The sequence below is a fragment of the Alligator mississippiensis genome, chromosome 7 (assembly GCF_030867095.1).
Source record: "Alligator mississippiensis isolate rAllMis1 chromosome 7, rAllMis1, whole genome shotgun sequence".
Lineage (NCBI taxonomy): Eukaryota > Metazoa > Chordata > Crocodylia > Alligatoridae > Alligator > Alligator mississippiensis.
This window is the reverse complement of record NC_081830.1, coordinates 86010429-86080580: the sequence shown is the minus strand read 5'-3', so window position 1 is coordinate 86080580 and position 70152 is coordinate 86010429. Positions and strand designations below refer to the sequence as shown.

The window sequence follows — 70152 nt, the reverse complement described above, 5'->3', positions numbered from 1 at the left end:
TAAACAACCCGTCTGAACCGTGTGTCTTCCAGACCAGCTCTGTAACGGGCACCCGTTCCCCGGGGGCAGTTCAGCAAAGGCTTAGGAGGATTAGAGCATCTCTGGCCCCCGATCTGGAAACCCCACGACAGCAGGATCTCTCCGAGGGAGAACCGGTGCTTCCCGATGCTGTGTGCTGGGGTGTGGAGTGGAGGAGACCCTGTTTGCATGAGCCGGGGAGTTTGTGCCCATGCCTCACTGGTCCTTTTCCAGATGGAGGAATTCCTTTGAGCCTCATAAAGACAACCCAGCAGCTGCAAGTGCTGGCAGTCACATCGGCTTCCCGCCTGTGTTGCACAGCGGTACCCTTATGCTCTCGTTGGAGTACACGGCAAGGAAGGTTTGACATAAAGAAAGGGCAAAGGGGTCTTTTATGCCTGCGGCTGGTCTCCTGCGGTGCTTACATCTCCGCTAAAACACCACCTGACCGTTCAGACTTGGGTATGGGCTTTGATCTGGGGCCGCGGTTCTCTAACAGGGCAAGTACAGCCCTGCATGGCACATAGCAAAGGTCTCGAGGAGACGGGAGGGGGAGAAGTGGGATGCAGAAGGGGTAGGGGAGGAAAAGGAAGAAAGAGAAGTGTGAAGGAGCAGATACAGTGGCTTCAGAGATGTGAATTGGTGCCTTTCTCCAGAAGGGAATACAGCATGCCAGTACCATGCCAGTACCATGCCAGTACCAATTGCCCCCAGGTTTTACATGCCCATCTACACTGCAAAAGACCCCGGCACACACCAAACTCAGGCGGGCTAAGTCAAGTTACCTAACTCGGGTTAAAATAGCAGTGAAGACAGGGATATGGTGGGCAGGTAAGCAGCTCAAATTCAAATCCGCGAGCCTGGAGTCAAGATTACGGCTTTGGCAGTATCAATTACCCCGCAGGGAACAAGATCCCGGCCCCGGGAGCAGAGCAAGAGGCCAGCCGGCTTGTCATTCAGCAGCCTCACAGCGCAGGAAAAGCACTTTCTTACTTCAGGTCATTGGCTAGACATGCCTGTGACTCGCCAAGACTATGAAAAGTGCCATCAGGCAAGCACTTCTGCCTCCGTCCCGTATTTGTTTGGGGTGTAATGGAGCAGAGAACAAACACCGCCCCTGCGTCTTCCTCCCCAAAAAGGTCATTTAGCACCCAGTCACTCGAGACCAATCCTTTCTGCTTTGTTTCTTCGAACAAAACGGCCCCGACTATGATCTGCCCCGAGGAAAAGCCTCCAAGTGATTTTTTGGTGGGGTTGGAAAGAAGGAGACAACGGCGGTTTCCAAAAACTCCCCCGGATGCACAAACTAGATAAAATAATAATAATAATAGAGGTGCTCTGATGTGATAAACAGTGATATCAGACTCTGGAAAACAAGGCAGAGAGAAGCAAGCGCCGTTTGAGGAAGGGACTCAAGCACGGCCTTCATCTGCGCTTGCAAAATGCCCTCTACCGTCCTTTCCCAGCAGCGCACGAGGGTGAACTGAATGGTCGAGTTTCTCTCATCGATTCTGGCAGCGTTGTTTCTCCAGTCGTTTTGGCTTCAATCTCTCTCTCCAGGCAGGGACCCAGTTTGGGGGTTTCTTTTTGGGTGGAGGATCAAATCACAGTCCTAGAATCACAGACAAGGAGGGTTGCAGGGACCTCAGGAGGTCGCATCTAGTCCGACCCCCTGCTGCAAGCAGGACCAGCCCCAACTACATCATCCCAGCCAAGGCTTTGTCTAGACGGGTCTTAAACACTTCCAAGGATGGAGGCTGGATTGCAAGACACCTTATACTTATACTTGGGCACAGAAGCCAACTCTGAAGCTTGCTCTTCCTGCCGTGGGCATAGGAAAGGGCTCCGCGTTTGTGCCGGGAGGGATTGACATAGTGCCGTGTTTTGGCTGGGAGTGTAGGGAGACTCCTCATAAAGACACGCACTCCCCAGTGCTGTCTGCACTTAGGAGACTCCCCAGTAGCTACGGGGGTCGCGTGTCAGAAGGGGACAGCTTGCCCCACCTTGAGCCCTTTGAATGCAAAACGTTGCTCATGAACCTCCATCGAACAGTGCAAGCCTTCACACAAACCCACAAGCCAAGAAGAGACCAGGCTGCAAAGCCCTCAAAAGCAGCATGCCCATTTAATGAGTGAGCCAGGATCTCACCACTGTCTGAAAAGAGCAGCCATCAGGCAGGGGCTCACTTGCTAGAGCCATTTATTAGACTATCAGGGAAGGATATCATTCACCCAAGCTGGCTGGCATGAAACTCATTCGGGTACCTACCTGCACCGTAGATGTACCCCCAGGGTGAACCCCAGAAGACGTGAAGAATGGGCCAGGGGGGCTTAGCAGCACCAGCGTGTTCAGCTGCCTTTGGGGCTAGCTGTATTCCTCTGCAGCCAGCACCTGCATCTGGCTTGTGAAGAAGGAGCAAAGGGAAAAGCTGGCACAGCCCAGGCCTCCCCTGCACCCCCTGCCTCCCTTCACTTCAGAGCAGGAGAGTCAAAAGTGTCAGGCTCCCCATCTCCTACCACCCCCGCTCCCGCCTGTCATGCTAATCCGTGCGCTTTAATTACCCGGGGATCAGATTGCTCCCTGGTGGATGATGGTAATGAGACCTGACTCGGGGACCGGGCACGACAGCCTGGCCACGCTGCAGCGGGCTCAGGAGTCGCTGCTGGGATGTCAGGACCTGCGTGGCGCTGGGATGGGGCTTGGGACAGCTTTGGCCACCAGAGAGGAGAAGGTGACCAGGGCAAGGGCCCACGGATGACAGCATCTCCCTCCAAACCCTGGTGGGTACCACGATAACAGCACTACGAGACCAATAGATTGGCCAAGCGGTTTTGCCCTCAGTCACGTCACTTAACTGCCCTCTGCTTCTCCCGTGGCTGCTGTCTGTGGGGGATCCTTGGGGCAGGGACAATCTCTCACTAGCCCTCTGCTTAAATACTTCAGGGAGGAGAAGAGTGGCGTGAATAATTTCCAGCTGGACATTCAAAAGCAGAGGAGTGAGGGTCTGGGGAAGCCTCTCAGTAGCAACCGTGACACCAAATTGGTTTGAAGATTGAATTCAGCCCATTCATGCAGAGATGACGTGGCCTGTGATAACAGGGTCTGGGCTTGGTGACCACAGAGGCCCCTTCTTTTCCAATCCGGCAGAGCCTGATCTCGTTCTCTGGGGGCTGCTGGACGCATCCCAAGAGATGGGAAAGTTTGTGGGGGCTGCAGGGGCGGACGGGCAATGAAGGAGTCAGCTCATGAGAGCCACGGGCAGGCCACTCAGTGCTTCATTTTTCATTTAGACTCTCACCTCCCTGCTGGTTTTTTAATTTTGCAGCAAGATCTGGGTCCCGTTGCCCAGCACCAGGGACATTTTTAGCAATCCCATCTCCCCCACATGCAGACAGCAGCACAAGCAGGACAATAGTGCTTAAGTCAAGTTGGACAATGGGAACATACCACCCTGTGCGACAGGGGATTGATTCTTATCCCTCGTGCAAAACGATACCCGTATGTTTTACAAGGTGAACATGATGCGCCTGTGGCTCTGCTCGGATTTAACCAAACATGGCAATTAGGACAGAAAGACTAAATGAACTTTCCAACGAAGTCACGCCACAGAAGCCCTGCCAAAGCACATTGCAGCGAAGAGGTGACAGAGATGCCCACCTGGTGCTCTGTGACTTCCACGCGATCCTGTCTGATGGCTCAGGGACGGGGAAAGGAAGGAGACAGGCCCTGAGACCTCGCTTAAACCCAGTAATAGGTCTCAGTTCTGCCATGAACGTGCCAGCAATGATGGATTGGTTGCTGATATGAAGCCCTCCAGAGGAATCGACAATCCCAAGGCTTAGGTTTAAAGCATCAGAGCGTGTCACTCTCTAGCGGCTAGTGGCTATAGCAGCCCACTGCCCACTGCCACTATAGCAGCCCACTGCCCACAACCACTATAGCAACCCACAGCCACTATAGCAGCCCACTGCTCACAGTGGAAGAAAGTCTCAGACTGCAGGGACGGAGCTATTCCAAGCTGAAGGCTGTAAATGCTACCCCAGGAACATGAGTGGTGTCTGGAAGTAGGCAGCTGCATGTCTGCTAGACCCAGTCCTGAGTATAAGGACTGCCACTGACCGGTGAGACCTCAATAGAAATGACCAGCGCCAGCGATCGGTCGGTTCTGAACATTTCCAGGCAATTGCAGCTCATTGGGAAGAACGAGCAATGTCCATGGAGTGAGAGCATCCCTGCCTCCCAGATCCAGCCCCCCGTCCTATGGCTCATCCAACAGCCATAAGAACGTGGCTAGTTCGTGTCTGATCCCCTCTGAAGCACCGTGTAGCACGGCATCGTCACACCTCCCTACAAGCACCGGCATGTGACAGCATGGCACAACAGCAGCCCTGACAAGTCCCGAGCCCCTGTCACAGCGCTCCCAAACGGGGGTGGGAGTAGGAGGACTGGGGACTTGCACATCACCGAGGGGGTGAGAAGTCTGTTTGGTTTTTACAACGCTGGAAGCTTCTTAATTGCACTCGATTGTTTACCAGAGAGAGCTATAATTAAAAGCGAACGGCTGTAATTTCTTTATCATCATGAATATTAATTAAAGATAAACACAGCGTCAATATTAATTTAAGCAGGAATGGGAAAATGAAAGGCAGGACTCCATCCAAGCTGATGCTTAAAGGGCTCATAAATGAAATGGTATCAGGAGGAGGGGGTGGAAGCAGGCGGGAGGAGAGGTGCGCAACGAGGCACTGTCTCCGGGGCTCAGGGGGACCTGCGAGCAGCCACCTGCAAAACACAGCCAAGCCCTGCTTTGTAGTCCGACACCTCCTTCCTTGCTGCTGCACGCTCGGCAGCGATAGCAAACCACCTGCCTCACCTGGCTGCTGCTCTGGGGTCTTTGCTCCTAGCATCGTGTATTTTGGAGCCTGCTAGGCTCCATGGATACCCCAAATGCCCCATCCAGTTTGCAAATCTGAACCCTTTTAAGTCCAAATGCATCAGGATTGAGGCCCACTGAACGCACCCTTTCTACCAGGCACAATATGATGCAGCCTTTAATTATAGGACTAGATGCTATTGCCCCCAGGTGGCAGGGCTCTGAGCCAGGATTCCCCAAGTCCCAACCCAGCGCTTGACCCCCCACCCAGGGTCCCTTTCACCCCCACAGGCACCCTGACAATAAAGAGGATGCTTAAAGGGATGCCTAGCTCCCATGCAAGGGGGATGAGCAAATCGTTTCCCACTGCTTGCTTGTCCCTCGTGTCTCAGCCCAGCAACAAGCCCTGCTCATGGGAAGAGCCCCACTTGGTCTCTTAAGTATAAAAGGCAGGAATTAAATCCACCCAGGTTTTTTTGTTTTTTTGGTTTTTTTTTAAAGGCAGCAGAAAGAAGCACATAACACTTGCTGCTTCCTACACCAACTATCCACACATCACCCAACCCTCCTCTTCCTCCCAGCAGCCCTTTAAAGAGCTTCCTGGGCTCTTTCCTTAATTAGATCACCTTCATCTCCTGCACCTGTAGGGAGTTAGCCCTGCAATGGCTGCAGCCCAGCAGAGACCCAGAGCCTTGCTTCACCATTGCTCTGTTTTGCTGGGGAGAATTGGCTCTGCAAATGCAACCGGCTGGGGGAATTTCAGCCTCCAGAGAAATGCCCACACCCTGAAGGAGCCTTGCACAGACTGACCCAGTGCTCGGACACAGCAGAGGTCTTGGCCTGTACCTGGGAGCAGCCTGACTTCACTCCAAGTTGGGCATAGCCTTCCTAAACCTCCCCCTCCACACCTGGACAGCCTTCCCTGGTGCTTTAAAACGTGCTCTGTGGTGCTGCTGTGGGCCCCAGAGCTGGCTGCAGAGTCCTGGTGGGTGAAGCAGCATGGGTATAACTGATTTAAGTGGGACACAGACAGGGAGTGCAGAGCTTCGTGATGAAATGTGCTCTGAAGATTGACCAGCAAACCTGGATCCAGCCCCGGGGCTGCATTCCTTCCTATCAGTGCCTATATTGCCCTCAAGATGACTGTTTTTCTCTCCCCCCTCTCTAAAGCACTGCTGGTCTTTAAGCTTGCAATTAAAGACTTTTTTTGCAAAAATCTAGTTAGTTTAATAAAAGATACAGCATCACTTCTACCATGAGTTCTGATTCCTGTCAGTCTTTGGCTTCATTTGGATGTCTCGGAGGTCGGTTTGGTTTTGGAGCAGCAAGAAGAAACCGGGCTGGAGTGAGACAGCAAATCCTGCTCCCTGTCAAAGCACGGACCACATCAGGGGCTGCGGGCTAATTAATCACCTACCATTACGGCCAATCAATGCAGGTAGGGCCTTCACATCAGCCCAATGTTCCTACCTCCGCTGCATAGTCTGTCATGTACCATTCCCAGCTCTCTGCCGTGGAACATGTTGTGCACAGGCGACAGTCAATAGTGTTTCACCACGGGTCCTCGTGACAGGCTGCTGGCAACGAGCAGGTCATTAAGAGGCAACGGGCTGATGTGTTGTCAATAATGTTCTCTGCCGAGCCGGGAAGCATCCCACGTGCTGCACGCGAGGGACGGACACGCGCTGGAATGAGATGTACGAATGCTGCAGATGGATTGCAACGCATGACCTCCGGCGCCCTCTTTGTGAATGCCTTTGCTACCCAGGCAAACTCCCTGCCGGGGTGTTTCCTGGCTCAGCTGGGCAGTTGCAAAGAGTTTAAGAAGTTCAGTGCAATTAAAACAACTCTTGCTGGCTGCTCCCAGGGACATCAGACCCGGTCTGGGCTGCGCTACTCTCCTGCAGCTTCCTCAGCCCCACACATCGATGAGCGACTGTGCTGGGGACCGCACTCCTCCGGCTGCAGGGCAGAGGTATTTCTGATTCAGTATCTACAAGGTCTGTCTGTGCAGCTCCTCTCTCCCCCCAACAGCTTCATCCTCATGAGGGGAGGCCAGAGGGAGTTGTTTTCCCCATTCTTTCCAAGGGGAAACTGAGGCAGGCAATGTTCAATGATTTGTCTAAGGCCCCACGATGGAGCAGGGGCCTGAATCTTCACTGGTACCGGAGCCCACAGCCCCCAAGCCCTTCGCAGGGAGGTGAGAGCCTTTCCATTCTAGAGATGGGGAAACTGAGGCAGATAGAGGAAATGGTTTCCCCAAGCAATGACTGGCAGAGCTGGGGCTTCCTCCCCGTCACCCGGGTCTGAAAGAGCCATTTCTAAGCATAGCTTGGTCTATCGCCATAAGGCGCTTTCACAGGCCACCAGCCCCGCTGCACCTCAGCGCACAGCTCCTCGTGCTCGCTCCATTTGCACAAACCAGCGTGTGGCTACAACCCCTCAGCTAGCGTCCGCAGCGCCTGGGCTCCCCAGATGGTCTCCCAGCCAAGCCCAGGTCAGCTCAGGAGAGAGCAGGTGCATGCCCTTCAGCTTGACTAACTTCAGTGCTATCTCAGAAGTGCAGATCAAGGGTCTTTGAGCATTTGGGAGCATTTTCGATGACCTGAATGGCTGGATGGGCGCCTCCCAGCCTATTCAGAGGAGATAGGTGGCGATGGGACGGGTGATTTCCCTCACTGGTCCATCAGGCTTCCCAGTTGGAGGTGCCCTGCGGTGAATCAGCCTCCCAAACAAACAGGCAAATAAGGCACCGATGGACTCTTTGTTTTCTGACTTTACTGGAATTTGGTTTAATGGACTAGGTGGAAATTAACAGCACCCATATATTTTTTTTAGCTGCAATTTATATTATTCCATGACCCCATGAGCTCCTTGGAGGGACTGCCAGAAGAAGGGGATACATGCAGCTGTCTGTCTTCAATCTCTCCATCAGGGATGCAGGCAGCCAGCAGAGCCAGGAAGGGCCCAGCGGCTTTGATTTCCCCACGTGGAAAGTGGTGTGACACATTTTGGCTTTGCAGTGAATTCTCCAGCTCAATGCAGCAAAGCAACAGGCCAAGACTCATAGCAAAGTGGGGCTGGAAGGGAGCTGCAGAGGTCCCATGTAGTCCAACGCCCTGCCTGGGGCAGGACGATCCAAACCATCCCAGACAAATCCACTGTCCAACCTCTTTGCAAAACTATACCGCCGACGCTGTAACAACCACAGGCATAACATGCAAACCTGCCACAGGTAAAACGGGGACCGCAGCAGCAAGTGTTTGGCTGCTGCAAAAGTTGCTAAAATACACTTGAGAGATCCAGTCCAAGGAAAGCTGGGCTCGGGGTCTCTCTATTCTCTTAATCCACATGCATTGACTAGACCAGCCCTGGAGACATTCCCGCTGCAGTCATTGCCCGAATGCCCTTGCTAATGGAGCCGGAGGGATACTTCCTCGGATGCCAGGCTGTGATGCTCAGATCTACCCTGCCACATTGCTGGGAGGTGGCACACATAGTCATCACCACCCTCAGACACGCTTCCTGCAGAGCCACCCACTGGGGCTGGAGCCAAAGCCCATCAGTGCAAGAAGGGTATCTCCGTGCAATCACGTCCCAACTCCCGCGCTGGAGCCAGCCCAGCCCAGGGAGACCCTCGTGGTACCAGGGGGATAAGTCTGTCCCCGGCCATTCCTCAACTCTGAGTATTTCAAGGCCTGACTCTGACCGGGAGATTTACCCCGTCCCCAAGGAACCCAGAAGCAGCATAGGTCTGCTTTCCAGCCCCTGTCCCGGAGAGCAAGGCCCAGCTAGACCACAGCCTGGCCCAACCTCTTGATAGCCCTGTGGTACTCTCGGCATCTGGACACACAGGGCTTCTCCCGTCCTCTGGGAAAGGCCATCGACACCCTAGTGCAGTGGTTCTGCACCTCCTTAGCCTCGAGTGCCCCTTCGTTAGGCTCGAGGCAGCCCTCCGGCAATGCCAGCTCTTCCTTTTCATGCATTTCTTGATTCAGAAAAAAATAATGCAGCAATATTTCTATTGCAAAGAGCTCAGCAAGTGCACAGCAGGGCTGGATTATTTTTAACTCTCTGGGTTCTTACTTACAGTTAATGACCACGGGTCTTTGTGCCCCTCTGACAACTGCAGGAGAGGATAAAAGCCTACTACTGCCACCACTTCCAGGATGTCCCGCTCCTCCCAGCCCTGTGCTTTCAGCACTACAGGTGTGGGGCTCAGGTCTCTGTGTAGGGTTGGCTGTATGCTCCCTCGTGGCAGACCCTGGGGAAGGGGGAGGAAGAGGAAACGGTGCCGTAGAGGCTCCCCGTCCAAATAAAGCCAGGCTTTATCCTGCTCCCAGTCCTGACACCTGTGTAATCAAATCGGTCATCCTGGTTCTGCCCCTGCTGCGATTTCACAGCTCCACAGCCAGCAATCGGCATGGCCAGGCCTTGTCGCAAAGCATTAGGGTGGGTCACACTTCCTTCCAAGGGGACACAGGCGAGGGGGGCAGACGGCAGGTTGCGCTGGGCGAGGGAGGCTTGTTCTGCACCCCCAGACTCCGGTGCATCCAACCCCAATGAGGCACCATCCATCCAAGCACAAGGCAGAGAAGAGCAAGGGGTGGCCTTAGAGGTGAGAAAGGGATGTGCCATATCCGGGGCAAGGAGGCTGGGCTTCATAATAGCCCTAGGCACCTCTTAGGGACAGGCTGCCAGCCCATGACATAGGTAAAAACCCCTCAGAAAGCAATAGGAGTTTGCAGGGCTGCTGGTTGTGGCTGTGTTGGTCTAAGGATATTTGGGGTAAATGCAATATCTTTTATTAGGCCAGCTAAATCATTGGAAAAATTGTTCTTTGCAAGCTTTTGGACACAAACACCCTTCTTCAGCATGCACTGCAGGGATCTGAATCTAGAGAGAAAGGGACCCACAGGCAGGATCCAGCCAAGCCCTCCATCAGCGCAAGGCAGGGCTGTTCTCCTCCAAGAGAGCCAATACCTGGCTTAAACGCAGCGGCAAACCTCCAGGTCTCTTAGCTGCAAGCATCAGGCGGATGGAGCAGCTGCTAGGGGGAGATGTGCTGAGCGTGTTACATGGGCTGAAAGGGGTTACATGGGATAAATGTTGTATGTGCCAAATGTGTTAGGTGTGATAAATGTGCCATGTTGAATGTGTTTCATGGGCTGAATGGGTTGCATGTGATAAGTGTGTCAGATGCTGAACATGTTACCCAGGCTCCTCTGGTTTCTATGACAGCTTTCCTTTTTTTTTTTAAAGCGTTAACAAATAACTTGTTTCCAACTACTCAGTTGGTCGGTATAAAAGAGATCACATCTACCCAAAGAACCTTGCCAGCTTTAAAATATTGCACACGACTGCTCCGAAGCTCTCTGGAGGCTGCCCCATCCCTAGCCCCATCTTCAGCCAACCAGTTATGAAAGTTATGAAAAACTAACAGGCCTGGCTGTTCCTCAGTCATTAAGCAGGGACCTCCTAATCACTGCTGCTGGTCACCTGCCATCACTCAGGCTCTGATGGTGTCTGAGCAGATGCCTCATCACAGAGCTACGTCCAAGGGGGAAGAAGAGAGGGGCTATTTCAGAGTGGCACAGCGTTGTTTTTGGGGTTGGGGTGGGGAGTACATGTGGTGGGTGCCTAAAAATCCTCTCCAATGAGTCTACCTGGTGGAAATATCCACGGGTGCCCCAGGGAAAAGGCTGTGCTTTTGCAGTGAAACAGCCACCGGTATTCTGGGGCACCTAAAAGAAGGCCAGAAGCATTTAATTCCTGTGTTGGTGATGCCAGTCTGAGCTCAGCGGTCCAACAGCAAGGACCTCAGCCACAGTCCAGTGTGTTGGGGCAGTAACACAGGCTACCCCATGCGCCCCTGAATCCCCAGTGCATTTTGCAAGCCACATGCATAGGACTCATTTCACCCATCGCAAAGAGCCTCCCAGCACCAGCTGGGGACACTGGGCCAGAGTGAGAGCAGCGCTGTCAGTGCCAACCCCGCTGGCTTTCCTGCAGGTCTCCCTTCCAAACACCGACCAGCGCAATCGCTGCTGAGCCAGGGGAATCAGACCAGCTTGGGGAGCAGGGGTGCATTTGAGTTTTGTCAGGCTACTGGGGGGTGACAGTGGAGGATAAGCTGGGCAGGAGCCAGCAGTGTGCCCTTGGTGCCAAGAAGGCTGATGGCATCCTGGGCTGCATTGGTAGGAGCGTTGCCGGCAGATGGAGGGAAATGCTAGCTCTATTCCCCTCTATTCAGCACTGGGGAGGCCACATCTGGAGTCCTGTGTCCAGCTGTGGGCCCCCACTACAGAAAGGATGTGAGCACATTGGAGAGAGTCCAGCGGAGGGCAACAAAAATGGTTGGAGGCTGGGGGACAGGACTGGTGAGGAGAGGCTGAGGGAAATGGGCTGATTTAGTCTACAGAAGAGAAGACGGAGGGGGATTGAACAGCAGCCTTCACCTCCCTGCAGGGGGGCTGCAAAGAGGCTGGAGCTGGGCTGGTCTCAGTGGGGGCAGATGACAGGACAAGGAGCAATGGGCTCAAGCTGCAGCAAGGGAAGTCAAAGTTGGATATTAGGAGAAACTTTCTCACAAGGAGGGTGGTGAAGCACTGAGACAGGTTACCCAGAGAGGGTGTGCAATCTCCATCCTTGGAGGTGTTCAAGACTCAGGTAGACAAATCTGTGGCTGGGCTGATGGAGTTGGGGCTGGTCCTGCTTGGAGCAGGGGGTTGTGTTAGATGTGACCTGCTGAGCTCCCTCCCCACCCTCATTTTCTATGATTCGATGATTAAACAGGGGGAAACATCACAGGTCACAGCAGCCTTCAGGCTTTCCCGGTGCTAGGGGTAGGGAGAAGGAACTGACCCCACATCTGCACTAACGAGGAGCGAAAGTGCCATCTCGTGGGCAAAACCAGCCACTGCCACCACTATACACGCCAGGTGCGTCGGCGCCGGGGGCAGGATGGGTCTGTTCCAAAGTAGCAGGGACTTGCCTTTCAGGGCAGGACCCAGCAAGGAAAGCAAACTCAAAAGGAGGGGAAAGCGAGGCACAGCCCCCCACCCCCCACCCCTCAACCTGCCTGCAACCCCCGGAGGAGCTGACAAACATGAAGGGGGGTTTCCCGGGTGGCAAATGTCCCCTCCCCTGCCATGATGAGGGGTGGCTAGTCTGGGCCTAAATGCTGGGAGAAGGAGGGAGCTCTCTCTAAAGCATGGAGAGCCCTGTGCACAGAGATGGGCTGGGGCACCACCATGCTCCTGTCTCATTACAGCAGCATCTGCGGCCCAGCAGCCTGCCCTGTGTTTGGTGAGCGCTCCTCAAGGTAGGTGCTGCCCCCATTTTACAGACAGGGAAAACTGAGGCGCGGAGTACTTCAAGCCTGGCATGAGCTGCTCAAACAGTGCCTGTTTTCCCTTGAGGGTGACGAGCTCAGGGGCAAACCTGCTCAGCGTGGGACTGGACCCACTGGCCACCTGCTTCAAGACCCATTAGGGAAAGCACGCTCCTGTGATGCACCAGAGGCCCGGCCCAGATGGCCCGTGCCCTCCTGGGGTCCCAGCCCCTGGCAGCATCCCAGTGGCACAACAGCCCCTGCCGTGGGTGGAAGCAGAGGCTGGAGCAGCGGTGGGGACACAGAGGGATCCAGCTGGGATCTCCTGGCCTTTTTCTTTGCCGCTTCGATGGCACAAAGTCCTTCCCAGGTTCATTGGAAATCATCTCCAAATTAAATGTGAGACTTGTAGCCACCAGACGGGCGGGAGCTGACAGTTCAGCCAGATTCACCAAGGGTTGGACACATCCTTAGAGGAAAGGGGCATCCGTGGCTATTAATCATGGGTGCGAAGGGCATGGCCTCTGAGGCAAAACTTCCTCAAGACCCGAAACGCTGCCGGCAGGATCTCTGCTATCCCGCTGGCCTGTGCATTTTCCCGTGCGTCGGCAGAGGGCACCACAACCAAGCCAGTCTGTAGCAGAGGCTCCCTGGCTGCCGGGATGGAAAATTCATCCAAAACTTCATCCCAGGGCCTGTGTCCCTGGGGGCAGGAGGCTCGTCCACCTGGGCCCATGCAGGGCAGGGCGTTGGCTCTGTACCAAGAGGTGTCAGCTAGTTTTGGGTGACTTTCTGTGCTGTCGGATCTGGATGCTGTCACCACCTTCCTATACATCTACCACGTCCCACAGCTGAGGTCCCTTCTGGCACCTTGCTGAGTTCCTGGCATCGGTGCCTTCTACCTTCTCCAGTTATTACACTGGGGTAACCCCTGTAGAGGGACTCTGGGAATCATCAGGAGTGAAATTGTAAGTGTTGTGTGTCTGCTTCCACCCTACCGCAGCTGTGGGCTAGAGGCAAAGAAGCTATTATCGCCTTCCCCTCCCCTCCAACCTAGTCTGTAATACCCCCACTGCATGCCGTGCATTGCAATAGCCACTCGTCCGCCCGTGCTCGACCCCGTGACATGCACATCGGTGCGCACACTGCACTGATAGAAATGACCCCGCTATAAATGTGCTGTGTGTCCACAGCCAGGGGCTTCCAGGATTCATCTGCTCCTACATGCTGACGAGCTGAAGGTCACTGGCCAAGTGACTGCTGCCACGTCCGATAATGGCCTGTACTGATTTTGTCTGTGCGCGAGGGTCAGCTTTGGGGGCAGAGCAGCCAGGATCCCACCAGCATGCCGAGGCTGCCTGGAGTAAGCCAGGCCCGGAGGAGAAGGGACTGGCTGGTGATGGGTAGGTGTCCCAGCACTATAGACCCACTATGGACCGCAGGCCATCCAAAAAAGCCCTCTGCAAGCACTTTGCGGTTTCAGGATGCTCGTGTGCATGTCGTGGCATACGTACAGTCTGGAGGAATGGGGGTCGGAGCATAGGGCTGGGAGGCCGGACTCCTCCGGGGAAGGGGAGGAGAGGATGGTGGTTATAGCAATGGAGAGGGAGGCAGGACTGCAGCAATCTGTTCCCAGCCGGGAGAGAGGTCTGATGTAGCCCGTGTCCTGGAGAGGTGAGGGCTGTCGCCAGCTCCCTCCATCCTCCTTTGATGAGTACCCTACCTCCCCACCAAGCATCTGGGGAGGGGGATCTGCAAAGACTTGCCACTATTCCCTCTTGGTGCTACGAAGCCCCCAACCCACCTCAAGGCATCCCAAGGTCAGCAGAAGTCAGAGGAGTCCCCTGGTGAGCCCAGCAGATCCCCAGAGATCCACAGATCTCATGGACCAACAAAGCCGTGGCGTGTCCTCCCCTGGCTTCTTCCCCTGGCAGGGTCTGGCCTCCTGGTAGGTCCTTCTAGAAGACCAGAGCCTCCGAGAGGAAGAAGTCAGGGGAGGAAATTTAGTCTGGGAGGTCCCTGCCCCTCCGGCACTGGGATACCCCCTGGCAGCTCGTGGCGATACCTGGTTCTCTAGAAATATTACTCCTCTTACTCCAAGGTGAATCAATGATGCCACGGTGGTATACAATGGAAGCCAGTGGCGCTTCATTGCTTCATGCTAGCTGAGGCATTGCACCCGTGCTCCGGGGTCCCCGGTGAAAGGTCCCATGTCTGGGACAGCTTGGATGTGCCCATCGTGGGGAGCTGGGGGTGTCCCAGCCCTGAGAGGGGACGGAAAAGCCCCCCAGACTTCTCAGCCCATCCCGTCCAGGACGAGGTAGCAGTCGCTTCGGCGTGAAAGCAGCTCTCAGCGAGAGGAGCAGCTCCAGGACGCTGTTGTTATGGGAATAAAAGCGACGGAGCAAGCAAAATAGGTTGTAATTTATGCAGGACTTGGAGCGAGCTGCCCGCTGGCACAGACACACCGTCCCATCGGGCGCCCTGTCTGGAATATTAATTAGGCTCCGAAACCTGCCTGGGGCCTGCGGGGCCGCGGGCGGGTGGATTTGCCTAAATAAAGGTACTTTTCAACAGGATTAGTAGCAGGGAGGCAGCCCCCTGGCCCCTGCACCGTGCACCCCTGTGCAGGGACTTTGCTGTGTGGCTTCTACAATCCCATTCCCAGATTTTATTGTAATGCCACGTTGTTCAGGGTCAGACCGATGCCACATTTGGGGTCAGGAAGGACTTTTACCCCTTGGTCAGACTGGTATGGACTGGGAGGGGGGTTGCCTTTCTCTGTAGCAGGGGCACGGCCTCTACCTGGGATCCCTCGAGTGTATATTAGCAACCTTTTACAGAAGACGGTGGCTGCCGCGGCTCCCCTGCTTCACCTGTCCCAGGTTCAGGTGTGACAGCAGGGTTGACGGCGGTTTTACGAAGAGGCGAGATGATGGGTTTGTCTGGGGTGGTTGGCACAGGGCTGATGCTGCCTCAAGCAGGGGTTGGACTAGATGTGACTTCTGCCGGTCCCCTCCAGCCCTGTGAATCAGGACTAGCACTGACCCCGGTGCCTTCACGGGGGAAACGTGAGTCTAAAATCAAGAGTAGCCCTTTAATCACAGTGCCCTGAGCTCCTATCCTGCTTCCCTTGGAATAAGTGATGCCAAAGCACTGTGCTTGCACTGCCCCCCTCACATCTCTTGTCTGCCTGGTCTTTCAGGGGCTGCATCGGTAGCCCTGGCTGCTTGGGGGTCACAAATTCACAGGAGCTGGGGGCTGGAAGGGACCTCGTGAGATCATCGAGTCCAGCCCCCTGATGGATTACCTGAACCAGGTACTCAAGTTTCCCCTAAACTCCAGAGGTATCTTGTCTAGAAGAGGGAGTGAGGACCACCCGGCGAAGCTCGTACTCACAGCCCAGAGAGGTGCCATCTCCTGGCTTGGGGGCAGCGGGGAGGCAGGAGGGAGGGACGAAGGGAACGGGGGAAACATTTCAAGGGTTTCCCTCGTTCTTCTTGAGATGGGTCAGAATCGACCAGATGTTAAATCCAGAACTGGGGAGAGGGGAGGGTAAAGAGAGGACCGGAGCCCAAAACAGCGTGGTCAGCATCTCCCTTTGCCCCCAGACTCGAGCCCCAAAACTGTGCGGTGGCGAGGCTGAAACCTGGTCCCCGCCCCAGGTCTGAATCCCCGAGGCCAGGCCCGAGTTATTTTGCACAGCTTCATTTCACACCTCCCAGCCTGGTGTTTTGCTGGTGTTTCTGCAGCGTGCCCTGCCGAGAAGCACATGTTAGCCATCTGGCACCGCAGCCTGAAAAGAGAAAAAAAATGAGGACACAACACACACACACACACAGAGCTTGGGAGGTTTAGAGAGACAAAAACCTCGCCGGCTGTGGCTTTTGTTGGAAGTGTCTGAGACAGCCCTGCAGAGCGAGAGGAGAGATTGCTGGAAGAGGCTGGCAGAGGGGAGGATAGTTTCACTAGGCAGGTTTGTGTGTGTGTGTGTGTGTGTGTGTGTGTGTGTGTGTGTGTGTGTGTGTGTGTGAGTGAGATTTGGTGGGGGGGGGAGACTGTTGCAGGCAGGGGAAGGCGTGACCTGCATGGAGAATGCCAGACAACTCCAGAGACACACACGCACGCTCACAAATCTCCGAACAAAGATAAGGCACGGAGCGCGGAGCACTGGGAACCAGACAGCCCTCCTCCCCAAACCCCCCCTTCCCCACCCCTCTCCTTTCACACACATCGGGAGATACCCACGGGAGCGAGATGAGGTGAGTACCCAGCTGGGAAATGGGCAGGGGGATCCGGGGTGGGCACTGTGTCTCTGGACGACACTTCACTTGGGAGCCTGCTGTTTGCATTGCATGACTTGACTCCTTGCCGGAGCGGGGAATATGTGCCAGAGACCCGTGAGACCCCTCGCCAGGTTAGCTGCCTGGCAAGGGAAGAGAGGAAGACTGCTGCCATTCATGATTTATTAGCTCAGCGTTCACTATGCAGGACAGGAGGAGCATAAAGGGAGGCTTTACATATCGCGCGTTGCTGAAGTCGCTGGTCACTCGTGCCTTTGGGTAAGACTTTCCTGGCATGGCAGAGAAGTTCAGTCTGCTTTTCCTCCTCCGTAACACAGAAAGCAAAGCAAAGGCATGAATGGGCCAGGTCATCAGGAGCTCCATCCAAGCCAATAAAGCAACATCCCTTTACCCCACTGAGCATACGGTCCCCCTCTGCACCCCCGTGCGTGTCCTCTGACCAGAAGAGAGACAGACTTTCCCTTTGCACATTTCTGTGGTTTCAGAGAAGCCGTCAGAAAATTGCATGTTAAGCCTCGCTTGAGCCGAGAGCAAATCGATCCAAATTCCGTTGCTCTCATTAACTTTCTCTGCTTGTAGCCGAAAGCTGAGGGAAGCGTGTCTGGTCCGGGGATCAGCCTCCTGGAAACCTAGTGCCCGGCTGCAAACACAACACAGACAGGTTGCAAATAATCCCGAGAGAGAGTCTCAATTTCCTCACCGCGCGGCCGTGACGCGGAGCCCCTATTTTGCAAACATTTATGCATGCACGTGGAGGTCACTCCATGGCCTTCAATGGCAAGTGCATGGACCTGTACAGGGAAAAGGCCTCCAGAACAGGGTTCAGGAAACAGAGCCAGGGCTTTTCCTGGGTCTGACTTTCTGCATCCATCAGGCACTTCATCAGCTTGGAGAATGGAATAAAACAGCCTCGGCCTTATTCTTTTTGCCTTCCTGGTTCCCATCCACTAGCAGCAGGATCCGGGGTCAGGAGCGGACTGTGCCAGGCCATGCACGTTTCCTGATTGCATTGATTTATGGGTTAGAAAGACTTTGATCCCATTTGAGGTTGTGTCCCATGAGGCTGGGAACCAGGGCACTGGGGTTGTTATTCCCATCAGAGACACTAACTGCCTTCTAATTCAGGGCAACTCCAGTGCGCGTTAGGCACCTGAGTGCCATTCAGGGTCTGAGCCCCCAACTCCTTTATGTGCCTCAGTTTGCCCATCCATAAAATGGGTATGATGGGAAGAAAGAAAAAAAAACCCACACAAATGGAGAAAGGCAAATGAATAGTAATGAACCACAGACTCCTGCTGCACGGCAAATACAATATATCCCTTGTAGTGCCGCTATGCAGAGAGAAATCTGACTCATCGGTCCAGGTTGGGTGAGATGAGGGTCAGCAGCAGCAATAAATAACGATGCATGGCTGGGAGAGCTGTAGGATGCTTCCAGGAAGCTTAGTCAGGAAGTCTCTTTATTGTACTGGATCGCCTTCTGTTTATTCTGCTATTAAATGAAGATGTTTCCATCAAAGCGGCATGGATGAGGAGGAGGTGCTGCCCGCGGCTAGAGGTTCCTCGGGGCATAGAGCAAAAATGTTGTGTTTCGATATGAAATATTTGTCTGTGCTGCAATGTGCATGGTACCTATTCTGTAAGAGACTGGACTCCTCGCTGCTCCCGGAGCAGCCCTGGGCCCGAGCCGCCAGCCCGATGCTGGATGGTGCTGTGTTGGGGAAGGCTCCATCATCTGGAGGAAATCAAAACCTAACGACCTGCAGGCATTAATGAGCGGGCCACGAGCTTCGGGATCTGCCTGTATCCCATGATGGAGTCATTGCCACCTGCCTGAGAAGAAACCCCCTCTGAGTGAGCCAATCCTTTTTTCTCAGTCAAAACCACCCTAGGCTGGTAGCATGCCCTTTGCAAAGTTGGCCCCCCTTTAAAATGGGGCAAAGCCAGCTCTGGACCCGATCCTTCCAAACCTTGGGGTATCTGAGACCTACTTCAGACCCAAATTTTGCACCTAGGCCTTCCCTTCATAACATAGGACTGCCTTTGATCTCACGAGGAAAGTAGATGATGTCTTTGATGGGTTCAGTATGGAGGTTTGATCTCCGTGTCTCTTTTGCAGGTACCTTCTGGCCTGGTCCCTCTGTGCCTTCCTGCTCTGTAGCGCAGATGCCGTCGAGCTGACGGATATGTTTGGGGAGATCCAATCCCCTAACTTCCCAGACTCCTACCCCAGTGACTCTGAAATGACTTGGAATATTTCAGTGCCGGACGGATTTAGGATCAAACTGTACTTCATGCATTTTGACCTGGAATCATCCTATCTCTGCGAATATGACTATGTGAAGGTAAGCCGCTTAACCTAAATGTAAACCCCGGCTATCGTGGGTTAAACTAAAAGGCTGAAAGGAGGCAGAGGAGAGAGCTTTGTGTAGCTATGACACAATGCAGGCAATTTTTCTTTTCATGCATTGAAATTGCGCCGGCATCGTAGCAGCTTGGAGCGGCAGCGCAGTCAGGATGTCACGCGAGATGCAAGGACCACGGGCAAATACCTCCTTCACTGGGGAAGGGGCTTTCCCTGTGCCTGCTAACTGAAGCTGGCCGGCTCCGCCTCACCATTTGGGAAGCCTCCCAGTTTGGAGAGGATCTCTTCCTACAAAATGAAGTGACAAGCCCTGGGCTTGACCTACCAAGTCTGGATCAGCATATGGGTTTTTCCAAAGTTTGGTGGCTTTCAGACCCAAAGATGTTCTTCAATTTAGTCGGCAGATTAGTCTTTGGGTAAATCTGATACCTTTTATATCCGCTTCCTCAGCCTGACAATGGGTATTTATACCCAAAAGCTTGCAAAGAAGAATTTTTCCAACTATTTGAGTAGGTTTAATAAAAAATATCAGATTTATCCAAAGACCCTTGTCTGCCTATGTCCTTTGACCAATCGGCTACAACCCACACCCCTGCAATTCAGTATAGAGACAGGGATCCGCTATTGAAGTTTGTACCTGAGATTCAAGGCCATCGCCTGACATTACTGAAACAGGAGAGCAGGGCATTATGATTAATTCTCTCCCTCCTCAAGCTGAAAGTTTTCTGGGAGCTATAACAGCCACAAGCAGAGCAAAGTTTCAGTCCTACTTCTCCTTTGATAGATCACATCTCCAGCAGCATCAGGGTTTCCTACCCCCAGACTAAGACAAATGGAGAGCTGGTGCTTCAAAGCACCCGTAGCAAGACGGCAAGTGTCTCTTCACCGAGGTCTCTCCTTCATCAACGCATCAAGTCCTGGCCTGCTTAGTTTCTAGGTAGGGAACGGTAATCTTTCCCATTCTCCGTCCCCCCTGGGAGACAGGCACGTTTGACCCCGGGGTACATCGTCGGTAGAAATGAATTTGTCATAAGCCGCCAGTCAAACAGCAGCTCTAAAGCTGAGTTTCAGAGCCTGGCCCTGTCTCTCATTTAGATTTTTGCTTTGAAAACAATAATACAAATACAAAACATTTGTATTCTCGGTTCCTGTTTTTGTGGCGGCTGCTTTAATTCCCTCATTATGCTGCCACGCTTTCTTCTGCTAACAGATCTCGCTGCTATTTGATTAGTTTGTTCTGCTGTTTTCTGGATCTTCTCCAAGTACAAAGATCATGGACATATATACATATATATATCTATATATAGATACACATACACGCACACAGAGACATATATATACACACACACCCTTCCAAAACTTGAGAAAAAGTTATAAGCTTTAAGGGAGAATTTCTTGGAAGCCCCCTCAACTCCAGGCATTATTCCCTCCCCCAGCCCCTGATATCCACAGCCCCCGTACTTTGTGTCACAAACATGCCTTTTTATTCACACTTGATGGTTTTTGGCATCACAGCCCTTTATGCGGCTGGGTTTTCATGAGAAGCCTGGATTTTTCACAGGGATTCAACCTCAGCTGTATAAATTTGCTTGCAGCGTCTTTGCCAGGGAATGACATCCTTGCTGCAAAATGCCCAGAAGCATCCATCTGGCCATTTGGACAATGACATGTAAACTATTTGGATTCACTTAGTTGGAATAATTACGAAGGTCCAAGCTGGATGACCTGGATGGAAAAAACAAGGAGAGCATCCAAGTGGACATGTGAAGCTATGAGAGCTTCTTTCGTTGTTTCGTGTCTCCAGCTTTTGCTGATAGCAGAGGACTTTTGGAAAGAAATGCAGACTTTAAGGTGTAGCGTCAAACCCACTGAACCCAGCAGTAAGCTCTCTATTGACTTTGCAGATTTTTGGATTGCAGTCTAAGACTGTCTGTACAACATCATCTCTGCCCCAGGATCTGGGCTAAAGACATCTGTGCTCCTCCTGTGTGACCCTCACTGTCATGCAGAAGAAAGCCCTGTGTCGGGGTAGATAGGAACCAGTGATGTGATGGGAGCTGGTCATTTCCCTCTCTTCATCTTCATCGTCACCACTGAGATCTAGAGCAATGTTAGCCAGTTAGTCTGTACACGTGTAAAGTGCTGTCGCTGAATTCAGAGCAAACGCCTAATCCTTTCTGAGCCGGTGAGGAACATATATGCAAATCTCACCTGCAGACATACTCCTCTGAAGTGAAGAATAGCTTCTCCAGGAGCGCTAAGTGCATTTCTCATTGCAAATGGCATGTATAAAAAGGAGTATTAAGAAGAACTTGTCTCTCCTAAGGAAGTGATAATGAGCAAGGAACCAAGAGAGATGGAAAGCACCTCCTGTAGAAAGAGGGCGAATAGGACCAAAGTGAAACTCAGGAGGATGTAATGCCAAAAGATCTACATGGCTGCTTATGACCGCTCGAAAGCCAGGTTTAACACAGCTCAGGTGAATAAGTCTTGAGTTTATATTCCCCATGGTGAGAGACAAGGGCACTTATTATCTGTAATAAATACAGTGCTTAATACACCAACCAAGAAGAAACTGTTCTCACCCCAAGGAAAAGGAAAGGCTGGACTGAGTATCGACACACGACGCCCCTTCATTTCACTGCAGAGTGTACAGCCAGCTCCCGGATCTGGGTTTGAAAATCACAACGTCAGGTCTAACAGTCATAGAAAATTCAGGTTGGAAGAGGTCACATGTAGTGCAACCCCCTGTTCAAAGTAGGACCAGCCCCAGCTACATCATCCAAGCCAAGGTTTCATCTACCTGGGACTTAAAAACCCCCAAGGATGGAGACTCCACCAGCTCTCTGGGTCTTGACCCTGCAATTCATTATGAAAGCCAGGGGTCTCTGGCATGGGAGCCAGCCCCTGACCGTTCAATGGTTGGGCTGGGGCCTGGAGTGGATGCACTGTCCAAGTCCAGTCCTGAGCCCAGGCAGCTCGTCAGCCTAGGTGGTTAAGGCACCTTAGGGACTGTGGGTGCAACCCCCGTGGGAGTGAGGTATCCAGCATCACGGCGCATCCCCTCTGGGTCCCAGTCTAACATCCAGATGCCCATGCACAGCTGAGCCACCTGGGAGCAGCGTGCAAGAAGAACCTAGAGCAAAGCTAAAACTCACACCTCTGAATGTGGATCTGGCCATTTTCCCATCTGTCCCTGTGCCCTGTGGACGTGGCTGACACGGAGCTTAGTCCGGTATGATATTTAAGCATCCTCTTTTGCCAAGCTGGCTGCCTCACACTGCACCAAGTGAGGCAGTGTCACCACTTGTCCCTGGTGATGTCGGATCCTCCCTATTCTTAGCACTTGGCCCAGATTCAGGAAAGCACTTGAGGTCGTGCTTAAGACCAGTGGACTTCAAGGAGATCTCAGCAAGGGCTTAGAAGCATCTTTCATTTGCTTTTGCTGCGCCAAGTCTTAGTAAAATGTGGATCAGGGAAGGGAGAGTCTTTTAGTCCTTGTCTACATTGGGAGCAGCTCTTCTGGAACGAGTGCCCAGAGCTTTCCATGTAGACGCAGCTCTGGGCTAACTCTGCCTTATTCCAGAAGGGTCTGTGCGCTCTGCAACAGCAGCTGAGTCCCTTTTCCCAGGTAGGCAGCCTTTCCTTGAATGTGCTTGCACAACCTGGCACAGTGAGCCTCAGGCTTGGTCAGACCCCCGCGCCCTTCTTCCATAGCAATGCTAGCAGGTGGAAGAAAGGAGGCATGACCACCAGCAAAGCAGCAGCTCTTTAGTAAAGGACCTGGGGGTGACAGGGGACAAGAAGCTGAATAGGAGCCAGCAGTGTGCCCTTGTGCCAAGAAGGCTAACAGCATCCTGGCCTGCACTGGTAGGAGCGTTGCCAGCAGGGCAAGGGAAGTGATTTTTCCCTCTATTCAGCACTGAGGAGGCCACATCTGGAGTCCTGTGTCCAGTTTTGGGCCCCCCACTACAGAAAGGATGTGCAAAAATTGGAGAGAGTCCAGTGGAGGGCAACGAAAATGGTTGGGGGCTGGGGGACAGGACTGGTGAGGAGAGGCTGAGGGAACTGGGCTGATTGAGTCTGGAGAAGAGAAGACCGAGGGGGATGGAATAGCAGCCTTCACCTCCCTGCAGGGGGGCTGCAAAGAGGATGGAGCTGGGCTGGTCTCAGTGGGGGCAGACGACAGAACAAGGAGCAATGGGCTCAAGCTGCAGCAAAGGACATTTAAGTTGGATATTAGGAAAAACTCTCTCATGAGGAGGGTAGTAAAGTACTGGAGCAAGCCACCCAGAGAGGTGCTGGAGTCTCCATCCTTGGAGGTGTTGAAGACCCGGGTAGACAAATCCATGGCTGGGATGATGTAGTTGGGGCTGGTCCTGCTTTGAGCAGGGCTCGGACTAGATGTTACCTCCTGAGGTCCTTTCCAGCCCTCTATGAAAGCCAGGAGACTTCCCTTTCAAGACTAGGACCCATCCAGTGGCTGTGGGGTTTGCACTCACAAATGCAGGCATGGACCTGGATGCAGGAGATGCAGGGGAACCAAAAAAGGAGCCAAGCAATAGATGAGAGCTTTCCGGATAGTGAATGCCAGAAATGATGTAAGGTCAGGAGAGCTGCTGTCTCAGGGTTATTGTGAAAAGAGATTTGTGGCATAGTAACTGGGAGGTGATGGCAATGGTGTTGCATCTTCCTGAAAGCCAATGGGATGGAGGGCTCCACATCATGTGCCATGTTGGGTGTTGATGCTGTAGGCTCCATGTTTGGCATCTCTGCCCAATGGGACCTAGGAGGACCAAGGGCCAGGACCCTACTCTTGTGTTCCCAGAGAGATGGACTGAAATGCCTGGAGATAGGCAGGACTGCAGAGGAGCTTCTGGGTTCCTCCCGTGCATGGGTTCAGGAGCTGCAGATAAGATGCACCTTATGCCAGGCTGCTTCGGTGAGCAGCACATTGCCCTCTGCAGAGCATCAGTGCTCATCCCCAGCCTGTGGCATGTTTCCACAGAGTTGTAAAATGTGGCCATAAAAAGGCAGCTGGTGGCTGCGACGAGGCCACCACCCTCCCCAGTGTAATCTGCACATCAGATGCCGGCTTGAGAGTCACTGCTCTAGGGACTTCATCGGCAACTGGCCTTGCAGGGCACAGCTATAATGCATGTGTCCCCTGTGGATGAAGCACGCAAGAAGAAGTGTTGTGTGCACGAGCCAGTGGTTTGCAATAGCACCAGATCTCACCCCTCTGCAAGTCTGGCCTGGGCGAGCACCTCTGATGGCCCAAAAACAAGGCTGCCGGCTCGCTAGGTCGGCAACCCCGAGCTTTCCCACCAGGATCCCCACTTCCATTTGCAAATTCCACTTCCCCATCGGACTTTCCGTCAAGCTCCCGACCACACTTGGGGTCACAACCCCGATGTGGGGACCCTTCCTTCGGGGTCTATCCTGAGCAGATCAGCTCAGCTGACCCGGAGCCAGGATGCTATCTGGAGGGGCTGTCATCTGGAGTCGATGCGACACCCGCTTCCAGAACCAATTTGGCTGCTGCAGCCGTCCTGGTAGGAGCAGGATGTGAATCCCGGCGCGCTGGCCGATTTCTATATCGGGTAAATTGGTGCTGTCTCCGTGCATCTCCCCTGAGGCGTGCAGTGGATGCAGTGCCGTTTCCATGAAACAGCACAGCCAGGTCATGTTGTGGGTGCCCTGTACACACACACACGGAGACACAAGCAGAGACAGCCAGAAGTGGCATCTGCTCGCAAGACCCAAGAGGCATAAAACCTGCAGGCTGAGGCTAGGGGAAAGCCGTGTCCTCCTCCAGGAAGGGATCTGGGGCTCTTTATCTGGGCGGTCTCCACTCTCTGAAACGCATGGAGCAGTGACAGGCCTCTGGCAGTAAAATAAACAGAGGGGTCATCCCCCCCTGGTTAATATGTGCCGGTTCTGCTGAGGACTGTATACTCTTTCATAGATCATTTACATCCAGCGAGCAGGCTAGTCATTAAATCCTGGCTGTTTGTTTGGAGTTTCTCCCTCTGGGGTCACAATGTCGACATTTTCACTAGAGAAGATGTGTCCCTAAGGGAAACATCAATCGCGGAGGAGAAGTTTACTGTAAAAATAACCCCAACTCAAGCCTCGTTTAAAAAATAGCAACATCCTCTCTCCCCCTCCCCGCCGTGCATTAAACCCGCCCGGAGATTCGACGATTAAATGACGTTTGCTTCCACTCTGCTGGTCCTGTGCAATCACCCCCCGCCACCGCCTCGGCTCCATAGTCCACTGCTATTTATACCGACATCCATCAGAAATAAAAGGAGTGTCCCTGGTGGGGTGACGCCAGGTCGCAATGGGCAAGCAGCGAAGCAAAGCGGGCAGCATGCCATATTCAAGGCCAAATGCCCCAGTGGTGGCATCTTGGACCGGAGAGGCTCCCGTTCAACGCTGCAAAGGGGATCGGCAAGTTTGCAAGATTTCGCCAGCTCCGCGTGAACTCTGGTCTCCCGGTTCAACCCCGAAAGCGGGAAATCGCATGAGGCAGGCCATAAAGAAATGCAGCCGTCACCCCCTCGCTCACCCTTCCAGGAATGCACTAATTGGACTGATGAGGGAGAAACATACCCCTCATCATATATATCTAAACGGCTCATTAGGCAGAGAAATCCCAGCGCTGGACTGAGGACCCTCTGGGAACTTGCCATGGGAAGAAGAGATACGGCTAGCCCGGAGGGTGACATGAAATGCCTCTGCGGACCTGCTGTGGCTTTCGAGGACGCTGCCGCCTGGTATCGGCCAACACTGAGATGATGCTGGAGCTCCGTGAAGTGACGCGGTAGTAGAAATGCAGGCCAAAATGGGACATGATCCCCAAGGCTCCTCGCTTTCAGGGAAAGAGCAGAATAAATGTGTCAAGTCACCTCCTGTGTCAGTACCAGGGCCGCCGAGCTAGGCTGCTTGGAAGTTAGGAGGGCCCTTGGGATCAAAGCCAATAGCTGAGGCTTATCTTCACTCTGAGTTTAAATCTGGGATGTGGCATACACCCCAGACCCTATTGAAACATCCTTATTGGAGCAGTTTCCACTGGGAAATGCTGTCTCAACTAAACTGGAATTTTATCTCAGTGTGGGATGGAGTGGGGGGCGGTTTTGTTCCGGAAAAACATCAGCCAGAACACACTGAGATGGACAAAACGGCCCCGTCTCCATGGCATCCAAGTGGGAAGTTTCCATTTTCATTGTAAAAAGGCTTTTTTCATTTCAACACCGGCTTGATTTCATGGGAATGTGTTAAAACCACAAAAGGTTCAAATCCAGCTGAAGTGTTTCAAATTTATGGAAACAAAACCTTTTGGTAGATCTGAAACTGGCTTCCCGGCCCCCCCCCCCCCACCACCACCACCCAATTTTGTTTCATGAAACATTTCAAACATTTGGCATTTTTGTCCAGATGTGGGGAGAAAAAAAAACCTTGTTTTGTCAAAAACTTCGTATTTCTCCTGAGAAAGAAAGTCTGTTTTCCAGTGAGCATTGATGTGCACAAGTTCAACAAGGACAAGTGCAAAGTCCTGCACTGAGGAGGGAGCGATCCCCTGCACCGGTGCAGGCTGGGGGGGACGGGCTGGGCAGCAGCTCTGCAGAAAAGGACCTGGGGGGACAGGGGACAAGAAGCTGGGCAGGAGCCAGCAGTGTGCCCTTGTCACCAAGAAGGCTAATGGCATCCTGGGCTGCATTGGTAGGAGCGTTGCCAGCAGATCGAGGGCAGTGATTCTTCCCCTCTATTCGGCACTGGGGAGGCCACATCTGGAGTCCTGTGTCCAGCTGTGGGCCCCCACTGCAGAAAGGATGTGGACACGTTGGAGAGAGTCCAGTGGAGAGCAATGAAAATAGTTGTGGGGCTGGGGGACAGGACTGGTGAGGAGAGGCTGAGGGAAATGGGCTGATTGAGTCTGCAGAAGAGAAGACCGAGGGGGATTGAAGAGCAGCCTTCACCTCCCTGCAGGGGGGCTGCAAAGAGGACAGAGCTGGGCTGGTCTCAGTGAGGGCAGACAACAGGACAAGGAGCAACGGGCTCCAGTTGCAGCAAGGGACATTGAGGTTGGATATTAGGAAAAACTTTCTCACTAGCAGGGTAGTAAAACAGTGGAACAGGTCACCCAGAGAGGCTGTTGAATCTTCATCCTTGGCAGTTTTTTAAGGTCCAGCTTGACAAAGGCTGGGATGATGTAGTCAGGGCTGGTCCTGCTTGGAGCAGGGGGCTGAACTAGATATGACCTCCTGAGGTCCCTTCAACCCTCATTGTCTACGATTCAATGATATGTGGGATGAGTGTAGATGCACGCGTGCATGGGTTTTCTTCACGCATGTGTGTGTGTGCACATGCCCAGAAGACTCATTGAGTGGTGTTGACATTTCATTTCATGAATGCAGTGAGGTCTGTGCTGTCTTCTCCTTGCAGGAGGCAGTGCCCAGGTCTACATCCAGTCTGCCAGATAGTTTTGGGCAGCAGGAGCAGGGTTTGAAGATCAGGGCAGAGCGCTGGAGATGCACTGCAACAGGTCACTGCCTTGAGAGTCCCTGGCATGGTTAAGCTGTAGCCCGCTGTAGCAGAGGGAGCTTTTCCTGGGTGTCTTCAACCCCAGAGATGCTGTTTTCAGCCTGAACGGTGTGGTTGTGTGCAGTGACAGCTCTTCGTGTGCCGTTTGCATGTGGCTGAGGCAGACAGCTCCGCAGGCGTGGATCCAGGTACAATAATGTGCCAAGACATGTGAATGGATGCTGTGCTGGTGCATCTGTGCCCTGGGCCTGTTTGAAGCCCCTGGGATTACAGCTTCGCCCCACCTTTGTACACTCATTTGTCACAGTGGAAATCTAGAGTGACTCGGGTCCAAAGGCAGTCTCCTTTCTCCTTGAGCTCAGCGAGCCCTAGCTCATCAGACCTTTCCCTTAGGGGGTAGTCACTCCACTTACACCAACACACACATCTGTCACATCCACAATCCCCGCACACCTAGCAGACTCCACGCATACACTTGTGTGCATGAGGGGATCACACTCACCATCCCCTCGCACACCTCAAACCCCTGCAGACACCTGGGCACTATTCATGCCTGTACACCCCCTTGTCACACTCCCAGAGCCCTCACACACCTGAGCACACTCACACAGGTGTCAGGGCCTCTCACCCCATCATTTGGTTGGAGTGGACCCTCCCTGCCACACACTCAACAACCTCCTGACACAAATAGGTGTCAAGTGGACACGCATCTTTTTCCAGGCCAAATCAGTTCCTAATTCACCTGGGCAAAACCCAAGGGTTAAGTTGCAAAATTCAATTAAGCAGCTCTCAGTCATTTAGCCTGTGTGGCTCTACACTGGGCAAGTGTCCTCCCTCCCAGACCCACCAGTCTGGGGCTTTGGATGCTCCCCAAATCCACGCGGGCATCCGACAGGCAGGACCCAGGCCTGGAGACCTCAGAGTTCAGCTCCCCTCTGTCTCCCTTGATCTTAGCCTAAAGCAGAGACACTTTTTAAAAAACAACAATAATATATTTCATGTTCCCAGGCAAATTAGCCAAATCAATTCCAAATCATACTGACTGAGCAGGACTCAATCCTTCCAAAAACCATAGGGATTGAGCAGGCAGAACTCAGTCATTTTAAACATCAGGTATAGTGCTACATCCTCCTTCGCAGGCTCTCACCCTGGGACTTCAGACGCTCCCAAATCCATCGGCAGGCATCCTACGTGCAGAGGTCTTGGGATTAGGGTGCCCTCACTTGATCTGAGCCAAAAGGCCCTGGTATTCCCCCTGCCAGGTATAGTTTGCTTTGGGATTTTTTAAGGAAATTTTGTGTGTCCCAAGTCAAATCAGCCAAATCAATTCCAAATCCAGCAGTCATGCAAGAACCATATGTGGCCCTGCTACCGGCAAGCAGCCTCCGCCCCCATCTGGGGCTTCAGATGCTTCCAAATCCTTTGGCGAGCATCCTGCGTGCAGGCCCAAATCCGGAGGCTTGGTGTTCAGATGCCCCCGAGTTTTGCTTGCCTTCAGTCTCAGGAGCAAGCTAGGGAGGGGTCTCCCATTTCCATAAAGTTGGTGTATAGCACAGATCTGCCCACTAGAAGTGAAAGTACTCCATGGGGTAAGGGGGCTGCTCCCTTCCTCGTGCCACTTGGCACAACAAGAAGCGGCGTGAGCAAACAGCATTCCTCAGCACCCCCTCCCGCCTGGGGGAAAGCGGAGGGTTATTCATATTCAAATCCCCTTGCAGAAATGCCAACGAGGGACCGTGGGCTGCAGCCGGGAGAGGTTGCAATGCACGGGCCAGTGTGAAAATTGCAGCTGAGAGAGAAGATAAGCTGGGGACAGGAAACAGTAGCAATGGGCCTCAGTGGATTTACCCCCAAATTTCACGTGTGAGGTCCCAGTCTGGTCTGGGCTACAGGAAATCATGCACCCCCCGCCCCCCTTTCACTCACACACATGCACACACGCACATGCACGTACACAGCTTCTCATCCTACTGTCCTTGAGAGGGTAAATCAAATCATTACTTCAAGGAAGCAGAAAAATGGGAGAGAGAGGCCAGTGGACATGAAATCCCCGTTCTCCCAGGACCAAGGGCCAGGTTCGCGCAGGACTGTCGGTAGTAAAAGATGCAGCCAGGCGCTTGGGGGAGGATTTTCAAGTGTGCAGAGGTGATTATGAGCCTCTGAAATATCTCAGACGCCTTTAAAAACCCAGCATGATTTATTGGTCAACCCAAGGAATGTCTCAAAAGACTTCACCCAAGCCGTTGTCTAAAGTGAATTAAATAGCAATGCCCTGCTGAAACCCTAGGCTGCAAATTATTTACCCACCTGCCAACAGAGGATTGCAATGAGTAACTGCTTCCAAAAGCACCAAAGTCCCACGTCCGGACGTGACTCAGGAGCACTCCGTATTTTCAGTAGAAAAGCCCTGCTCCTAAAGGACTTTAAATTTCTATGGAAAGATTTCTGAAAGCCCAAGTGAGTTTTGAAAACAGGGATTTAGACTTCTCAAGCATTCAGAAGGTGCTTTACAAAAAGGCATCCGAAGGCTTTAACAAGCATTAAGTCTCCAAGTCCCACTGTGAATAAGAGATTATCTGTTTTACAAAAGGGGAAAGCGGTACGGAGGGATGAAGGGATTTGCCCTGGCAGATGTAGTAGGTCGGTAGCAGAGGTAGAAGAGAGCCCAAGAGACACCTCTGCTTTGCTGCGAGGCTTTCACGGATCTGCCATTGCAGCTAGGCAGGGGGTCAACTGAGATCACTGCCTACGAGTGCTGTCTTAGGTGAAGGACAGAAATTACACCTAAACTGGTTTAAGTGATCACAAACTGGTTGAAAGCTGTAACAGAACGAAAGCTCAGTGCACAGAAACCAGTTTCAAAATGGCCCAAACTGGAGGGGCTTTAGTCCCCCACCTCACCCCAGCTCGGTGTGCTGCCCACACCCCCTGCTCTTTGCTGGAGCGGGGTGTGGGGCACAGGGCAGGGGTGGGCAACAGCATGAGAGGGTCTGCCCCCCTCCAGGCAAACCCAGGCTGGGATCTGGGGCCTGAGAAGGGCTTTAATGCCCCTTCCCCAGCTCAGTGTGCACGCATCAAGCCCTGCAGGACCAGCCTGAGAGGTGGGAGGTGTTGGCAAAGACCTGGCACGATCATGACATGTATGTGCTGGAGGTGGAGGAACAGGAGAGGGTTGCAGACAGCTTGAGCTGGTGTGAGCAAAGGAATCAGAGAACTACATTGACTTTATAAAGCCGAACCTGTAAAAGGTGGGGGACAGGAATACCTACGCAAGGACTTTCCAAAGGGATTACACAAGATGTATGCAAGGCTTTCTCTTATCTTTTTGGTTTCTTCCATTTCATTTCCAGTTAGACTACACGGCGTGCGCTCTCACTGTGTTTTACTGGGCTGTATCTTAGCTTCGGCAAAGGTTTGTGGTTGTTCAGTCCTGTGCTTGAGGTTGCAAATTGCTGTGTTCAATACACGCTCGCTTCAGAGAAAGGATTATTCTTGTTCAAGCTTTTATGAATTCAATGCCACTACATTGTTCCCCAACCCCCCACCTTAGTCTGGCAGTGGCTGCCCTCCTCCCCACCCCCTCTTTCTGGCTTGAGCCACTGCAAGCATGTGGCTGCATTCCCTGAATCAAAAGTGAAGGTCTGTTCATTTGCTAATCGGTTCAATCTCTGCAGTTTAGACTAACCTGCAAAGATTGAATTGATTCAGCCTTGGGCTTTTTGACTGTCTGTACTTAGCCTGACTGACTCTGTACTGTCCTCTCAGAGCACCTGGAGGGGTGAACTCAACTTCACAAAAGTTTGTGCTCTGCATATATCTTATTCAGTCACCTAGTACGTGCGGGTCTACCCTGCCTTCATTTTACCGCTGTCCCTCAGTCTGCGTGCATCCAAGGACAGTCTCTTATTTTCAGTTTGGGCTGGGGCAAGGAGGGACTGTCTATTTGCCGTGTTTGTACAGCACCTTGCACAATAGGGTTCCAGTGCCTGAAGGGCCCTCTAGCTTCTACAGAAACACAAGTAATAAATAGCAGCAAAACTCACTACGGGGTGAAATATAGTGGGGCAGAACATTGCCAAATAAAATAAATTCTCTCCAAATGTGCATTTTGTCAGAGCTGAAGCATTTTGCAGTGAGCGTATCGACGTTGACCCAGATTTTGTTAAGATGGTGGTTGAGGTCCTCTGCTCTCCGGTCACTACTGATAATAAGAGAGAGAGAGAGAGAGAGAGAGAGAGAGAAAGGCCCGAATTGAAAATCCAAGCTGTTCTGATCCAAGAAAGCCCAGGCGGCCTGACGCCGCTCCATCTTGTGAAACCATTCCTAAAGCTTGCTTTCATTTTAAGGCAGGATGAGAGCACATTTCAAACCCTTGTCACAAGATAAACCCAGATTTTTCAAGTAGGAATCCACAGTTGGGGCCTTTCTGAGCTCTTTGCAACAGAAAATCTGCTGTATTATTTTTCTGTACTTAATAAAAGAGGAAAAAATTAAGAGTTGGCATTTTCCACAGGGGGGGGAGCTTGAATCTATCCAGGTGTGCCTTGAGTCTAAAAACATTGGGTCCACTGGCCTTGTAGCTAATCTCATTTCCAGTATTCAACCTTGTTTGCCATGCCATTTATTTGCTAATTGGACCGTGCCCAGCTGAGGCTGTAAAATCTGGCAGGTCATTTTGCTTCGGTATCGCTTTCTGGTTCTCATGTGTTTGGGTCTCCAAGGGCCCTGCCACATGTTCAAAGTAAAGCTGGACAGAAACCACCTATAAAGTTATTACACATTTTCAAGCACTAACTGGGCATGTCTACATGTGTGCATTTACTGCACAGTAACCAAAATTACTGTGCAGTACGGGCACGCATCTACACATGCACACCCTTACTGTGCAGTAAATATGGCGATTTACACTGATTTGAGTGTAAATTTGAGACCTGCATCATGCAGGTCTCAAATTTACGCCCGATTAGTTACTGCACAGTAATGCACATATAGATGCCTTACTGTACAGTAACAATGTATATGTGGGCTGACTTGGGACTAACTTTAGTCCCAAGTCAGTCCGCGCACAGCATTAATGCACACATGTAGACGCTGGCCTATTTCTGCTTACTGCACAGTAACTTACTGTGCAGTAAATTTAAGCTGACATTAATGCACATGTAGACACTCCCAATCTGTAGCTGGTTGGCTCTTTTTATAGCTGGATGGAGATTTTCATGGCATGATCATTACGTTGCCCATGCAGCCGGATTTAATTTATTGTGCAATTAATTGGTTAATTGTGTGATAACTACTTTGCATGTGTGGCCGGTCTCACTTTGCACATGTGGCCAGTCTGCATGTCTTGCACAATTAACCAGTAAGTTGCATGATGTATGTAACGCGTTGCAGGGGCCCAACACTGCAGGGAACATAACGCCAAAAACAAACTCCCAAAGTTCCTCAATGAAATGGGAAAAATAAAAGAGAGCGAGCAAAGAGAAATGCTTTTGTTTAACCAAGTCTGAGTTCTGGTGGTTGGAGCTCCCTTGGCGTCGTGCTGCAGAAATCTCAGAGCTGAAAGTCCCCCAGTTCTGAATCCACTCCCGGCACAAAGAGCAGAGATTCAGCAGGTGCCCGCACTATGGCAGGAGACAGCGAGGGAACATTTCAGGGGCAAACTGGTCTGGTATCAACTGGCTCTGACCTTCACAGTCTCTCCTCCACAGGAGAGCCAAAGCAGCTCGCTTCTTCCTCTATGGGCACATCTACACACGTTCATTAATACACCTTAGATACTGCGTGTTTTGTTACTACTTCCTTAATGAAGGACTAACTAAATGCGTGGTACCTAAAGTTACCGAATGGTTTTTTCATGATGCTTACTGTGCATTAGCCTAATAGCACTGTGCAGTAGGCTATTAGCACAGTTTTTGCCATGATATGCTACTGTGCAGTATAATTAAGCTAATGCGCAGTAAGCGTCTTGTGTAGATGTGCCTTATAGGTTCCATGTAAGTGATGTCCCTACACCCTTCCCCTAAGGGTCGCACTGCTCTCTGCTGCAAGGCTTGCTTTTGCCTGAAGAAAGTAAGATAAAAACAAGGGAGGAAGAGAAGAAATTCCTGCTGCGCAGGCCTCCTATGTGCCCAGGGACCATCCTGCTACTCAGTCATGTGCAACCACAGCCTGAGAGGTCCAGAAATACCACCTCCACCCAATGCATACAAATACACACACACCAATTTCCACCTGGGTGTGCGAACATACAGCAAGCAAAGCCCGTCCCCAACGTTGCATCCCAAAGTTGGAGGAATGGATCGGTCTATATAGCAATGAGGGTGAGACAACCCAATGCCCATGGCTCCAGGTGAAGATGCAGATGCCTACAAGCGGCGGTGACGGTACAACTGCCCATAAAGCCACGGTGACACCAGGAAAGAAGATGCAAAGTCTTCAGCTCCAGAGTGGGGCTGGCTAGGGGAGCAGCTTGAGGGACCACTTCTTTTTATCTTGCTGGGATCCTATGACCGCAGCTGACTTCCTGCCCCTCGGACAGGGAGCTGGACTTGATGGTCTCCCAAGGTCCCTTCCAGCCCTAACGTCTATGAAATCTATGAACCCTGAAGAGCAGCCTTCACTCTATTTCTCAGCAGATGAGCAGACATTGATGGCAGAGATAACTAAAGCATGTTCATGTCCAGTCCTGATCACCAGACCTCCCTCCACTAAAATACCAGGGGGAGGTTTAAGGCAAAAAAATGAAAATAACCCACTGGAAACTATTTTTCATCCTGCTGAGAGACACAGAGTCTGTCCTAAATGGTTCCTAAGCACCAATAATTAAGACAACCTGTTGGAACAATTCAAGTAGCCACATGATGGATGGGGCTTGTCTCTCTGCCCAAGTTGCAGCCCCAGGATCACGCTGGGCAATGGGGCACACTACCAGTTGCAGAGCTGCCAGCTTGGGAAGCCTTCAAAGCTAGTTTGATCGTTATCCCTCAGAGGCAGCTTCTTAAGTGTCCACTTCCAGGCTGGGGGCTCAGCTGCATTCACTTATACAAGAGAGCAGAAGGGTTCCCTCCAGCACCCAAATTACTAGGCAAAGGGCTGTGGCTTGCATTAGATTAGCGCTTCGTGGTGGTCCCTCCTAAACTTAAAAGCAGTCAAAGGAATGGTGGTTTTGGAAAGGGTAGGCTCTACCTTGCCACGATGCAGAAGGCTGGACCAAATGACCTCACCGGGAAAGCTCCTCCAAACCACATGAACTGACTTGTCCGTGGTTCTGGTGGCCTGAGCCCTTAATTCGGTGCGATGGAGGAATGCTTTGCCCCGTGCGAGCTGACTCAGCTGCTTTGCAGCCATTCCTCCGCGGTCCTTCAGACCTCTTGCTGTGGTTGACGTTAAAGGCTTCTCTCTATGGTTTCAACAGATCGAGGCTGAAGACCAAGTCCTGGCAACTTTCTGCGGCCGGGAGACAACCGACACGGAGCAGGCCCCCGGGCAGCAAGCCATTCTGTCCCCTGGCTCCTACATGGGGCTCACGTTCAGATCCGACTTCTCCAACGAGGAACGCTTCACGGGCTTCGAGGCCCATTACACAGCGGTGGGTAAGTACCGTATCGCAGCAAATGTGCAGACCTCACAGCCCAAGCTGGGCCGTGGCCACTCAGCCCCCCAGAGCACAGGGGAGACCAAAGGAAAAGACTCTAAAAAAAGCAGGCTTCTTTTCCCTGAGCTAAAAGAGGAGCTCTCTCAGAGGTAAGCAGTCCAGGGTCTACAGCAGACTGGTTGCCCAGGCCAGTTGCATCTTATAGAGGTCAGTGGTGCAAATACTCAATACAGCAATCATCACTGGAGACACTGAGCATTACCAGAGGCAGGGTATGCTGGATAACTGCAAATGCAGGCTTGTTACCTGGGGCCATTTTCAGAGCGAGCAGCGGGATGCTCCATTCCCAGTGCCGCAGGGTTTGGGCGTATAGCAGCAGGCTCTGATTTCTGCTCCCCTTCCTGGTGTCCTGCAGAGACCTGGCAGGTCACACATGGCACCTCCCTGCCCCAGTTGCATGGCAGACGATTGCAAACATGCTCACGTTCTTTCCTAACCAGTGACTTTCCCTGGTAGGGTTTTCCCAAGGGACTGTGAGTGGAAGGGGCCTGCTGCTACAGCACATGCACCACGTCTGCTGGATGGCAGGGAATCCAAGGGTCTCCAGTCCTGCAACCTGCCTCCCCTCGGGAGAGCACTGATTCCCCTAGCAGGCCGGCCTCCCCATGCCCCTCACAAATCAGACGGCATCGCCATGCTAGCCCGTGATGAGATGGCCAGGTGTGGCATTTCTGCTTTGGCATGTGATAACCTAGGCATGAGATCAGGCTGCAAATGCTCTGACCCCGGTTCCTCCTCGCAGACGTGGACGAGTGCCTGGAGAAGAGCGATGAGGAGCTGGCCTGTGACCACTACTGCCACAATTACATCGGGGGGTACTACTGCTCCTGCCGCTTCGGCTACATCCTGCACTCAGACAACCGCACCTGCAAAGGTACAGGCTGGAGGGCAATGTGGGTCTGCTCCCTCTCCGAGCCCGCCTGCCTGGGACCTGAGAGCCCGGGGACCATTGCACGCACAGGCCCTACACTAAAACGGTGCCCCAAAGAATGCATCGTCTTGGCCCTGATCCTGCAACAGGATCCTGCAGCCCCTTGAGGGCTGGGATAATGGATCCTCGCACGTCTAGTTATATCAGCCCTACCTCCACCTTTGCGTGTGAGATGGCTGGAGCAGACCTGGGGGCTGCTACAGCCCTGGGCATGTCACAAAACTGTGAAGAGCCACTCAGGGGGGCAGAGGGCTTCTTCCCACCTCCGTCATTTACAGTGCTTGTGCTCAGGCCATGCAGAGGTTGCAATGGTTTCAGGTGGCTCCCAAGGGTATGACATCAGCATGATGTCATCAGCGCCATTCCTGATGCATGCTACCACGGGGGCACATCAGAACTGCCTGGGCATGCTTTGCTGGTGGCAGAGTCTAGGATGCTCTGGGGTGAGATGGCAAAGGGCTGGGAACAGGAGGCTCCTTCTCAGGGCAAGTGCCAGCCAAGGAGGGCTTTAAACCATGTGTGAGGTCCGGCTGGACCCTGACCGCGCCGGCCGTGTTGCAGTGGAGTGCAGCGACAACCTCTTCACCCAGAGGAGCGGGGTGATCACCAGCGCCGACTTTCCCAACCCGTACCCCAAGAGCTCCGACTGCCTGTACCGTGTCGAGCTGGAGGATGGCTTCTTCATCACCCTGCAGTTCGAGGACAGCATCGACATCGAGGACCATCCCGAGGTCTCCTGCCCTTATGACTACATCAAGGTGAGCCGGCTGGGTTGGCGGAGGCAGGGTACGGACCCCCGCTCTGGGCTTTCTCACTCTGTCTCGTTGGACCAGCCATAGTCCCATGAGCCGTGGGCTGCTGTCCTCCAAGGATACAACAAAGCCAGCATGAGAGGAGCCTGCTTATAGCAGCTCCATCCCTTCTGATTTCCATGCTAGGACCATGTGCTTCATGAAATCTTTAGTTCTCCAAACTTTCCAGGGCTTCACATGCGAGCAGCGCTTTCCTGCTGCATTGCTCTCTGGTCTGCACCTTGGCCACAGAGACTTGGAAGGGGCTCCTAAGGCCATCAAGCCCTGTCCTCCGCCTTTGCAGGCAGTCTTTTAGCCAGAGGCCTAAAAAATTGCTCACTTCAATCCCTCACCTATCACAGCCACATGCATCTTACAAACCCAAACCACCCTGCAGCACGCCGCAGCTCGAAAGCAGGGGGAAAGGGCCCTGCCACCAGGAAAGCAGATGCCCAGAAGATCCTAGGAAGAGGAACATGGTCCTCATTACCGAGGGAGGCAGAGCCAGTCTGGCTGCGGGGTGCATGCCTTCCCAACCCCAATCTGGTGTCCGCATCTCCAATGCCCAGGTCCTCCAAGCAGGAGATACCCTTCAGTGCCCTCTTTGCAAGCAAAAAGGCCAAGTTTTGTAAAGTTTGGAGGTGGATAAAGAACCAGTAGGAGACAAGGGAGAGAAAGACCCCTTTCCCCTCTTACAAAGGGCCCAAGACATGTTTTATATCCATGAAGTCTAGGGTAGGGCCAGCCTGTCAACCAGCCACGGGGTGTGGAAAGCCCTCATTGCTTCCTAAAGCTATCTCTCTGCTTCCTTGTGGCAGATTAAAGCCGGCCCTCTGGAGTTCGGGCCTTTCTGTGGGGAAAAATCCCCGGGACGTATCGAAACGCAGACCAACAGCGTCCAGATCCTGTTCCACAGCGACAACTCGGGCAAGAACCGAGGGTGGAAGCTATCGTACGCGGCCACCGGTAATGCGCTCTGCTCCTTTCCCTTCCCTGCACCCACAGGGGTTGGCAAACCGGGTAGATGGGGATTGATGGTGCATCTGGTCCTGAGACTCCAGGCAAAAGAGGGTGTGGGATGCACATAGTGAACCTAACGGTGCAATTTCATTCTGCGGGGGAGAAAGCTACCTGGATGGACCTGGCGGATAGCAGCCGTACCGAGCCCTGCCTGCCACCGTGCCAGGCTCTGGGCCACTGGGAGAATCAGGCTTCTCATATTAAGTCCCAAGGAGTGAGTCCTGAGTCCTAGCTTCATCCAAAGCAGGTTGGGAATGAAGCAGTCCCAGCAAGGAGGCAAAGCCTCCCCAGAGACAGCTCAGGGTGGGAAGGAGACCCCCCAGTTCAAGGTTCATGACATCCCTGAGGTCCCCTTTAGTAGCACCGATAGCCATGGCCCCTGTGCCGTTTTGCACAGAGTCGTAGCTCAAGGAGAAGCAGCAGATAGCATTACCCCAATAAAGAGCCTTGGGAACAGGCCTGCCGTGGCTGGCTCCATCCAGGCCTCTGTCCCGTTAGCTGGCTGCCATTTGAATTTGCATTTTTTTTCTCCCCCCTTGCCAAGGGAACCCGTGCCCTCTCGTGCAGCCTCCCATCAATGGGAAGATCGACCCCTCGCAGGCACGCTACACCTTTAAGGACCAGGTGGTCATCAGCTGCAACCCGGGATACAAAGTGCTAAAGGTACAAGGACTGCTCGCCTCCATCTCTGGGGCTGGGGCAGACTCTCTTAAATCCACTGGAGTGGGCTCACGTGAAGGCCTCTCGTGTCCGTGCTCTCATGCCATAGGCACGTGCTGAATTAGGGAGGAGCACGATGGTTTGTGGTGATGGGAAGCTCTCCGTGGTACCCAGTGAAGCTGGCCAGGCACGGCCAGGGGCATAAACTCATGGATAAGGAGGGTTGGAAGGGACATCTAGTCCAACCCCCTGCTCCAAGCAGGACCAGCCCAACTACATCATCCCAGTCCTTGCCATCAGGTGCTACCCCCATGCTTTGCAAGGCTCACAAAGGAGCTGCCCAGTCATTCATTGCTGGGACCGCTCCACTGAAGCCCATTGCCAGGCCAGCAGAGAACACAGCCCTGCTTCACCCACTTCGTGCAGACCTAAGGAGACCCTTCCCTCCTCCCACTGCCTTCCCTAGGACAGCAGGTACCTCTGTGCTCGAGAGGGGCAAAGTAACCCAAAGGAGAGCCCTGCCTGCCCTGCTAGAGACCACGCATGGGAACAGCCTACGCTTGACGCCATAGACCTTCCCCTGCAAAGACAGCGGAGGTGGAGTGGAATGACTCTTCCCCAAACCACCTGCCTAGTGTCTCACACCAGCCAGCGAGCAAACAAAGGCAAGGCTTGGCTTTGCACAAGACTAAGAGGAGCAGAGGGGCTTTTTGGAAAGCCTCCGCTCAGCTCCTCTGTGGTCTTGAACCCCAGGGAAATCTCCCTAGCCAGCTGTATGCCACCTGTCCAACTCAGTGACCATGCTGTGGCTTCCAACTCGAGAGCCTATAAAGGAAACTATTAACTTTGCAAGTGGAGCAAGGCTAGTATTTTGAGTGGTGACCTCCAGGAAGTACCCAGCAGGTAGGGATCATCCACGAAGTGGCCCTAGACTCAGCACTCAACCTCCCCTTGGGCCTATCTACTGCCATCCCAGACAGGCTGTCTCTGCTGTAAGACGTAGGGTGGTCCCGAGGCTGGGGTGACGATGTCTTTCCCTCTTCCCTTCTGCGCAGGATGATGTGGAGAGCGACACCTTCCAAATCGAGTGCCTGAAGGACGGGACGTGGAGCAACAAGGTCCCCATCTGCAAAAGTAAGAAGCCCCTCTCTCCCTTCCCAGTACCCTTTATCTGGGGGTAACAGCCCCAGTGCCGAGCTCCGGGCGGGGTTGTACAGATGTCCCTGCAAAATGATGTTGGCCGTTTCTCCTAGAGCACAACAGGGTTTGTGCCAAAGATGACAGGTCGGGTATTTGTTCTTCCTGATGCAACTGGATAAGTGCAACCTGCTTTCCCTGTCTCCCTCTCCAAACAAGCACTGCCCTGGCTCTGGGACAGTGTCTCCAAGCAGACGGATAAATGGCATCATCCTCTGCATTAGCTTGCACCCCGTCATGAAGGGCCTGGTCCCCTAGTGCAAGAACGCACGTCACAGAAGTATCACGACAAAACAAAAGTCAGCTTATGGGCTTCTTCTTGGGGCTGGTGGGGCCCAGCTACCAAATGCTGATATGGATTTGAACCCACCTATGCCAAGGGTATGCTTGGAGCTGATGGTGGGGCTTCAAACTACTATAGTAACAAGGCCCATGTGGGATATCTGGACCTGGAACTGAACTGCTCTTCGGTTTTAGGGTTGCTCAGACCCAGAGGTCTGGGTTGGTCACAAGTGCAGCCAAAACCAAGGAATACGGACAGCAGCAAAAGGAGTGAGCAAAGTTGGCCTGATGTTTAAAAAAACCACGTTGATTCGTTGCTGCTGAAGGTTGATTCTGGGATGTTGCACAGCTCCAATGGGCGTTAGGCAGAGCTACTTCTAATGCAGGAATGACATCTCTCGAGTGCGGGCACCCCTTTCATGTCCCTAGGGCATCCAGCCTGTGTGCTCCAATGTTTGCCCTGGGCAGGAGGGGTGGAGAAGCAGAGATAGGCATGGATGGCCAAGAAAGCCGGTGGAGCAACAGGTCAGAATTGAATGCAGGCCACCAGAGAAAATGAACAACCCAAGCGAAGGTTGCTCGCCTGGGGATTGCAGAACAGGATGGGGTGCCAGCTTGCACAGGGAGCTAAGGGCATCCCTTCACCTCCCCTCTGCCTCCTGTTTGGGAGAGGGACCCTAAATCACATGAGCATGGACAGGGTTGAGACAGCCATCAGATCTCAACCCCCTGAACGTGGGCAGAGTTCAGACCCAGGTCCTGATGCCAACTTCCCAGCTGGGATCTATCCCCTGAACCGATCCAACCTGGGACAATGGACCCAACCCCCGTGTCCTGGACGCTGCTCCCTCTGCTCACACACGCACACAACAGCAGGTACCTCTAGGCAAAAGTGCCCTGAGTCTGCTTTCCTGCCAGCTTCAGCTGCTTAAGGCCAGAGCTGTGCACGTTGTCACCTCTCTTACACCTGGGCATGGAGGATGGCTGGGAGGAATTGGAGCTTTTCTGGCTGGAGATTCCCTGCTCTGCAACCTCCTCCATTGCAGGTGGATCCTTGTTTTATAACAATAATACTGCTCTGCTGAACCTGCTGTAGGCAGGTGGTAGCAAGGGGTAACTTGTACTTGCAAAGCTCCCTGGACATAGCAATTGCAATGATGTCAGAAATGCCACATACTCTCCCATCCTCTACTTGTGCCTTTGAAGCACGTGGGACATGCACTGCTACAAATCCCCCGCAGATCTTGAGTTTCTAACTTATCTATTACTAAAGAAATCTCTTCCTCCAGAGCTTGAACAAAGACCGAATAAGAATGGATGCCGGTCGGACATTTTTCTTAGTAAACATTTTGCACCAAAAAATGGGGGTTTGGACTGAAAAAAAAACCCAAAACAAGCCACTTTGGGGCAGTGATATCCAGGAGCACAGACAAGATGATCACGTAGGTCCCCTGAGACGTTATCATCTATTCACTGAAATTTTCAGGGTTTGTCAAAAAAACGGAGCCCCTCCAAATGACCAATCAAAAAACGTGTCTTAAGGGGAAAAAAGCTGCAAAAAAAAAGTACAAAAATGAAACATTTTTGGTTTTTCCAATTTTTTTGGCAGACAAAACCATTTTCAACCCAGCTGTAATAAGAAAAAAAACAGGCTGATATTGGGCCAATGCAAAGAGTTTCTTTATAGTAGAAGGTGTGGGTGGCTATGTGCCACTGCAGGATGGATGTTGGCCCAGTGGAGCCAGGTAGAAGAAAAGGGGTCTTCACCAGGACTGGGATAAGGGGGCATGGTGTTGGCTCCACTGGAAGGTGTTGTACTGTTAATACGGTGTTTAACACGATCAGACCCCTCTGCGCTGTCTCCGGAGCCCAGCCTGCTCTCCGCGTATAACCCTTGGATGCTTTGCTGAATTGATCCCTGTTCCTGGTGTTATGGGGGCATGTTTCCTGCATGGATCCTCTCTGCTCAGCTGTTAATCCTGCTCTCTCTTTCTCTCTCTCTGCTTTCCTCCCTTCCCTTTCCCCTTCTGCCTTCGGCGCAGCTGCAGAAAGAGCCGACAACAAGACAGAGGGAAGAGCTGAGTCGGACCAAGTGACGGCATGACCACCTCTTAGAAGGGGCAGACTGTCTCTTAGACATATCAGGGACTCTCTAGGCTGCAAGGCATATTCCCCGTGCTCTCCCCCCAGCCCTTTCCAATCTTGGAGCGGGGGGGATCTCCTTTGGGGAGATACATCACTGCTGTAGATTCAATGCTGGACCCCCGTTAACCCCAGCCTACCTGGCACACTCCGACTGAAAGGATCCCACCCCCATATCCCAGGAAAAGCACAACCCACTTGCACCCCAGGCTGCTGCCCCGGGGACAGGGCACTCTGGCAGGTGTCTGCACTGCGCCTCGGAGACCCAGCAATGAAAACCGTGATGCAAGGAGCAGCTGCTTTGTCTGTGCTTTGTGGTTTGAAAATAACCCTTCGTGGCCTTGCTTTCCCCCTCCTCCTCTGGGCCAGGCTGGTCAGTCTAAGAATGAGAACTCTTCTTTGCTCCCTTTCAGTCTCTCAGTGCAAAATATCCAGCCTCGTTCCCTGCGTCCTGGTGCATGTGAACCCCCCGTCTCTTTGGGACTGACAAGTGCTTGCAAGACAGACCCGCAAGGGAATCTGTCCATCTGGGCTCGCCCCTTCAGCATGCCTCCCCAGCTCTGCTGCTGCCTCTGCCAAGCTGCTCCCTTCAACCAGACCTGCTGTTCATGAGCCTTTCCCATATAACACACCGTCCTTTTAGCCTGAAGAGTAAGTCACAGAAAGCAGCTAGAGAGGAGGAGCCACCACCTTTAACATCAATGGCTTGTCAGGGATTTGAGCAGGGTGGAGGAGGATTGCACTTAGGCACTGATTGCCAAGGGTGCTTGTACACGTGACAATGTCACGATGCACACATGATGAAAGTTTCCCTTTATGTGACTTAATGGCACCAAGCATTACATGTACTTGAGTTTGGGGGGGTTTAAATGAGTTGGCATCATTGCAAACTAAACGATATCCCTATGTGGTTTAGCTTGCAATGCTGCAATTTGGAACATTGCAGCCATTCCCCAATGGCTGCAATCCCTCCCTGCCCCACCGCCCGGCCACAGGACAGGAGGGCAGGCTCCACGGGGGAAAAGGATTGGGCCCCTCGTGGCTTCTGCCTTTAACAGGGGCCTGGACAATCCCATGTGTACAGTGACAGGGTAGGTTTCAATTTAAAACTCACTGTTTCAATTTGGGGGGCATAGAATACAAGCTGAAAGACTAAAGCGTCGTCACATGTACAAGCGCCCTTAGATGCCTAATAGGTAGAATAGGTTGCGGCTCCTTGTAGCATTATTTTCCAGGGCCAGAGATTAGTCGCTGAACTTAAAAATGGAAAGAGCAAGGCTGATAGCATGTTACTGGGGACTTGGCTGGAGGAACAGATGATGGAGCAAGCTAGGGAAGGGGTGGAGGGTCGCAGAAGGGAAGGCATGGAGGAAGGAAGGCTAGAAGGAAGTGACGGAGCATTGCAGTGGGGAGAGAGGGGATGAAGAAAGGATCTTGGAGAAGAGAGCCAGGCCATTGGGGAAGTACACACACATACACATATGCATACAATTACACATCCACATCCACATCCACATACAGTGAACCAAAGGCCAGTGATGTTATTAGAAACCTCTCTCTTGACTTCACCTGGCTTTGGATAGGGCCCATGGAGAAGGGAGCTAAGGGGAAAGGGTTGCCAAGCTTTGGCCAGTGATGGCCTGAGACAGATCTTCAAAAGTTAGCGTTGACAGCCAGGGCGGTGAGGATGGATGTTGGAGGAGACAGTGAGGGTCCACAGCAGTTTTGCAGCACAAGACAGGAGCTTATAGCCCAGAGAAAAAGATGCCTGGGGAGAAAAGTCCTGAGAAACAGAGCAGTTGGCAGCAGAAGGAAGAGCAAGGAGGTCACGTCTGGGCCTGAAAGCAAGGGAGCCCTAAGAGCAAGCGCCAAAATGGAGCATGGGTCCTGGGACCAGAGATAGGGAAGAGTCAGGGGCAGGGAGATGGGCCTGATGGTGGAGGGGGGTCAGAACAAGGAGCCCAGACTGAGGCAGCCCACCCATAATATAACACATGTTCAAGCCTGCAGGTACGGGGCCTTGGCCAGAGAGAACAGCGTGGCCTGACAAGACAGCCTGGATCCCCAGAAAGAGAGGCAGAGAGATGGGACATGGTGAACCCAGTGCTTCCCCACTGGGAGTTGACAGAGGGGTGGGAAGCTGGGGGACAGGGGCAGAAGAAGGGACCTAACAAGAGACCCCCGTTCCCAGAGGCCCCTTCTAGTGCAGCCCATCCAGCTTGGGAAAGAGCTAAGAACGGGGTCCATTCAGCACTGGGGAGGCCTCCCCGGGAGTACCGTGTCCAGCTTTGGGCATCACAGATCCAGAAAGATGTGGACGCTCCCATGGAGAGCACCCGGGAGGGTCAGCAGTCTGGGAAACACAGCATAGAAGCAAAGTTTACAAGAACGGGGAGCTTTTAATGTAGAAAAAAAAAGAAAACCAGGGTGGGATTTAATGATAGCCTTCAGATACTTGAAGGGTGGTGACCAAGAGGATGCGATGGATTCGTCTTGATTGTTTTATCCCCTCCAGAAGCCAGGAGCTTAAATGGCAGTGAGGGAAATGTGGGTTGGGTAGTAGAAAGAACTTGCTCTGTGTGGGGGTGACAAGCTGGCGGCCTGTGCAATCGCCATCCTTGGAAGGGTATAAGAGCAGCTGGGATGGACACTGGGCTGGGATGGTTTAGATGGCCATGATCCTGCCTTGAGCAAAAAGTGGGGCGAGATGACTTTGTGAGGGTCCTGCGAGCCGTCCTTTCCTACGAGCCCCCCAAAGAGTACATCTAGTGGCGGCATGAGAGCAAAAGGGTTTGGGTTTTGTTCTTTAAGTCATGCCATCTGAACCCATCCCCACAGCCCTGGCACACCCAGGGGCACTCACTGAAGGTTTCCAAGGCTTCCTGAGCACAGTCTCTTCCAAGCGCTCCTTCCCCTGCTCTTTAGTGGACAGACGGAGCAAGAGGCAGAGGTCACTTGCAGGTGGGTCTTTCTCCAAGTACCATAATGATGCTCGGTGACCACTCAGCATCCCCCAGCAACACGTATCCCCTGCCTGTCGGTGCCAAGAGGAATCCCTGATTTCAGTGACTGGGACAGAACTGGTGGGGACAGGGAGAGGCGAAACGAGCTGTGTATCGGATGCCCGTAAACTGAAGAAGCCCAAGGAGCCCCCTGAGAGTGAAGGCCTGCCTGCAGGGAGACGTCTGGATGACAGAAACCGCTCCCTCTTGCTCCCCGAGACATCGTTCCTCACCGACACTGCAAACAGACCGCTGCATGGAAACCCAAGTGCATTCCCATCAGCCTTTTGGCCCCTGTGAACACCAGGCAGGGGCTGCGACCTCCCAGGTTGCAGCCCTGATCCCAAAGATCTCACGCCCCCTTCTCTGATCCCAAAGATCCCAAAGATCCCAGCCCCCTTCTCTGAGCCACTTCAGCATTGAACGGCTGAGAAAATGGTGGGGCCTGGGGGAACGGCCTGAGCAAGTCTCTATCTGCCTTAGCAGCTACCCCAGCAGGAGCTGCTCCACAATGCCCTGGAGATCCAGTTCATCGCCATCTCATCATAACAGGGTGTCTCTTTTAAGTGGGCTCAGCCTAAAATCGCCATTTTCAAGGTGCATTAAGGGCATGTGTCTACATGTGCATGCCCTTAGTGCACCTTAACAATGGCAGTTTAAGGTTATGTGAGCCTAAATTTGATACATGCCTAAAACAGGTATCCAATTTTGGCGGAAATAACTAAATCGCATTAGCACACATGTAGACGCGCTAATGCGCATTAACACGTGCGTCAATGGATACACAGAGTGTTAATGCGATTAGCATGTCTGCATGTGTACTAAGGCGACTTAGCTTTTTGCGCCTAAATTTAATGTGCCTTAATGCGCATTAGCGTGTCTACATGTGTGCTAAATCACTTTAACGTGCCTTAAGCAAAGGCTTATGATGTTTAGGTGCGCATAAATACACGTGTAGACACGCCCACGGGTATGCACTAATTAGCTCAAGCAGCAGCGATGCATCCACTTGGCTGGTTGCAATCTATGCAGGGCTAACAACGCGCTGAGAGAAACAGGCGGCCACACCGCGCCTGCCCTGCAAGCCGAGGTACAATGTGAGTGATGCCCCTGCCGCAACTCCCAAATTCTCTGTTTCAAGGGACGTTTTAAATTCCAGCGACCTGGCCGATCTGCTAGGGAGGGAGAAGGGCTACAGCTGGGGCTCCAGCTACTCGTGTCAGTGAGATTCAGATGTGGGCTATAGCTGTAGCTAGTGCCCCTCTCTCTCAAGGGGGACTCTGCAGCTCAGCTGCTCTCCCTGGGGCTGGGCTGGCTCCAGCGCCAGCATTTGAGCTCACTTTGCGATGGGAATACCTTACTGCCTGGCCTGGTGCTTGCTCCGGCAGTACTGCTGTTTCCTCCATGCCCGGCAGGAGCTCCTTAATTCACACCTGACTAGTCTGGACATTTCTTCCCCTAACAACCCAGCTACCAGGCAGAAAATGACCGTTGTGGGTCATGCCCTGTTGTTAAATCAGTGTCTACCTCGTCCCAAGGGCAACAGGAATTTCAACTCACTTGCAGGCAATGCAAAATCAGCATCAATTAGTCTGAGGCCCTGAAAATGGGGACTCCTGAGACCCAAATCACAACCAAGATCCTTCATCTGTTGTGCTTGGCCCAGGTAGATAAAACCTTGGCTGGGATGATGTAGGTGGGGCTGGTCCTGCTTGGAGCAGGGGGTTGCACTAGATCCACCCCCATTTTCTATGATACTATGACTTGACAGAGCCCTCTTCTCCAGCTGGCCCATCTTCCCTTTCTCCCAGATCCCAGAGAGGGAGGAGAAGGGAGGATCACAGCCCCATTGAAAGCAGCAGCAAAACTCGCCTGGATTTCAACAGAGGGAAAAGCTGCCAAGAGGCTGATCTGGGACCCGAGACAGGCACACATGTACAGCCCCTGCTCGCACGCACGCCCTCGCCTCCTGCCAGCCCAGCCCCAGGTTCAGCTAGCTTCTGGTTTCAACTCCAAGTCAGCTTCATGGCTTGCAGTTGCAGGAAAGCAGGTTTAGGTTGGATCTCAGGAAACATTTCTTCACTGTCAGAGCAGGGAGGCTGTGGAGGAGACGCCCAGGGAAGGGGTGGCCTCTCCATGCATGGAGGGGTTCAAGGAGAGCCATGGGTGGGGGTGATTGAGGCCTAGCAATGCCTGCTATGGGCATTTCCCAGGCTTCTGGGCTTTGCTAGTTGCTCCCTCTCTGCTACACGTGTCGGGGGGTTTAAGTGTTCATCACTGGCTGCACCCCAGGCTGGGGATGGTGACTGGGCTGTGCCGATGCTCCTGCTGGGAGGGTCTTGCCCCTCCACTCAGGGTCAGACCGATGCCACATTTGGGGTCAAGAAGGAAATTTACCCCCTGGTCAGACTTGTACAGACTGCGTGGATTTTGCCTTCCTCTGTATCCAGAGCGTGGCCTCTATCGGGGATCCATCCTTGGAGGTTTTCAAGACCCAGCTAGACCAAGCCTTGGCTGGGATGATGTAGTTGGGGCTGGTCCTGCTTGGAGCAAGGGTTGGACTAGATGTGACCTCCTGAGGTCCCTTCCAGCCCTCATTGTCTGTGATCCTATGATACTATCTCTTGAGTGTATATTAACAACCTTTTATAGCAGCAGGATGCTGGCTGCCGTGGTCCCCTGCTTTCCCGGTGGCAGGTTCAGGTGTGAGGTCTGTGGTATGCCAGGGTTGATGGTAGTTTTGCTAAGAGTTTAGATAATTCCCAGATTCACAGAAGTTTAGGGCTGGAAGGGACCTCATGAGATCATCAGGTCCAGCCCCATGATGGGTTTGTACCGGGCTGGTTTGCAGAGGGCTGATCCTGCCTCAGGCAGGGGTTGCACTAGATGGGACCTCTGGAGCTCCTGTCCCACCCCACTCTCTTTATAAAGTCATAAAGCTGAGGCTAACGTCATGTAGCTGCGGTGCCAGGGAGCCGTGCCAAGAATGGATGCGAGCACAGGTGACCCCACTCTCCTTTCTCCCTAGTGGCCGACTGCCGAGCCCCGGCGGAGCTGGAGCACGGGTTCATCACGTTCGCCTCGAGGAGCAACCTCACCACCTACCGCTCCGCGATCCGGTACTCCTGCCAGCGCCCCTACTACCGCTTGGCCCCCAACGTCACTGGTGAGGGCACCGGGCGAGGGGGGTTGGAGGGACTGTCTATACAAGCATAGGGTTGCAATGGTCCGTGTGCAACACACTTACATGTGCTGGCACCCTGGCCACATCACGCAGCCACCTCTGGGAGGAAGGAGCTAGCTGGAAACAGGTTTCATCTGGGGTGTCTGTGCTGCTAACGGCAGAGCCGGCTGCAGGCGGTCTCTGCAAAGGCGACTGCGTTACCCAGCAGGTCTACGTCTCGGCAGAGAAGATGCTGCCATCTCAATGCTGTTTGGCCCTCGGGCAGCGGCAGCAGCTGTTAACGAGCATCACTAGCCATGTCTACCTACTAAATCCTGCCCGCATACAGCGCAGTCCTGTCCTCACAGGAAAGTGCCACAGCCTGAAGACAACAGGCCTCACTGATAGCAACACCCGGGCCACGTAATCCTTATCACTGCTTGTCTGTGTGCAAAGTTTCCCCCGTTGAGCCCATTGCAAAACCCTCCTGCGGGCGATTGGGAATGGAGAACGCCTGGTCTGTGCTTCTCTTGCAGCGGTGAGGCTGTAGCGCTTGGCTTCCCAGGTCTCCCCGGCACCAGCTGGGCTGAATTAGCTCTGTGCCTTTAACCTGGCTTGGAGCAGTCTCCCCAGAGCCAGCTTCGTGCCATACAGCCCCCACGTGCTGCTTCTTCAAGCCAGCTGGTGCCTCCATCCCTTCACCCTCTGCAGACCAGTATGTCAGGGTGTGTGATCTGCTCATCTCCCCACCCCAGCACGCAGACCCTGCTGTGCCCTGAGCAGCCCAGTGGCCCATGGAGATGGAGAAGAGGCAGGGACCTCCGGTAACTGCTTTGGATGGTCCATGATGGCTGCAGACTGCAGTGAGAGGCTTCCCAAACTGCTTCTGCCCATGGGCCGGGGCAGCTCACAAGGGCACAAGCCACGTCTCCGAAGGCAGGACTTCTCCTTTGCGCTTGCCCCCATCCTTACGGTGTGGTGACCTTGGAAGATGCTTCCTGCTGGAGCTCATCCATGCAGAAGTGAGAGCCACGGAGAGGGCTGGGGAAAGCAGAGGGCAGCGGAGGCTGCCACCTGGGCATCACGAGGTGCTGACCACAACAGCCACATGCCCCCTGCCTTCAGGAAGAGCTGCAGGTGCCCGCTAGAGCATGGGACCCCACATCACAGATCCAACCACGGAGGTATCAAGCGGTGCCAGCTGTGAGACCTGCTAGTGGAGGCTAGGGCTGGAGAGGCAACCTTTCCATGCAGCCCTTCTGCCCTCGGACAAACACTCTGGTTCTGCCTTTGTGGACGTCTATGCCAGTCCAGCTACTCAAGTGCGACCCAGGGCCCTAGGATTTATCATGACGCATGATAGACCTGTGTTTAGGAAGGGCTGACCCCTGTATGGGCACAGCGCAGGCCCTCCAGCCATGCACACGCAAACCCTGGTGCGTCCAGGCCATGGGGCTAACATCTTGCTGTCTTCCAGGCATATACACCTGCGATGAGAACGGGATCTGGAGGAGCGAGGAGCTGGGAACCAAGCTGCCATCCTGTCGACCAGGTACCTGGAAAGCTCTGGAGATGCCCTCTCACAGCCACTTGTGCTGCATGCTGAGGGGATGTAGGGGCATGGGGCGAGGGTGGGAAGCGTTAGCCCAGTTCTGCTGGCTGCGCTCCAGGCCTGGAGCGACGTGGTGCCTCCCCAATAGACCGATGCCCACCTCAAAGACTATGCTGCAGAGACACAAACCTCATCCCCAGGGAAAAAGCCACCTCTTTGCCCTGTAGGACTCAGCAGTGAGTGCTGTAGAGATGGGGGGAAGTCACAAAAGTGGGGCCCCCAAAGTGCATAGGCATTGAGATCACGGGTATCAGCTAAGACCTGTTGCTAAGGCACGGGGCTCAAATCCAGCCCCTGAAGTCACTGGATGTGTCAGGAACATTGCACTGGTGCAATTTGGCCCCTACAGCACTATGAATCCACCCCCAAGCCCAGCCAAAACCAGGTAGCCGGCAGAGGCAGGTCTTTCAATACAGGCCCAGCCCCATGGTGCTGGAGAAACTTTTATAGAGCAGGCATCAAGGTGCTTTTCCAACATCCACTCACTTGTATGGGCCTTGCCCCCATTTCACAGCTGGAGACACTGAGGCTGAGAGATTCAGGGGTGGGCCCAAGAACCCAGGAGAAGGCAGTGTCAAAGGAGGGATTGTTGTTAAGGGCTCACTTGTTCCTACCCTAGTGTGTTGGCTTGCAAGACCTCAGGGCCAAGCTGCTGCACGAGGGCATCTTTGTGCTAGAGCCTGGCAAACAGCCCTGTCTTGCCCCTCTCTGAGCAGCAGGCCCGTTCTGGCCAAGAGGAAGCCAGTTTGAGTTACAAACCAGCTGAGCCGGCTGCTCCTGCTCTACACACATGCATATGCACCCTGTGGTGTGTGCAGCTTTTTTGTCGCCAACAAAAACACCTCTCAGCAAATGCCAAAGGGCAAGAGGCGTACCCTGTTCCCATCCCGTGCCAGTGCCAGGGAGAGTGGTCCGGCCCTTTGGAAAGAAGCCAGGCTGGAAAGAGAAAGTTCCCTGCACGTTTCTGCACAGTCACACTCACACACACTTCCCATTGCACATGCAGGTCCCCTGCCTAGGAGACACATCCTGCATGGAGAGGCCAGGCTCTTTCCAGGGATACCTCTGCCTGTTTGTCTTCCTGGCCCCCAGGCCAAGAGGCTTGGGGGTAGCAGATATTGGAAGCAAATGCCCAAAAAGCATGACCTCCCTGCCGGCCTCCCCCTCTCCCTGCTTCCCAGTCAACCCAGCAGTCCGATGGCATTCCCTGTGGTGGACCCCCAGGCTTAGGCTTGCATGTAGGATGCCCGCCAAAGGATCTAGAAGTATCTGAAGCCCCAGGCTGGGGTGGAGAATGCTTGCTGGTAGCAGGGTTCTTGAATGATTCAAATGAATTTGGACCTGATCTGGCTCATTTGACCTGGGACATGAAAATTTTTCCTTCAAAATAATTTTTTAAAAAAAAATTCTCTGTGGACTCCCATGCAAAGGGAGCCTGGGAGCATTTCCCAAATGCAGGTTTCGGCCATACACCACTGAATTCCCAAGCCCCAACCATGCCATAGCCCATCTGGCAGAGGCAATCCTGCTCCACCGGGGTGGAGGTGAGGCAGGAGGAAGGGCTGCATGGAGGGAGGCTTGTCCTCCATCACCCACTGCTGGGTCTCCTTTATGCTCAGACAAGAAGGCCGGGTACCTGGGGCCTGCAGCTGGCAGAAATTAATGGCTATGAACCCTTGCTCAACTCCCTGTTGCACCAGAGCAGAGTCACCCCCATGCAAGATTCCTGCTGCTGGCATGGGAGGGGTGATCTAAAATACATAGCTGGGAGAGCTTCCTCACCCCATCTCTGCCAGGCTTTGGCACAGCCTGACAGCTGGATGAGGCAGAGATGCAGGAATTTTTGGGCTAAGCATCTTTGTGTTCCTTACAATACTAAATGCATCCCTGCGTGCCCACCTTCGCACGCCCCCGAGCCCCATCCGAGAGGTGTCACCCTTGCCTAGGCAAATGTTCCCTCCCAGGGCCGGGTCTCGGACATAGCAATGCGGTGCAAAAGTAACTCGGCCACCAGCTTGCAGCCGTGCGGCTGGTGTCTCTGCTCTGCAGGACAGAGCTCTTCGTGTTGTGTGGGCACGTGGCTGAGAGCCACGACGATCCATGTCTGTTGCCCCCGTGCATTTGTCTGCCAGGCCTGTCCCTGGCTTGCTCGGCAGCTACAAGCAATCATCGTCACCCCTCTGTGCCTCAGTTTCCCTGCCTGGAAGCTGGACTTGCTGCTTCTCCCTGTGCCTGGGGTAATGTGAGGCTTATGAAAGGGGATCATATCAAGCGCTGTGCTGGTGGTCACCCCCTGCCTCACTGTCCACATCCCCAGGTGGCCCCGTTTGACTGCAGGTGCCAGGGGGAGTGACTTACTCCCAGCTCAGCCTCCCGGGGACCAGGCAAGACTAAGCACATCGTGTGGGGCCTCAGAGACTGTTTATCCCATTGCTTTCTTCCATCCTCTCCACCCAGTGAAGCACCACTGCAGCCTCTCTCCATGCGCCCCTTCTCTAATGGGCACCTTTCCTTCTCCAGCTGGGCTAAAGGAGCTGCATGAATAGCCTGGGGGATACTTTAGTGGGACAGGGATGCAAATTAGGGCTCCTGAGAGAGCAATTCAGGATCTACTAACTAGGGCAGGTCAAGGACTAGTCTAGATTGCAGCAGTGGGTGACCAAAGGGGCTTGCTTGTGTGAGCCTGGACAGCTGGGAGGTTGTTTCCTAGCCCCCATCTGGGTCTTTCAGTGGCCTCCACGTGCTCCCATTTCACTGCCAGCCTCTGAGCATCATGGCAGCATTGCCATTTGGCTTGCAACCCCCTCGGTTACTGCAGCGCCAGGGCCAGCTCCGCAGAGGAGGTGTGACGCGGGCCAGGCTTTCGGTGAGGGGGTCAAATGAGCCTGACCCCATTCTTACTGAGCAACAGGGGGAATCCAGAGCAGGCCTGACTCTGGGCAGGGCGTAAAGCAACCTGCACGAGACATAAGCCAGGTCAAAGTCCAAGGTGTGAGTTGCCTCTATGCCGAGGTGTTGCCAGCGAGCTTGGAATCGAGCCGTGTGTTTTTGGGATGCTCCAGCACCTTCCCGGGGATGGACCCAATAGGCAATTAAATGCATTTCCTTAGGGACCTAGAGGGACCTCGGGCAGCTGTGGTGGGGGTGGAGGAGACAAGGGGCTGCTGGCGGAAAGACCCGGCCTAGAGGCGAGCAGAGCGTCTCTATCTGAGCACCGAATTCCAGCTGGACTCGAACCCGTCGCTGGAAAGCCCGAGGGGGCATCTAGCCCTGAAGATGCCTCCCTCCCAGCTCCTGACTTGCTGGTGTCCTGTGCGGTCGGGCCCAGCCTCGAAGACCTTCCAGTGCAGGTCACTGGCGGTGCGATCTTCGTGGCCTCGTTTGAGCGCTCGTGTGCCGGAGGGGCGTGGAGGGACCCCCAATGCTTCCTCCCCGCCTGCCCCCACGAAGGTACTTGGGGCTTCCTTTGGTGCAATGATGGATGGCGCTGAGCTGCGGGCATGCATCATTGCGGGTGGATTATGCCGCCAGGCTGCCCCTTCTCCGTGGGGCTCCATCTGGTGCGAGCAGGGGCACGGGGGTGCAAAGGCAGTCCGTGTCATGGAGCAAAGTACATCAATAACAGCAAAGGAAGGATGTCCCAAAGGAGAAGGAGGAGGATCTAGAGGCAAGAGGCACAGTGGCTGGAAGGGGAGGGGATGGAGGCAGCCCGTCACTGCTGGCTCTGCCACTAATTCACTGTGTAACCTTGGGCAAGTCACTTCCCATCTCTATGCCTCACTGTCCCCAGCCTTTGGGACACAGCACTGGCCTCCCTAAAGGGCTGAGGAGAAGGATGCATAAGGATGAGGATCCCAAGCTGGCATCAGGGCTAGTTCAACCCAGCTATGGATGGTGCAAGTGACTCTCTAGGGCACGTGATGAACGTAGGATGAGAGTAGACTCTCTAGGATGAAGGCAGAACTAGCAACCTCCCTCCCGGACGTGTCTGCAAGGGCCCAAGCGATCAGGAAGGAGGGAATGGACCTGTGGGGGGTCAAAATCAGCCCAAGACAAGCAGCAGAGAAGAGAGAGTGAGTGAGGGGGGTTGTCCACAGAAGCCGGTAACAAAGAGCATTTGGGACTGGAGGGGATGCTTGACGCTGGCATAATCTACCAGGGAGCCCTTTCCCCCGCTCTTTGCTGCTGCGGCATTGGCGTAACGGCCCTGTCTCTTCTCTCCCCAGTGTGCGGACGGCCCGTTCGCTCCTTGCCCGGGATCATCAAGCGCATCATCGGCGGGCGCAACGCGGAGCCCGGCTCCTTCCCCTGGCAGGCCCTGATCGTGGTGGAGGACACGTCCCGGGTGCCCAACGACAAGTGGTTCGGCAGCGGGGCCCTGCTCTCCGACTCGTGGGTGCTAACGGCGGCCCACGTCCTCCGCTCCCAGCGCCGGGACAACACGGTCATCCCGGTGTCCAAAGAGCACGTCACCGTCTACCTGGGCCTCCACGACGTGCGGCGCAAGATGGCCGCGGTCAACCGGACGGTGGAGAAGATCGTCCTCCACGCGGGGTTCGACATCCAGAACTACAACCACGACATCGCCCTGGTCAAGCTGAAAGAGAGGGTGGTCATGGGGCCCTACGTCATGCCCGTCTGCCTGCCTCAGTTCGAGCACGAGCTGGAGGGGCCGCACCCCAACACCTTGGGTCTCGTGGCCGGCTGGGGCATCTCCAACCCCAACATCACCGTGGACGAGATCATCAGCTCGGGCATGCGGACCCTGTCCGACATCCTGCAGTACGTCAAGCTGCCGGTCGTCCCGCACGCCGAGTGCAAGGCGAGCTACGAGTCCCGCTCGGGGAACTACAGCGTGACCGAGAACATGTTCTGCGCCGGCTACTACGAAGGGGGGAAAGACACGTGCCTGGGCGACAGCGGGGGAGCCTTCGTCATCCAGGACCCCGGCACCCAGCGGTGGGTGGCCCAGGGGCTGGTCTCGTGGGGCGGGCCGGAAGAGTGCGGGAGCAAGCAAGTGTACGGGGTGTACACCAAAGTGTCGAACTACGTGGACTGGGTGGAGGAGAACGTGGGCGCCTCTGGGAGGTGGACATTGCCGGACCCCCAGCTGGAGAGATGAGCTTGGCGGAGCTCAGCCAGCAGGCAGGACTCTGGCTGGACTCGGTCACGCTCCAGGCCTCAACCGGTCCCTCCTTCCACGTATCGCGTCGTCCCCATGTGTCCATGCTCCCCCAGTTGGAGCCCGCTCCAGCCCCAGCCCTGATGGCAGCAGAGAGGCCACGAGCTAGGGGAGCGATGGAGACAGAACAACCCCTTTCATCTGGACATGTGGCGTCCCTTTGTGCCAGATCCCTCTGCTCTCTCTCCATGCCCGCTTTGGTGGGGAAGCCCACAAGATGCTCATCGTGCCACCTTTGCCAGAGCGGAGTCGCGGGAGATGCAGGCACAGCGTGTTTTCTCTGCAGCATCCACAGCCATTTTTAGACCCAGCCCTCCCTTCCTGCCCTGCCTCCCCGATGCGCCGCGCAAGAAGCTCCGGGCGGGTGTTGAAAACCATTGACAGGCCTGTCTCTGTCCCATTCCTCCTGTCATTTTTCGGCTAGGTTTCGTGGCTGGCTCAGAGCTAGCTGGCCTGATTCTGATCTCCTTTGCAGTAGTGTCAACCCAAAGCCACTCCACTTCTCCAGTCACTCCAGGATCTGCCCCAGCGCAGCTACCAAACCACAGAATTGAATGGCAGGGTTGGAAGGACCCTCAGGAGATCACATCTGGTCCATCCCCCTGCTCAGGGCAGGATCATCCCTGGCTAACCCAGGCCAGCCAAGGGTCTGGCCAAGCTGCTCTTGAAAACTTCCAGGGCTGGAGACCTCCCGCTCAGTCAGAAAGTTTCTCCTCATCTCCACCCTGCATTTCCTCCGCTGCAACTTGAGACCGTTGCTCCTAGTCCTGTCCTAGTTGAAGGCGCCTATCAAATCCCCCCTCGGTTGTCTCTTCTGCAGGCTAAAAATCCCAGTTCCCCCTCCTCTCCTGACAACTCGTGTTTCCCAGGCCTCTTCTGTGCAAAGCCTGTTTTACCAGATGCAGTGAAAGCTTTCCCCGTGCACGGCATTCAGTCTTCTTGCCCCTCTTACCCCAACATGGGTCTTTCCTGAGCTGGGGCAGAGCAAATGCCAAATGCCATTCGGCATTTGAGACCCAGCTTCTGCAGTCAGAGACAACAAAGTCAAAGGGAGAAGGCAGGCCCCAGAGACGGCAAGTGACTTGACCAACGCCCCACGGTGAATCTGTGGCAGAGATGGGCACCAAGCCCAGCTCTTCAGCCCTGTGGTTCTTTTTCTCCCCGCTGTTTGATCCTGCCTTTCTGCTCTCCTAGGGGCCCAGGGAGCTTAGCAAGCAGGCTTCCCCTTTCTTCCCTCTCAGCCCAAGACCCGGGCTGCAAAGCGATGCGCTGAGATTCATCTTGATGGATGCACCTGCAGTTCAGTGGGCCACATTGTCCCCACTCAGCCTGTCATGTCTGGAGGTAGCGCCTGTCACCCTCAGTGCCTTGTGAGGAGAAAACCCCGGTATTAGCAAACTGCACCAGCGAGATGGAGCAGAGCCAGCCCTGCAAGGAGAGAGGGGGAAGGTGGCATACTCACGCAGGCATGCACTGAGGTGCCTTCCCTCTCCTGGCTCACTGCGCTGGTGCAGGCCTTTTTCATGGGCATTTGCAAGCCTGCCCTGGGCCTCTGGGTGTTACGCCCCGTGGCATCTGCTTTGAGCCTGGAGCTTTCTCTGGGAAGCAACCAGCATCCATCCGGCAGCCGGTGGGCCTGGAGTGGGGCTGCTGCCAGCCTGACGGCCCCTTCTGCCTTCATCATCTCGGACCCCAGGAGCCAGATCTATCCCTGGCTTTCCCCTTTGAAGAGCTCTGCTCCACCAGCCCCTACCCCGGGGTGAAGTGAGGGGGCGCTTGCCGAGAGCCCGGCTTGCCCAGAGCCCAGTCCCCTTAGTGACCCGGCTCACGGAGTCCTAACATTTTGGTGGGGGGTTTGGAGAGGTCAATTCTTCCCCTTCCTTTCTTCTCATTTCCTCCCTATCACCGTCCCTCCCCTCTCTCGTCCTCCCCCTCCCTGGTCAGAGAGCAAAGACAAGGGGTCTGCATTTGCCCCGTGGGGTTGTATTCACTTACAGGACCAGAAAAGTCTCCTTCTGAGTCCAGGAGAAGTCTAGGTGCCTCCCCACTACACCTGACACTCCTCACCTCTGGTGTATCGCACCCTGGGCATCTCTCCAAGTCAGAAAAGATGCCCCGTGTCATCTTTGCACACTTGCCAAGCCCCTGACACACTTCCATATCGAGAGGGCACTTGCTCCATTGGACGCCTGCAGCTCCCACTGGGCCGAGCCTCAGTCTTACTGGGTTTTACCCCCTCCATGGGAGTCTCCCCGGAGTCAGGAGCAAGACCCCCTGCCCCTTGAGGCTGCCAGCACCGAAGCCAGGACCATGCTGCGCAAGCCATACCTTTATGTTACCCGCGTGCCACGAACTGTACTCCGTTTGCCTTCGCGTAGCTAGACGATATGATATTGTTGATATATTTTTGTACGGCCTCCTGTCAAGCGCCTCGTGTTACGTATGTACGGTCTGTATTATCCTTCCTGAGAACCAAATAAAGCCCCTTGTGTGGATAAAGCCAGCGTCCAAGGATGCCATGGCGGGGAGCACTTCGAATGGGCAAACTGCAGCACAGCAGACGGGGGGTGGATGCTTGCTGGTGGCAGACCCCCACCCCAACACCTCGTCCCATCCTACAACCACGTTATCCTGCCTTCTGCACAGCCCACCCCCCAAGGCATAGCTCTGCCATGATATGAGCTCAGCTCAGAGCACCACAGCCGCCCTCCTTCTACATCACATCCGTCTCCCCCAAACCCCAAAGTAGAAATAATCCCTAAAAGCACAAAGGATGATGAGAAGAGGGGATCCACCAATATCCAGCCCTTGCAAGCGCAGGGAATGGGTCGTACCAGGGTGCATCTCTCTGACGCCAATGACCATGCCTGCCAGAGAGCTCACATCAGAGTAACACCGTGTCTGGGGGGAGTATTGGTGAGTTTTGGGGGTGAGTATTGGTGTGCTCATGGACTGGCTGACGCTGGCTGACGACAGCCTTTCAGGGGCTCAACTGACAGTATCGGAGCCATTCCTGGGGGAGCAAGGGGCAGAGGAACGCATGCAAACCTAATGTGAACAGGCCACCGTGGTACTGCAGGGGGGAAGAGAGAGATAAAAGGTGGATAAAATGGGGTGCCTTCTGGCTTCTGCGGGGAGCTTCGAAGCTCCTTTTCCAGCCTCCAAAGCAAAATGAGGTCGGTTAGGGTTTGGAGCAGCCCCGCAGAGGGAAGGGTTGCTCTGTCCCCAGCACAGCTCCCTGGCCCCCTCCTTGCAGTTAATAGGGCTGGCTGTTCCTTCTTAATGGGACAAATTGCTGGGCATTTCTGAGTGTCTCCACACCTTCTCCTCCCTATGCCGAGCCAGATCTAAGAATGCATGTGTAGGTGCCTAAGTTCCCACTGGGAACTATTTCGATTGCTGTCCGCTACCCTGTGTGCCCGAGTAACACCCAAGCCACGGCTCTCAGGGGTTGTCCCAACAAATCTAAGGATCATGGGCTGCAGAGGGTGTGACTCCAGGGACCCTTTATCACTGGCTTCCCGGTTGGGTGAGGCTCATAAATAGGCTCTATGTTGCTCCATGATGCTGGCAGGTAGCTCCATTGCACTTAGTATGAACATGCACAGAGATGTGTAGAGAGCTCACATCAGCCAGCGGGATGCAGAGCCGTGAAGGCAGATGTGAAAGGTCTTTGGGGAACGACTGCAGCTCAGCTGGAGGTGAGATTTGTCCTGCGATGCTTTGCACTCGAGTCCAGTTTCTCAGGCCCTAGCTTGCTCTTCACTCTAGTTGCTTTGGAAATCTCCCAGCTTCACCCAAGCAAACAACCAGTCTCAGGATCTGCCTCCGCTTGCAAGCTCCGTGTCTCAGAGTAGCTCAGCAAGTGCCTCTGATGCCTGACCTTGTGCCCTGTGGTTTCAGTGTGTGGGAAGCCAAAGTTCTCCAGAAGTTTGCTGGCCCGGATTACCAATGGACGCTACGCCCAGAAAGGGGTATCTCCATGGATTGCCATGCTCTATAGGAATGGGATGCCCTTCTGTGGAGGCTCGCTGCTAGGTAAGAAAGTCCTTGCGCAGGCAAAGCTGGATGCAGCGGGGAGCTGAAGACAGGAGGTGTTATGATTCAGTGCAGAGGAGGATGAAGAGGAAAAGGACAAAGCCCCGTTGACTCTGCATGCTGCAGGACAGAGTAGACTCATAAAATCATAGATAATGGGGGTGGAAGGGACCTCAGGAGGTCACATCCAGTCCAACCCCCTGCTCCAAGCAGGACCAGCCCCAACTACATCATCCCAGACAAGGCTTTGTCTAGCCAGGTCTTCAAATCCTCCAAGGATAGAGACTCTATAACCTCTCTGGGTAGCCTGATCCAATGCTTTACTACCCTTCTCATGAGAAAGTTTTTCCTAACTTTGCTGGAGAAGAAGCTGGAGTAGAAACTCACTGTTTTTCTCCGAGACTGAGTTCGATCCTGTGAGTGAATTGGGAGGGATAATGCAGTTGTGTTGTGCTATAGGTAATATCTCCCTGCAGCTTCGCAAAGCAGGACTTACTTGAACGGGACAAGAAAAGTTGGATCCAACACTGAGGTTCTCTCCAGCTACTTCAAACGCAGCCTTTAACACCCAGCCCGGCTGCCCGCAGAGAGGAAGGAAAGAAATGTTGATTCAAAGTTTTAATCCAAGAAAAGCATCTCTAACAGCAGATCTCCCCATCACGTGGCCCAGCAGGGTCAGAAATAGGAGCAATGGGCAGTCCAAAGGCAGGGTGAAACCCAGCAGCGTCTGCACTGGTAGAGAGGAGTGAACTGCCCCCAGATACTGCATTAGCTACGCTGCTAGCACTGGGCTGTGCTCTTCTACAAGCCTGTGCTCTAGGGTTGTTTGGATGGCTGTCTGGGCTGGTTTGCACAGGGCTGATCCTGCCTCAGGCAGTGGTTGCACTAGATGTCATCTCCGGAGCTCCCTTCCAGCCCCAGGGCTCTGTGACTATGCATAGGCTTCAATGCCACTTGCCCAACACAGCTGCTACTACCTGATAGCAGGGAGGAGGCCCAGGACTGAGATGCATGGCTAAAGGCCTCGGCATTGGCAGGTTGAGGATGAGGCTTCACCCCAGGTCTCCTCAGATGCACCCGATCTCTGCTCAGACCTTGTTCCCAGGCCTGGATCCACAGGGGCTGGGACCCTTTGCACTGCCCTCTGCTCTGCCCTGCAAAGACTCACCAGAGCGATGACTAGGAGGAAGGACACCCTAACAGTGGTGCAGGGTGGGACATGGGCAGCATCTCTAGCCACCCAGTACCAGCTCCTAGGGGGTGCTGTCAGATCAACTGCACATTAGTAACCACCTCTTAGGCCTCTGATGGGGTTTTTTTCCCCCATAACTGGGATAAGATGGAACCGATGTGTGACCTTGGTCCTTAGGGGAAAGGGGCTGTATGAGATGAGGGGTGCTGCGAGCTACCCCATGCGCTGGGACTAGGCTGGGCTAGGCTGGCTGGACAAGCCTGCTGACCACTGCTTTTCCAGGGAACAAGTGGATTGTGACAGCTGCCCACTGCCTCCACCATATGCTGGACCCGGAGAACCCAGCTCTCCGCAGCTTGGATGTCATCAGCCCTTCTTCCTTCAAGGTCATCCTGGGTGAGTGCATGGGGATTGGGACCCCGGATTGAGATATGGGCTGAGGCAGCTGGGTGGGAGCAGAGCCCGCCGGGCCAGCAGTAGTGTGGTTTTCTCCCCCAACCCTATCACCATGCAGTCTGGCATCTCCTGGAGCACCTGCCAGCCACCAAGCATGCCCTAGCTCACACACCCCACACCAGCTTTCTCCCAAACCTCTCTGGGGGGCTGGATATGAGGTCCTCTATGCCCTGGCTCATGTAGCCATAACCCAGCTAGGACCTGCCAACTTCTTATGCATCTACCAAGCCAGGTCCCCTTTGGAGCCACTTGTTCTCCATGACCCAGGATGACCTTGAAGGGCTCAGGAAAGCAGGTGCCCCTTTGGAAATGTCACAGGGTGGCCCTGCCCCATGGGATCATCTCCCTGCTCCTTGCCTCCCTTCCAGGCAAGCACAAGACGCTCAAGAAAGATGACACCGAGCAGCAGCTGGAACCCAAAAACCTCATCCTCCACCCCGCCTACCACCCCACCACCTTCCAGTACGACCTGGGCCTGGTGGAGCTGTCTAGCCAGGTGGTGTTGAATGACTACGTCATGCCGGTTTGCTTCCCCGATGGGTCACCCAGCGAAGGCAAGAGTGGGCTCTTTGTTCTCGTTGCGAGCATGGGACAGAGGCTCTGAAAGGCTGGAGGATGGGGAGGGCGTCCCTGGATAAAGACATCAGTGGTGGGCTTCAAAGGTACCAAGCAGGACCAGGCCATAAACATCCATTCCCTGGTTGGTATCCTGGTTGTAGCTGTGTTGGTCTAGAGGAAAAAGCAATCTACCGTGAGCCCGGATTGCATTCCGGTTGGACACAGATGCAGGAGGGAGAAGGTCTTGTCTGCCACAGAGAAAGCAGGGAACCGCAGCAGTGAACATCCTGCTTGTGTAAAGGGTGGTTAATATATGCTCAAGAGACCCCAAGCAGAGGCCGTCGCCCTGCTGCAGGGGAAGACCAGCTTCTCCCACCCCGCACCAGTCCATACCAGTCTGACCACAAGAGAAAATTCCTTCCTGACCCCAAATCTGCTGTCGGGCCAACCCTGCATGGAGGGACAAGACCTTCTAGCTGGGAACGGCTAGCTTTGGTCCCAACAGGAGCACTGGCACAGCCCAGTCCCCATCCCCAGACTGGGATGCAGCCAACATCCAACACCTATGAGGAAGGCTTAAAAACACCCTGACACATATAGCAGAAAGGGAGGGCTGGGACAACCAGCAATGCCCAAAAACCCAGGAAATACCTATAGTAGAAAATAGGCATCGCTGCACCAAATCACCCTCAACCAGTGGCTGTCCAACCTCTTCTTGAACACCTCCAGTGATGGTGAAGCCACACCTTCCCTGGCATCTGTTCCACTGCTTTGCTGCTCTAACAGTGAAGAAGATTTTTCCTGATGAAGGTCAGGACTGAGAAAGGGAGGGAGTAGCCCCATTTGCAGTGAAAAAGGCTGACCAGCTGCTCTTCCCATGCATGAACTGGGCCAACCTGCCACCCCCCAGCTGCCCCATCAGTGCTGGGGCTCCTGGAGAACTGGCCTCCAGGTACCTCAGAGGGTGTAAGGCCCACATCTCTCAGCCCAGCATCGCACGTCCCTCTCTTCCCAGTCCTGTACGTGTTCCTGGGTGTTTGCCCCACTCGGGATGCTCAGAGCAGCCAAACTGGGAAGAAGGAGCTATGAGCTGGCAGCAGAGAGTGGATAAGGCAAAGATGTCTGTGTTGGTCCTTGCTCCTCTCCCGTAAGACAGGAGCCAGCTGGGTATGAAAGGAGCTGGGCTCAGTGCAGCTGCTGGTAGCACAGGGTTGGGTTAGAGTCATAAAATCACAGACAATGAGGGTTGAAAGGACCTCAGGGGGTCCCATCTAGTCCAACCCCTGCTCCAAGCAGGACCAGCCCCAACTTCATCATCCCAGCCACGGATTTGTCTAGCCAGGTCTTAAACACCTCCAAGGATGGAAAGTCCACCACCTCTCTGGGTAGCCTGTTCCAGTGCTTTACTACCCTCCTTGTGAGAGTTTTTCCTAATATCCAACTTAAACATCCCTTGCTGCAACTTGAGCCCACTGCTCCTTCTGTCGTCTGGCCTGACTGAGACCAGCCCAGCTCCATCCTCTTTGCAGCCCCCCTGCAGGGAGCTGAAGCTGCTATTCAATCCCCCTCAGTCTTCCCTTCTGCAGTCGAAATAAGCCCATTTCCCTCAGCCTCTCCTCACCAGTCCTGTCCCCCAGCCCCACAATCATTTTATTTGCCCTCCACTGGACTCTCTCCAGTGTGTCCACATCCTTTCTGCAGTGGGGGCCCACAGCTGGACACACGACTCCAGATGTGGCCTCCCCAGTGCTGAATAGAGGGGGAGAATCACTTAGAAAGGCTTTGCCGCACAGATGGATTGACACAGACCTTTAGGAGGGTCCAGGGACCAGCACGGCCTTTTGCAGCCTTGCATAGAAAGGCGCAAGGGACCCACGGTCGAACAAACTCCTCTCTTTCCTTCTTGCTTCCAGGCACCGTCGTCATGGTCAGCGGATGGGGGAAGCAGTTCCTGCAGCGCCTGCCTGATGCCTTGATGGAGGTGATACGGGCTTTTACTATTCCTCTCAGGACACTTTAATCTAGAGGCCCCAACCCAGGTGTGGCATTTTGGACATAGAGGCAGGTCTCCCCAGGTCTCCCTGTGTGCCCTTTGGTGTGTCACTTCCCTGCTCTAGGCCTGTTGCCCCACGTGTACGATGGGGAGAAGGACCTTTTCCTAGCAGCGATGGGAGAATGACTGTCTGTGCGTGGCTGCGGGTTGAGAAGCGCTGTGTGCTGTGTGTGTGGGGTATGTGACAGGCACCATGGCTAGAGCTAGCCTCTGTGCAAGGTCAGGATCAATGGCATCTTGCTGAGTGCCACGCGTTAGGTTTGCCCAGGGCATCCCCAAATAAATGACTTTAGTGACAAGGGTGGGAATGCGCTCTATCAGATGGGCGGGCAAAGGATATATAGATTGTCAAATAAAGTAAAACTATATGTGCATTGGCATCGGTAGATTCAGCAGAAAGCAACTGAAAATTCACACTTGCAGATTCAACACTTGCACATCTCTCACGCCATGCTGAGACCAACGCCTCCCTAAAGAGACGGCAGATCTGTTCAGCTGCTTGTTTGTGCTGCCAGATGCAAACAGCCCCAAGGACTTTGGCCAGGAACAAACACACCTCTTAGGCAAACAGTCAGGAGTCGCTTCCCAAAAAAAGGTCTGCGTGGTGCCGGCAACCGGTGAGAGCCCACCTGAAAATCAATGAGCCTGTTGGCAGTGATCGATCCATGGGCAAACACGGGCACTTTGCTCAATTGACTGACCCAGCTAGGAGGCCTTTGGGGCTTCAAGTGCATCAGGTCGTCACATGTACAGGCGCCCAGAGAGATAATAATGGTGTCAGAAAGGTCCAAAAGGTTAAAGAGGTCAAATGTCCAGCACAAAGTGTACAGCTCCTACCCCGAGACCACCAGCCAGAAGCAAGACTGAAAGCACCATTCACCGACAAAGACTTTTAATGCTTTGACTTTTCCCTTCCCCTGCAATTGCGCATCCAGTGCTAAAACCATTGCTCTAGTATATCTGGCCATATTACAGCTCTGTGTTGGAGTCTCGCCTCTCACCTTATCACAGCACAGCATTGAAACTTCTCACCCCCGCTGCAGTCCAGGCTACTGTCAGCTGTGTGACTAACCGCGTGGCCTAGGCTGCGCTGACGTATCATATGTGAGCTATATAACCATGTGTGGGGTCCTACGTCCTCTTCACTCTCTACAAAGCCGCATAAATAATGCATGATTTTTAACATCCGCTATGCTGTTGAAATCTAGATGGGGTTGCATTGCTTTGCTTTGCTTTGCTTTGCTTTGCTTTGCTTGATCACAAGACATATGTGAGCACATCACGCCACCAAGGAAATGGAAACAGGCTCCATTAACCCCACAAGCACTCCCCAGGGGTTGCTTCCATGTGGATGGTTTCTTTGCCTTAGAGTCAGGCTGGACTAGACCCCTGGAGGGAGATGCCTCCCCTCCTCTTGCAAACCTTAGCATGAAGTGTGAGGTCTCACGGGCCCAGGGCAACAAGCATAAATAGTATTTTTTTTGAGTTATGGCCCCAGGGAGCATGGGACGCTGTCCATACTCATCCAGGAGCAGTCCCAGCCCCAAAGATCCTGCTTATCTGTGTGTTTATGTATGGGGGTAGGTAGGGGTAGGTATGTATGTGCACTTATGTGTGTGCATCCCTGTGTCTTGATAGGTATATATGGGGATGTGTGTATGAGGCATATATCTATAGATATATATGGGGATGTGTGTGATTGCATATCTATAGGTATATGTGTGTGTGTGAGCACACATGTATGTATGTGCATATATGTGAACGTGTGAGTTTTATATCAATTGGACTTGGGAGTAGGACTGAAAAATAAGCATGCATCTACTGCCCCTCCCAGCCTGACCCGTGTCTGATGGCCAGCCTCTTGTAGGCATCACAGTAGATTGGACTTTAAAGGAGCCCCAGAGATTGCCCTGGGGAATTAATGGAAGAAGGGGCAAAGCGGCCTGTGAGGGCAGTGGACACATGGGTGGCAGAAGGTGGTGGGCATTCAAAGACAGGGAGATGCCATGAAAAGCTGACCTTTCCATGGCCATTGCCTCTGCCAAGGCATCCTCAGGTCCCATCCCAGTCCTGCTGGGATGGACTCAGCCTGGCAGTGACCTTCCCAGGTGATCTACATCCCACCTCCCTTTGATCCATCAAGCATGTGCCTGGGAGCTGCAGCACACCTCCAAGGACACTGCTGCAACTCCCAATCCCATCCCCATCCAGTTGGAGATGATGAAAGAGCCTTCAATACATGCAAAGAGATGGGGAAACACTCCATCAGGCCTCCTGCATACAGGCAAACTGACCCATTTACCATAATAAGCCCCATGCCAGCTCAACGTGGTGTTGTATCACCCTCCAGTGGCAGCAAGGGCACACGAGGGGGATGCCATGCTGGTTGGGACAGCGGGGTTTTAGTCCCAGCAATGCAGACTCATGCATTAACATGGCAAGGTCCCATCTAAAACCTGTCCCTGGTATTCCCCAGTCCAGCGTGCAGCCTGATAGACTGCAGCCCATGCAGTGGGGGCCGGAGCGAGCCCCCTGAGCCAGGCTGATTTGCAAACCAGAAGCCTGTTGTGTTGCAGGTAGAGATCCCGCTAACGGACCAGCAGCTGTGCAAAGAAACCTATGCCAAGCTGAACAGGAAGGTGACGGATGATATGATCTGCGCTGGAGAGAAAGAAGGTAAAATCTTCCTTCCCAGCAAACTTGGCTGCAAGCATCTTCTCTTGTGCTCCCCAGCAGTCTCAGCTAAAGCCATTTGCAAGAAATCCAGGCCCCAGGGGAAACGCTAAGTCTTGCCTTTCCTTCCCAGATCCTCATACTAATAGGACAGGGAATTTCCTCAGTGAAATGCAATCCTGTGCCTGACCTCTGAGCTGGTAGCAATCTAGCACCCTGGAAGGGAGCAGGGATCATATTAAAAATTGAGAAGTGGGGCTGGAAGGGAGCTCCAGAGGTCACATCTAGTCCAAACCCCGGACTGAGGCAGAATCAGCCTTGGCCAAACCATCCCAGACAAATCCATCATCTAACCACTTAGTAAAATTACCATCAACCCTGACATAACTCAGATGTCACACCTGAACCTGCCACAGGTAAAGCCGGGGGACCACAGCAGCCAAGGTCCTACTTCTCTACCAGGTTGTTAATATATGCTCAAGAGAGCCCAGGTAGAGGCCATGCCCCTGCTACAGGGGAAGGAAACACCGCCTCGTACCAATCTGACCATAGGGTGAAATTCCTTCCTGACCCCAAATGTAGCACCAGTCTGACCCTGAGCAGAGGGGCCAAACCCTCTAGCCAGGACACTCCGGTTTGGGGTCCCAGCAGGAGCATTGGCACAACCCAGTCCCCATCCCAGCCTGGGCTGCAGCCAACGCCCAGTGCCTTTGGGGGAAGCTTAAAACGCCCCTGACAAGAAGTGCAAAGGGCAACCAGGAAAGCCCAGACCCTGGAAAACGGGGCTCTGTGACCCCTTCCAGCCCTGCACTCCCCACTGAAGCAGGGAGGACCCATCCCTGCAGCAGCCACGGTGTAAATGCCTTGCAGGTTCTCCAAGGGGTTCAAGGCTTGTGGCAGGCACGATGGCCCAGACAATATGGAAGAAACAAGGATTTGTTGGTGGTCTCTTTGACCGGACCCGCTGGAGGTTCTTGGAAGGAATGACAGCCCGAGGGAAAGCTGAGAAATCAAGTCAGAAATGGAAAAGACTAAGGAAATGGTCAGATAGGCACAGACTGGGGTGGCAGGGAGTTGCCTTCCTCTGTAGCACACGGTCTGATGCTCTTCCTAGGATCCTCCGAGCATTTAGTCAACAGTTACTCCCCTGCCAATGCCCTCATCCCCCCTGGCTTGGACCTGTGGCCTGTTATCATGCATTCTTGGTAGCTCAGGCACTTCTTGTGCTGTGGGAGAAGGTGTGAAGCAGTGATTTGGTGGGGGGTCCTTGGCCTCTCGACTCCCTGAGCATACAGGCAACAGGACCTCCGGTCCTATGAAAGGGATTTGGAGCCAGCAAGACTGGGGGTGTTGATACAGCCAGGAGAGCATCCAGGAGGGAAAGAGGGAGCTGGGAGGAGATGGGATTTATCGGCTGGGAGGTGGGGAATACCAGTGGACCTTTCAGGGGGACTGGTGGCATCTTGGAGGCCAACATAGGAGGGAAGGGAGCAGATCCTCGGACAGCACAGGGGAGGCCCCATGCATAATCTGGAGAAGCTGCCGCGGTCTCTTTTGCATGCAGGAGGAAAAGACGCTTGCAGCGGGGACTCCGGGGGACCCATGGTCACCTTCAGCAACCAGCACCACCACTGGCAGCTGCTCGGCACCGTGTCCTGGGGCGAAGGCTGCGGGCAGAACGATCGCTACGGCGTCTACTCCAGCGTGCTGCGAAGCTTGGCCTGGATTAAGGAGGTCACGGGAGTGGAGTACTGAATCCTCCCTGCTCCCCATGGCCCCTGGGGAGGTGGGGACCACCTGGGGTGCTGCCAACAAAGCAGGAATGAGCCCTGCCAACTGCCTCTGCTAAAACCCCAGCCTTCCTCTCTCAGACCCCGAAAGACCTCACCTCCCTGGGTCTGAGAGCTCATTCATGGCATGGAGGGGAGGAAAGCTGGGGCTGGATCCCTGCATAGATCTCAGTTAGACTCTGCCCAGCCCAAAGCCATGTCCCTCAGGGAGAATGCAGGCTGGGCTGGGCTGACAGCTTGGCCTGGAGCTGGGTACAGCCCAGGAAACCTCAGGGTAAAATACCAATGCAATCACCATGATGACAGGGGGTGGGAGGGTAGGGTTTTGCAGACCCTCTGGGGTGATGAAGTGTTGCCGATAACACCTGCCGTTGAAGCCACGCCAGGATTGCAAAGGAAAGGGGATTCATTTATCATTGATTCATGAATTAATATATTTGTAATTGTTTTTTCTAATTAAATGCCAATCTGTGCTATGCAAAAGGGGGTCCCAACATGACAGTCTTTCCTCCTGGGAGGCCACTGGTTGTTGCCTTTTATGGGACACTTCGAATCATAGAATCGCAGAAAACGAGGGTTGGGAGGGAGCTCAGGAGGTCACATCCGGCGTTTGTACACGCCACGGCATTTGATCCTCATTAATTTAGTTAATCTAGTCCAACCCCCTGCTCCAAGCAGAGCCATCCCTAGCTACACCGTCCCAGCCAAGGCTTTGTCTAGGCACATCTTATAAGCCTCCAAGGATAGAGACTCCACCACCTGCCTGGGTAACTGGGTGTTTTACTACCCTCCCAATGAGAAAGTTTTTCCTAATATCTAACCTCAGCTTCCTCTGTTGCAAATTGAGACCATGGCTCTCTGGCTGGTGCTTGGATCTTGGTAGGAGAAACTCCCTGCTGGGCACAAAGCTGGTGGGAGGCAATCTATAAACTCGAGCTCGCATGGGACATGGGCAGCACATGGTCTCTGTGCTAGGGTGGGAATTGCGTCTTCCCTACGGACATGCAATATGTCACTGGAGACCTTCAACCTTCAGCTGACTCCAAGGAAGGGTGAAGAGGGCCACACAGTGCTGGGACTGCCATCTGCTCAGGTGAATTGCCCCACATCCAGAGTTTGACACTGTCACCATTGCCATGGCCCGACTTCACCCGACTTCAGAGTTTGACACTGTCACCATTGCCATGGCTGCCCGACTTCACCCTCTGCCAGCTGGAGAACCCGCTTTTCCTGGTGTGATGGGCTTGGTGTGAAAGGTTATTGAGGCAGCCAGCTTAATTTGGGTTTGGAGTACAAGCCAAGCACAGTAGGTAACACACAGGGGGGAAAACACACACACAGAACATGCAGGAAACGTGGCACACGTGGAATACGTGTGTGCTGCCTGCACCATCCTCCCAGGCCTACAATCCCTGCACTGAAGCCGCAGTAGCAATGACCTTCTCTCTCCATGCCAATGACATATCGGACATGGGAGCTGCCTGTCAAAGCAGGTTGTTGGATGTGGGTCTGGATTAAGTCTTGCAGCTCCATTGCTTTTCCTGTCGTGCTGCCTTTAAAGGAAGGCTCAGCAGAAGAAGAACCTGAGCATGCAGCCTCAGGGAAGCCCTCAGATAAAGGGATTTCCAATTAATACCACTAACAGGCACTCAGCTTTCCAGTTAAAGTGGGGCAGGAGGGGCTGGCTCCTCCTGGGACTGCTGCTATGCCAGGCAGAGCTGGTAGTTTCTTTGCTCCAGGGATACTCACTTGAGGCACTGCAGAGACAAGTCTCCCAGGTGCTCTGTCCTAAAGAAGTTCCCATGGGGGAAAAGGGGCCTGAGAAGACCAGGGGAGCGGGATGGGGATTGCTGTGAGCAAGAGATCCCCACCCAGCATGGCCAAGGCGAGCAGCTTTCTGGGGAAGTCGTTTTGTACAGCTCTGCCTTGACCCTGGGGTGTCGGGCTGAGGTTTGGGGGCCCAGGTCTGAGCTGTGTCACAAGCTGGACCCTGATCTCTCTGGGCCTGGCTTCTCCCTGGAAAACCCATCGACCCCATTGACCCCCAGGCCTCTTCTATGTCCAGCAAGACTCTCCAGCCCCTGAAGCATCATGCCTGGAGCCTAAGGGGTGTTTGAAGGTAGATGAGCCTCCAAAACCCATGGACCCATGCCCAGGTGGGCACCAGGAACTGGATCTGGGGGTGGATCCAGTGGCCAGAGAAACCTGAATATCCCTCAGCATTACACTGGCATCAGGTGGAAACAACCTCATGGATCCGAACTGAGATACTCCAGACTGATGCCGGGGGTCATTGCCCAGGTGGTTTATAGGT

The 70152-nt window shown here is 53.8% G+C and overlaps 1 protein-coding gene across 4 annotated transcripts; it reads left to right on the top strand.

Annotated features, from left to right (window-relative positions):
- Positions 1–16231: 16231 nt before the first annotated feature.
- On the top strand, positions 16232–68321 carry MASP1 (MBL associated serine protease 1). 4 transcript variants are annotated; one of them, XM_014607105.3, is made up of 16 exons: positions 16242–16486; positions 18647–18872; positions 34857–35034; positions 35839–35970; positions 36589–36785; positions 37637–37784; positions 38383–38501; positions 39554–39632; positions 48150–48287; positions 49762–49836; positions 58982–59116; positions 60591–60704; positions 61133–61318; positions 63236–63303; positions 65952–66051; positions 67613–68321. In XM_014607105.3, the coding sequence occupies exons 1-16, from the start codon at positions 16482–16484 to the stop codon at positions 67801–67803; spliced, it is 2091 nt and encodes a 696-aa protein (XP_014462591.2). In that variant the 5' UTR covers positions 16242–16481; the 3' UTR covers positions 67804–68321. The 4 variants fall into 4 exon arrangements, with proteins under 4 accessions (XP_014462590.2, XP_014462591.2, XP_059587242.1 ...); XM_059731259.1 differs by lacking the exons at positions 65952–66051; positions 67613–68321 and adding an exon at positions 63799–63864 and having other exon boundaries at positions 16258–16486; XM_014607104.3 differs by lacking the exons at positions 58982–59116; positions 60591–60704; positions 61133–61318; ... (1 more) ...; positions 65952–66051; positions 67613–68321 and adding an exon at positions 54123–57577 and having other exon boundaries at positions 16232–16486.
- The last annotated feature ends 1831 nt before the right edge of the window (positions 68322–70152 follow it).

What these genes read in the sequence shown, in the direction of transcription:
- MASP1 (XM_014607104.3), top strand. An exon ending in AGACAACCGCACCTGCAAAG is followed by an intron (nt 35,971 to 36,588) that starts GTACAGGCTGGA and finishes GCCGTGTTGCAG; the next exon opens with TGGAGTGCAGCGACAACCTC. An exon ending in CAAGGTCCCCATCTGCAAAA is followed by an intron (nt 39,633 to 48,149) that starts GTAAGAAGCCCC and finishes CTTTCTCCCTAG; the next exon opens with TGGCCGACTGCCGAGCCCCG.